General features: G+C 41.6%; 1 protein-coding gene across 1 annotated transcript; it reads left to right on the plus strand.

The window, feature by feature from the left end:
• The first annotated feature begins 24,703 nt into the window (after positions 1–24,703).
• On the plus strand, positions 24,704–53,871 carry ATP6V1B2 (ATPase H+ transporting V1 subunit B2). Its single transcript, XM_056118938.1, has 14 exons — positions 24,704–24,881; positions 30,912–30,967; positions 37,561–37,659; positions 38,992–39,085; positions 39,190–39,267; positions 40,166–40,305; positions 40,617–40,718; positions 41,222–41,319; positions 42,389–42,512; positions 44,957–45,107; positions 46,825–46,907; positions 48,655–48,759; positions 49,966–50,095; positions 52,466–53,871. The coding sequence occupies exons 1-14, from the start codon at positions 24,746–24,748 to the stop codon at positions 52,603–52,605; spliced, it is 1,536 nt and encodes a 511-aa protein (XP_055974913.1). The 5' UTR covers positions 24,704–24,745; the 3' UTR covers positions 52,606–53,871.
• Positions 53,872–63,803: the final 9,932 nt, after the last annotated feature.

Consider the following 63,803-nt stretch of genomic DNA (forward strand, 5'->3'; position numbering starts at 1 on the left):
CATGTCTGATTTGGGGGTGGGGGGGTAAACTCTAAATAATAGTGGTGGGGCTGGAGCAATAGCACAGCAGGTAGGGCGTTTGCCTTGCACGCAGCCAACATGACCGACACAGGTTCAATTCCCAGCACCCCATATGGTCCCCTGAGCACCGCCAGGGGCAATTCCTGAGTGCATGAGCCAGGAGTAACCCCTGAGCATCGCCGGGTGTGACCCAAAAAAATAATAGTGTTGAATCTTTTATTGAAACAATGAATCTAATCAAAGCAGATAGAGTGTTAACTAGAATTCATCTGCCCCACAGGGACTGGGAGGGGTGGGGGTGGGGTTTTATTGGGGTTCTTCATGGTAAAAAATAAGTTTTGGTAAAGGGAAGTGTGCTTGATATTTGCATGACTGAGACCTAAACCTGAAAGCTTTGTAACCTTTCCCATGGTGATTCAATAAATAAATAAATAAATTTAAAAAAAAATGGTTCTGAGAAAAACTGGATAGCCATACGCTAAAACTTTATAAAAATAAGTTAAAATGTATAAAAGCTTGGTTTTTTTTTAGACTTTTATTAGTGAAACACCATGAGGTACAGTTGTAGATTTACAAATTTTTGTGCTTGGGATTCAGTTATACAACGATCAAGTACCCATCCCTCCACCAGTGCCCATTTTCCACCACCATGGATTCCAGTATCCCTCCCACCCCCCATCCCCCGCATCCCACCCTGCCTCTGTGGCAGGACATTCCCCCTTTTTCTCTCTCTGCTTTTGGGTGCTGTGGTTTGCAAAAGAGGCACTGAGTGGCAATCATGTTTGGTCTAGAGTCTACTCTCAGCACGCATCTCCCATCCTGGGAGAATGCTCCCAACACCCTTTATTTGGTCCTCCCTTCTCTATCTGAGCTGCTTATTTTCCCAGTGTGTGCGGCTGGCCTCCAAGCCATGGAGTAAACCTCCTGGTACTTAAAACCTGGTACTCTGCTATTCTTGGGTGTTAGTCTCCTATTTTGTTACTTTATGTTCGCCAGATGAATGCAATCTTTCTATGTCTGTCCCTCTCTTTCTGACTCATTTCGCTTAACATGATACTTTCCATGTCGTACCACTTGTATATAAATGTCATGACTTCATCTTTTCTAACAGGTACATAGTACTCCATTGTGTAGATGTACCAAAGTTTCTTTAACCAGTCATCTGTTCTTGGGCATTCAGGTTTTTTCCAGATTCTAGCTATTGTAAACAGTGCTGCAATGAACAAACAAGTGCAGATGTCATTTCGACTATACATTTTTGCCTCTCTGGGATATATTCCCAGGAGTGGTATTGCTGGGTCAAATGGGAGCTCAGTTTCTAATTTTTTGAGAATTGTCCATATTGTTTTCCAAAAGGGCTGAACCAGTTGGCATTCCCACCAGCGATGGAGGAGGGTCCCTTTCTCGCTACATCCACGCCAGCACTGGTTGCTTTTGTTCTTTTGAATGTGGGCCAGTCTCTGTGGTGTGAGATGATATCTCATTGTTGTTTTGATCTGCATCTTCCTGATGATTAATGATGTAGAGCATTTTTTCATGTGCCTTTTAGCCATTTGGATTTCTTCTTTGATAAAATTTCTGTTCATTCAGTCACCCCCCACGAGCGGCTCTCCAGCACAGCCACGGCCCCAGAAGCACAAGGGCTTAATGCAGAACCCAGCAGCTTGGAGCAGAAAAGTGAACGGACTATGCGTTGATCCAGGCCATCAAGTCTGCCGGAGGGGAAAGGGTGTTGCCCCATTCGCCCTCTCCTCTCTGGAAAGAAAGATGGCGGCCACATGGGAGCCTTGTGGACAGCAGGTATGAGCCGGGAGTGTGGGGGCGACTAAAACCTCATGGGAAGGGGGGCATTCCGGTCCGTCCTTCACGCCCTACCGAGGTCACCAGTTGCCCCCCACGAGCGGCTCTCCAGCACGGCCACGGCCCCAGAAGCACAAGGGCTTAATGCAGAACCCAGCAGCTTGGAGCAGAAAAGTGAAAGGACTATGCGTTAATCCAGGCAATCATTTCTGCCCAGAGGGGAAAGGGTGTTGCTCCCTTCCGCCCTCCTCCCTCTGGAAAGAAAGATGGCGGCCACATGGGAGCCTTGTGGACAGCAGGTATGAGCCGGGGGTGTGGGGGCGACTGAAACCTCATGGGAAGGGGGGCATTCCGGTCCGTCCTTCATGCCCTACCGAGGTCACCAGCCGCCCCCCGCGAGCGGCTCTCCAGCACGGCCATGGCCCCAGAAGCACAAGGACTTAATGCAGAACCCAGCAGCTTGGAGCAGAAAAGTGAACGGAATATGCGTTGATCCAGCCCATCAAGTCTGCGGGAGGGGAAAGGGTGTTGCCCCATTCGCCCTCTCCTCTCTGGAAAGAAAGATGGCGGCCACATGGGAGCCTTGTGGACAGCAGGTATGAGCCGGGAGTGTGGGGGCGACTAAAACCTCATGGAAAGGGGGGCGTTTCGCTCCGCCCTTCACGCCCTACCGAGGCCACCAGTTGCCCCCCGCGAGCGGCTCTCCAGCACAGCCACGACTCCAGAGCACAGAAACCTATTTCTTAACTATCTGACTTTCAGTAGTAATACTTCCAGGGTCAATAGGTAAAATAGCAGAAAGCCAAAACCAACATTTAATTCTTGAACCCAGCTGTAGAAAGCAAATCACTTCACAATGCTTTTTCAGCATGTCTGATTTGGGGTGGGGGTAAACTCTAAATAATAGTGGTGAATCTTTTATTGAAACAATGAATCCAATCAAAGCAGATAGAGTGTTAACTAAAATTCATCTGCCTCACAGGGACGGGGAGGGGTGGGGGGTGGGGTTTTATTGGGGTTCTTCATGGTAAAAAATAAGTATTGGTAAAGGGAAATGTGTTTGATATTTGCATGACTGAGACATAAACCTGAAAGCTTTGTAACCTTTCCCACAGTGATTCAATAAATAAATAAAAAAGAAAAAAAAATTTCTGTTCATTTCGTCACCCCATGTTTTGATGGGGTTGGATGTTTTCTTCTTGTGGAGTTCAACCAGTACTTTGTATATCCTTGATATCAACCCCTTGTTGGATGTGTATTCGGCAAATATCCTTTCCCATTCTGTAGACTGTCTTTGTATTTTGGTCACTGTTTTTTTTTTTTTATAATTTTTCTTTTTTTATTAGTGAAACACCATGAGGTACAGTGGTAAATTTACAATTTTTTGTGCTTGGGTTTGATTATACAATGATCAGATACCCATCCCTCCACCAGTGCCCATTTTCCACCACCATGGATAATATCCCCCCCACTCCCATCCCCCCCTGCCTCTGTGGCAGGGCAATCCCCTGTGTTCTCTCTCTCCTTTTGGGTGTTGTGGTCTGCAAAAGAGGCATTGAGTGGCAAACATGTTCAGTCCATAGTCCACTTACGACATGCATCTCCCCTCCTGGGAGGATCCTCCAAACACCCTTTATTTCATGTTCCCTTCTCTATCTGAGCTGCCCTGTCCTCTAGAATGCCCAACTGGCCACTAAGCTATGGAGTAATTCTCCTGGTGCTGATCTCAGCTATTCTTGAGTATTAATCTCATATTTTGTTACTTTATATCCCCCAGATGAATGCAATCTTTCTATGTCTATCCCTCTCTTTCTGACTCATTTCACTTAACATGATACTTTCCATGTTGTACCACTTGTATGTAAATTTCATGACTTCATCTTTTCTAACAGCTACATAGTACTCCATTGTGTAGATGTACCAAAGTTTCTTTAACCAGTCATCTATTCTTGGGCATTCAGGTTTCTTCCCGTTTCTGGCTATTGTAAAGAGTGCTGCAATGAACAAACAAGTGCAGATGTCACTTCGACTATACATTTTTGCCTCTCTGGGATATATTCCCAGGAGTGGTATTGCTGGGTCAAATGGGAGCTCAATTTCTAATTTTTTGAGAATCGTCCATACTGTTTTCCAGAAGGGCTGAACCAGTCGACATTCCCACCAACAGTGAAGGAGTGTCCCTTTCTCGCCACATCCGCGCCAGCATCGGTTGCTTTTGTTCTTTTGAATGTGGGCCAGTCTCTGAGGTGTGAGATGGTATCTCATTGTGGTTTTGATCTGCATCTCCCTGATGATTAATGATGTAGAGCATTTTCTCATGTGCTTTTTTGCCATTCGGATTTCTTCTTTGAGAAAGTTTCTGTTCATTTCATTGCCCCATTTTTTTGATGGGGTTGGATGTTTTCTTCTTGTGGAATTTAACCAGTATTTTGTATATCCTGGATATCAACCCCTTGTCAGATGTGTATTCGGCGAATATCCTTTCCCATTCTGTAGACTGTCTTTGTATTTTGGTCACTGTTTCTTTGGAGGTGCAGAAGCTTCTTAGTTTAAGATAGTCCCATTTATCTATCTCTGTTTTCACTTGCTTGGCCAGTGGTATGACATCTTTGAAGATACCATTAGCTTCAGTGTGATGGAGGGTTTTGCCCACTTTATCTTCAATGTACTTTATGGATTCCAGTCTGATCTTGAGGTCTCTAATCCATTTTGATCTTACTTTTGTACATGGTGTTAGGCAGAGATCTGAGCCCAGTTTTCACAGATGAGATGATACTATACTTAGAGAACCCTAAAACCTCTACCAAGAAATTCCTAGAAACAATAGACTTGTACAGTAAAGTTGCAGGCTATAAAATTAATACCCAAAAGTCCATGGCTTTTCTATATGCAAATAGTGAAAGAGAAGAATGTGACATAGAAAAAACAATCCCGTTCACAATTGTGCCCCAGAAAATCAACTGCCTAGGAATTAGCTTAACTAAGGAAGTAAAGGACCTGTATAAAGAAAACTACAAAATGCTACTTCAGGAAGTAAAAGAGGAAATGAGAAAATGGAAAGATATCCCCTGCTCATGGATCGGGAGAATTAACATTGTCAAAATGGCAATACTTCCCAAAGCACTGTACAAATTCAATGCAATCCCTATAAGGATACCCATGACATTCTTCAAAGAAATGGAGCAAACACTCCTGAAATACATATGGAACAATAAGCACCCACGAACAGCTAAAGCAATTCTTGGGAAAAAGAAAGTGGGAGGAATCAACCTCCCTAACTTCAAACTCTACTACAAAGCAGTAATAATTAAAACAGCATGGTACTGGAAAAAGGCAGAGCTGCAGACCAATGGAACAGGGTTGAATATACTGATATCTCCCCCCAAGCATATGATCATCTAATCTTTGATAAGGCAGCAAGAAATGTGAAATGGAGCAAGGAAAGCCTCTTTAACAAATTGTTCTGGCAAAACTGGAAAGCTGCATGCAAAAGCTTGGTTATTTAAGACCCGAAAAACCATAGGGAAAAATAGGTGATGCAATCCAGGAGCTCAACATCAGAGATGTTTTTGGAGAGTCAACTGCAACAAAAAGAAAAATAAAAACAAAAACAAAAGAATGGGCACCCCGAAGATGACTCAGTGACTTCATGGTCCCTGAGTGCAGAGCCAGGACTAGCTCCTAAGCATTACTGGGTATACCACAATCCCAGAATAAACAAAAAGAAGAAAAAAACAATTTAAGGGTCAAGGAGACAGCTCAAAGTGCTGGCGTGCATGCTTATGATGCGGGGGATGCAGAAGCAAAAGCAGCCAGTCACTGTCTTCCTTAGCAATTCCCAGGTTCTTCAATATTTTCAAGAATGAGAATATTGAATAATAAAGATGCTCAGACTCAGAATTTGAAAGTAGAAGAGTTTTTTCTTTTAGAGGAAAGAAAAGGAGCTCCCCAAGTGGGAAGGAAATTAGTATAGGACTAAGTCAACTATGATTCTTTTTGTGGGGTTTTTATGGGGAAACCGGGTCTTTGTGTTACAGGGAATGCATGAAGTTAAAGATAAGGGTTTTCCTGTAAAATGAAAATTGGGCTCAAATGTTACAGGGAATTCAAGGATCTAACAGATCGTTTTCTGGTCTTTTGCCTCAGGTATTATTCATTATCTTAGTCTCCCTGTGAGCCTAACCTCTGGGGCAGAATTTTATGATGCACAAATGTTAACTCCCTGTTTATCAGAAAATCCCAGGAATTTGTAGGGAGTAAAAAATGTAGGATGAACCAGCCCAAAGCAGGACTGCTCACAATAGCTGGCATGGGTAAACTGAAGCTTCCTCTTTCACTTTTATGTGGGAGCCCTGGACTCAATCCCTGGCATCTCATCATCTCCCATGAACTCCCAGGAGCACTAAACGTGGAGTGTTATCTCCTGAGCACTGCCACTCATGACCCCAAAATATTTTAAATAGCTATAACCCTGTATAGGGTTATAGCAGCATTATCTCAATTACCAAACATGGCATCATCCTAAATACCCATCAACAGATAGGACTAGGTAAAGTTGTGGCATTATAAATACTCAGTAGAAGACTACTTTTTCCATTAAAATTTGAAATTCTGTCTTTGAGAACAAAATACAAGTTGTGTTCATACAATGAAATAACTAATGAAATGAAAAGTAATTATTGGACGATTTCTGTCATGTGGAATATAAATTACTAGAAGAAATGAACTTAAAAGAAACAATAAAACTAACCCCTGGGGGCTGGAACGATAGCACAGCGGGTAGGGCATTTGCCTTGTACACGGCCTACCCAGGTTCGATTCCCAGCATCCCTATGGTCCCCTGAGCACCACCAGGGGTAATTCCTGAGTGCAGAGCTAGGAGTAACCCCTGTGCATCGCTGAGTGTGACAAAAAAATTTTAAAAACTTACTCCAAACGCGTTAAAAATGTGCTTGTTACAAAGGGGAAAAAGAGGGGGATAGAAGGAATGAGAAGAGGCTTTTTGGTAATGGAGCAGCACTGAAACTTTAGTGGTGGTGGCAATAGTTACCCACAGAGAAAAGTACTGAAACTAAACCTTCAAATTCCATAATAATGTAACCCAATAATAAGCTTGTGAAAAATTTTAAAAAGGAAACAAAAAGTTGATTATAAATCTTCTCATACATTCATGGCATCACTATGCACAAAACCCAAAAGGTAGAAACAAACTTAATCTTCATTGATAGGTAAATAGATGAACCACAGGAAGATAATATACGCATAATGCAATAAAACAGACTTGAAAGGGAAATTTTTGGCTTTAAAAGGGAAATATTGACACATGCCACAGCATGGATGAATTTTGAAGACAATATTCTTTGAGATATAACTTAGTCACTTAAAAAATATACTATGCTATCTCAATTACATACAGCATCAAGAATAGTCATATTCACAACAGGAAATTTTAAAATTTTAAAATATTCTGTTATTAATTGAAAGAATTAGCATTTCAAAGGACTGGAGAGATAGCACAGAGGGTAGAGCGTTCACTTTGCACCAGGCCGACCCGAGAACCCGGGTTCTATTCCTCTGCCCCTCTCAGAGAGCCCAGCAAGCTACCGAGAGTATTGCACCCGTACAGCAGAGCCTCACAAGCTGCCCGTGACTTATTGGATATGTCAAAAAGAGTAATAACAACTCTCACAATGGAGACTTTACTGGTGCCCGCTCCATCAAATCAATGAACAACAGAAGGACAGTGACAGTGACAGCATTTCAACATGACCAACTCTCCTAAAGTTTTATACAGATTCAGTGCAATCTACATCAAAATTCCAATGCCAAAAAGAAAAAATTCCAATGATATTTTTAAAGGACTTAGAACAAATCGTCCTAAAATTTGAATGGAATCATAAAATTATCCAAACAACCAAAGCAATTCTGAGAAACAGAGAAGATGAGAGGTATGCATTTCCTGACTTTGTTATGCTATAAAGTTATATTAATTAAAACTGTGTGGTACTGGAATAAAGAATTAAGTTCCCAAAGATAAACTTTGAGATTTATGAACTCTGCAAAAAAGGAATTAGGTGCATGAAACAAAACAACCTCTGGATAGCCACATAGAAAGGAAGAAAGAAAGGAAGAAAGAAAGAAAGAAAGAAGGAAGGAAGGAAGGAAGGAAGGAAGGAAGGAAGAAGGAGAGGGAAAAAAAGAAAGAGAAAAAAACTGAATCCACGTCTCACCCATTTACAAAAATTTGTTCAAAGTGTTAAAAAACCTCAAGAAAAGCCCCAAATCTATAAAACACATTTAAGGAAACATAGGTATAATTCTCCAGAATAGAGGTTTCAAGGTGTCTTTATGATTTAGATCCCTCAGCAAATACAACAAAACCAAAACATTTTTAAGTGGGACTATATCAAATTTGAAAGTTTTTTCTATGACAATAGAAACTCAGGCTAAAATAAAAAGATACCCTACAGAATTTTAGAAAATAATTGCACACATCAGATAAAGATATATAAAACACTCAAAAAGCTCAACAATAACAACTAAACAATAATTTCATCCAAAAATGAGTGGGGAGAGGTGATGAATAAATCGACACTTTCCAGAAAAGGATAAACGATGGCCAGTATATATTAAAAAAAAAAAAACAGAAAGTAGAATGATGCTTTCCAGGGTCAAGTACAAGGAGGAAATGAGGAATTGCTGTTTAAAGGGATATGTTTCCAGTTTTATAAGCTAAATAACTTCTGTAGATTGATTTGCTTTCAAGACAATGTGAAATACTTAATGCTACTGAAATGTACACTTAAAATGAATAATAAATTTATTAGGATAATAAATGTTATGTTATTTTTAATTTACCATGATTAAACATTTTAAACATGCACTTTATAAACATCAACTGACAGAAACGCCACAAACATAGAACAAATGTACCTAATTATATTAGTGGTTAAGATGACAAAATTATGAAGATTTTATTATCCAAATTATAAAGGAAAGAATTATAAGTGAAGTTCACCATTAAAAAGTAATACCAGGGGGAGGGGTATGGTGCAGCCAGCAGTAAATCTGTACCTGTGACTCAGGTGCATCAGCAGCCTGATGGCGCCTTCAGACTTTCAGATACCCCAAAATTTCTGTTGTGCCATTGGCCAGTATACCAAGAAAGTAAATGGCCAACAACTTGGGGCTAAGTTTACCAAGAAAGTAAATGGCCAAATGTTAGGTATATGGGAGACACACACACAAACCACCTCTGGCTCAACTATATAATTGGAGACAAGGCCTCTCTGGTTCCTGATTGAACTGCTTAACGGCCATGATCCTAGAGACTCAGAGACAAATCTCAGAACCCAGCAGTTTTGGCAGAAATGCATCCGGTCCCCGCAATGGGTTACTGGCACCAGACCCTGCAGAGAGGAAAGGGTGCTGTCCTTATGTCTGCTCCCCCTTGGAGGCTCGGTGGCCACCATCCTCCAGAGGCTGTTGGACAGTCGGGTTTAGACCTGCAGTGAGGAGAAATGTGGGGCCTCACGGGATGGAGGTAGAGCCAGCCCTTTCATCCCCGCCTCAACAAGACCCCGAATCATTGCTCACAAACGGCCTCTCTGGCTCTTGATCAAGCTGCTTAACTGCCATGATTCAAGAGACTCAGGAACAAATCTCGGAACCCAGCAGGTTTTGACAGAAATCCCTCCAGAACTAATTGTTAAAATTTAGGAATTCAAAAATCATGCAGCCACTACTGCAGCCGTGCAACATCATATTTTATTCATAACCAGCAATAGAAAACAAATTGTCTGCTGTAGCCTTTTTGGCAGATCTGAGTGTTGGGGTAAAATCTCAAATAATAATGGTGGTCTGATGTCAAAATATTGAATGTAATCTAAGTAGAGAGAGAGTAATGTGGAAATCATCTGCCCCACAGTGTGGGATGGGGTGTATACTGGGGTTTTTGGTGGTGGAAAATGGCACTGGTGAAGGGACAGGTGTTTCATTGTATGACCGAGACCTAAACCCAAAAGCTTTGTAACTGCTCTCATGGAGATTCAATGAATAAAATTATAAAAAAGGGAAAAGTAAAATTTGTGAGTCTACAACTGTACCTCATGGTGTCTCACTAATAAAAATTTTTAAAAAAAAAGGGAAAAGTAAAGAAAAGTAAGATGGATTTCATGCCTAATTCAATCAGCCTAATCAATGACTGAATAAATAGCAATACTACATTTAAAAATAAAAAAAATTAAAAAAATAATACCGGAGGAGTCAGAAAGGCAGCACAGAAATTAAGATGCTTGCTTTGCATGGAACCAGCCCTGGTTAACCCCTGGCACTTCATAATATGGTCCACTGAATACCCCCAGGAGTGACCTTTGACTAGAGTCAGCAGTAACCTTCAGGCACTGCAAGATATGGAAAAAAAATCCTGAAAAATAAATAACAAGCAAGTCTTAGTCATGTCAAACAAATTCTATCCAAAAGCTAATTGAGAGTCATCTGCAATTGAAGCTCTTTCGCAATGATTTTGTAATCACTCTCTTGAGGTGGCTGGCACACAGCGTCATCAAGGCAGCTTTTTCTTCAAACCGAATAACATACATAATCCAATTATGCTTATCTGTGGCTAGGACTGACCTGATCTGCCCAAGTGAATGGGCCCGTAGTGTAAGGTGATATGGTGCTTTTGTTTCTCATTGCTTCCTGTTTTAACTGCTGTTCAAATATTTTATTATCAGTTTAGACTTCCTGTTATAGCGAACATATGTGGGTGTCCTCGCCTCAGGCTAGAGAGGTTTGGTTCCTGTCCAGGCTTCTGAAAAGACCAGGAAAATGTCATTTTATGGTTATAATTGATATGGCATTGAAGATCCTTGATTAGTGGATCTGTGTCCAAAAACAGTAGGGAATTGCTGAACCTGGTAACATGAGGGAAAAGTTTAGTTCAGACTCAGAGAGTAAAAGTTTTCAAATATAAACTCAGGGACTAAGAAGATAGTACAGAGGTTAGGTCCAGAGTGTCACATGCTTTGACCTGCCCCTAGCACCACGTGGAGATCAATTAAACCTTAATTCTAAATGAGTTGCTTCTTCATTGAGTTATTGTATTTTAGGAGCAATATTAGCAAAAAGATGTGGAGATTGGTAAACTCAACCAGCTGTCAACCACGTCCTTTGACTTGAAGTGCTCTTAAAAAGCTGAACTTCTGCCTAGAGAAATAGTGCTAGGAGCTACTTCTGGCTTTGTACTTCTATGCTGTACTTGAAGGGGCTGTGGGGGTCACAGGGAAGCCATAGATCAAACCGGGATGATCAAAGCTGCCTACAGGCAAGAGTAGTCTATCTGCTATATACTATCTCCAATGCTCAGAAAAATTTAAGGACAAAAAAGATATGGAGTCCATCTCTGAAATCAGTTTCCTTATCACTGGAGAGAGTGCTTCTTCAAATTCAGTCTGTACTTTATTCAGCAGTATGAACAACCTGCCACTCTCTTATTACAATACAGAACTTGGCAGAAGGTTGACATAGTAGGACCAACCCTTAGGGGACTCTCCTTGCTGTTTTACCTCTTACTCCAGTCATTTTCTTTGACCTGAGACCTAAGTCTCATGCCCACATTTCTGCCTATCTTGTACTTTCTGATTTCAACTTTCTTCATCTCTTATGTCCTTAGTGGTTTTCCTCCTTTCTTTCTAGTTATTTCTTGCCTCTCAATTGTTTTTTTAAAAAATTCTCTCTTTAATGGAGAGTACAAGGGGTTAAAATGTTCACTTTGCATGCAGTTGACTCTGATTCAATCCCTGGCACCACATACGATTTCCCAAGCATTGGCCAGGTATGATCCATCTCCCACCCCACAAATCTCTCATTTAGTATCAGGTTTCATGCTGGTCATCTTTCCCCCTAGCGTCACTCAAGCCTGTTTTGCAAAGGAAATGCAGACTCAGATACAAATACCTGTCAGTGCTCCCACCTTCTTTCCTTTAATGGCTACCTTAAAGCTAAGGAGGAGTTGGTTAATAACAAGACAGGCAAAAAGCCAGAAGCAGAGCTAAAATATGTTATAGCATTTTGAATTACAGTTGCCTGCTGCTACACAGTAATTTGGTTAAAGTCAGGGCTCCCATTTTTATCTTTATGATCCACAAAGCATCTAACATCTTGCCCAGTAGAGTATTTGCTGTTTTTGTCCATATTGGTGATGGTGGTGAAGTATATTCTTCACTCAGAACCACGTAAGATTGGGAGAAGTATTAGAAACTCAAAGGAGACTTGTACTTTCCAGAGTCTCATTACTTAAGAATGGGAATAAAGAAATTTCACCTTGTATCTAGAATCCAGTTTTCAATTCACTCATCCTTGATTGTGAGAATTCTCAGAGCTGAGAGTTTTGAAATTCACCACTGAGCCTTGGGCTTGTAGTTTCACCAATGACTTCTTAACCCTAGTTTAGAAACCAGAGATGGAAAAATCAATAAATCACGGAGATCTGAAAGATCCATGGTATATCAGAGATCAGTCGTAATGTCTCTTAAGGTGACATTTTATATACATACATTTCTATAAATGTGAGAAAACAGAGGAAACACTTGAATTAGTTTGAATCCTGTTCTGTCATTTATTGACTGTGAGACTTTGAACTTCTTCATGCCTGTTTACTCACATAGAATTTGTATGAAGATTCAATTAAGTCATGAATAATAAGTACCTATAAGACCTGGCACATAGTGGATACATAATATTGTATCCCATGCACTTAATTATGTGAAAAAGCAGTAAAACATTGACACAGTTCTTATGGAATGCTTCTTTTAAGGAAATTTCAAAATACTGAATCCTTAGAAAAGCAGTATCTATTTTGAACTGTTTCAGAGCTATTATTACTTCTTAGGTCTAGAATAGACCATCAATAATTACCCTGAATTAGAGGGAATTTCCCAATCCAAACAAGTTTGAATTAGAGCAAGAACTGGGTGACAATGTAGACTCGGGGAAGCAGGGGATATACTCTAAAGTCTAGGAAAGTTAGATTGCCTTACTACTTCTGTTAGTGCATTTGGCACGTGGGGAAGTCACTTTACTCTCTAAATCTTTACTTTTGTCATTTTGTAAATTAGAAGGTTAAGTCTAGCAGACTCCCAAGGTCTATTCCAGACCTAAAAAGAGTTTTTCACACTTAAAATATTCTCTCTCTCTCTCTCTCTCTCTCTCTCTCGTTTGAAAATTACTCTACCAAATAGATGCATCAACTTTAACCAATTTTCCTTTTCTTTTTATTTTTTTAATTATTTGGGATGAGAAAAAGCTGTCTTGATCTAGAAATAAAAGAAAGTCTAACAGAGGGCATCCAAAATTTCAAAGACACTCTCACACTTCACACTACCAGTCTAGTACCTCTGAAGGTACATTTTAACTACTAGCCTTTTTGGATTTATGTATTTAAACATTTGCATTGTCACCTGATAGCCATTGTTCTAATCATAGGGAGCCCTCTGCTGTTCCTCTTTCAACAGCACATCAGTGATGGTAATACTGAGAATAATATGAAACAGAAACAGATCTGTTTTCCAATAGGTCAAATTACATTTTCTAGATAAAAATTTCACCAATCATCTCATGGTCAGAATTAGAAAATAGAAAATATTGTATGTAGTATGAGAAAGAGATGGAAAGAGAAAGGTATGTACACACATGCGTGTGAGTGTGTATTAGCTACACCTCCCATATGATGATCACTTGATCACTTGACTTCCCATTAATCATCTATTTGCTCGAGCGGGTGCCAGTAACGTCTCCATTTGTCCCTGTCGCGTGCTAGTATAGCCCAATGGCATCTGTTCATTCTAGGAACTTCGACCGTGAGTGTGGAAAGGTCGGACTACAGCTGAATCTTACGAAGACAATGTTTATGAGAAACAGCCTTATTCCTGATGCTCCATTCGCTCTCAACGGAGCGACCATCTCCGAATGCAACAGTTATGTGTACCTAGGTCGAGAAGTCAACACGATGAATGACCTGGCACCTGAGTTGCACAGGAAGAAGAGAGCGGCTCGGAACGCCTTCAAGAGCGTTGAAGAAATAGCTAAGAGGACGAAGAACCTCTGGCTCTGGGCACATCTCTTTGATTCCACTGTTCTTTCTGCATTAACATACGCCTCAGAGACCTGGGCCCTACGCAAACAGGATGAGAAGGCTATTGGCTCTCCCAAAGAGCAATTGAAAGAGCTGTGCTTGGAGTATCACGTTTCACTCAAATGAGAGAAAGAATCCAGAGTTTCAACCTCTGTTGATGATCAAGAATCAGGGATCATGAAGATGTGGTATATATACACAATGGAATACTACACCGCTGTAAATAAAAGGAAAATCATGCAATTCGCTGCAACATGGATGGAACTGAAAGGTATTGCATTAAATGAAGTGAGTCAGAAGAAGGACAAGCACAGGGTGATCTCACTTTTCTGTGGTATTTAGAATAACTGAGTGAGGGAATGCAGTGTTTGAAAAGTGGGATGCTTAGATCACTGGTGGCCCAAAATATAAGGAGGAGAATGGCAGAAAAAGAAAGAAATTGAGACGGGAACAAGAGATAAATAGGAAGCAACAAGGAGCAGGAGTCAATGGAATCCAAGTATACGAATAGTGTGAAGGAGTGGTATAGCTAAATATCCAAACCACAGAGTCAATAAGACTGAACATAATAGATCTAAACTTCCGAAGCCAAATGCTTTACATGTGTACGTCTAATTGAGGGGTCAGTAAGATATTTAGGAACAGGTTATATACAAATTTTATTATAAACTTCCTTCACTCTTGTTTCATCACCATTTAATAACTGAAATTTTCAGTTGATCTAATTGTCTCAAATTGTCTTCTAATGTTCAAAAACTATTTTTCTTTTCCTCCTATTTGCTTTTTGTGCCAAACCGAACAATACTCAGAAGCAACTTCTACCTTGGAGCTCCAGGGTCTCCCTTGGTGGTACTTTGGGGAACTTATGGTGCCAAGGATGGAACCCATGCCTACAGCATTCAAATCATTGATCCAGTCCATTAAACTATCCCTTTCGGCAAGGTTTCATTTTTGTTGTTTGTTTGGTTTTATTTTTCAGGCCACACCTGGTGATGCTTAGGAGTAACTCTTGGCTCTGCACTTAGGAATTATTCCTGGAAGTGCTTGGGGTAACATAGGGGGTGCTGGGGATCATACCAGGGGTAGCTGCATGCAAGGCAAGCACCCTACTTACTATACTTTCTCTCCAGCCCCCAAGATGTTAGTTTTTAATTGATGTTTTAGTCACTTAACATGATGAATATGTGTTTTTCAGGCCAGGAACTGAAAATGGAAAGCCCATCCTATTCCATTTTCCCTTAAGTCTTTATATCTTCCTCAAATCTGTCTGCATTTCTTTACATTTCAGGTACATTAGGTTTTGTAGTCTTTATTTTTATTTATGTTATACAATTTCTACTTGTTCTGCAAGAGTGCTGATATAATGTGAGCTTATTTCATTATAGTGGTGGCACTTTGAATGAAAATCCAAATCCTTAATAATAATGTGCAGGGGAGGGATTTAGTGTGGAAGGTGCTTTTCTTGCGAGCAGCTGACTCAATCCCAGGAAATGATATGGTCTCCAAGCACTGTCAGAGGTGATTCCTGAACAGAGAGACAGGAATAAGCCCTGAAGCACTGCCAGGTATGACCCAAAACAAGTAATAATATTGGACTATCAGACTCAGACTCATTTATCTCGTATTTCACTCATATATATCTCGTATTTCACATCTTATTACACTCTATCAACCACACAGGTCTTGTACAAATTCCAAGTTAGTTCTTACAATTTTTTGCTTGTTTCTTCTTCCTTTATCTACCTGATATTTCTGCCCTAACATTTCACTTACATAGTTGTTAATTTTGCTTAAATTATCATTTTATATGTTCACGATCATGATCATCCTGTTGTTCGTCGATTGCCTCTAGCAGGCACCAGTAACGTCTCCTTCTTCCTAGCCCTGAGATTTTAAAAAGGCCATTTCAATGTTCTTTCAGGGTTAGGAGAATGAGACCCATCATTGTTACTGGTATTTGGCATATTGAGTATGACATGGGAAGTTTGCCAGACTCTGCCGTGCAGGCAGGATACTTTTGGTAGCCTGCCAGGTTCTCCAAAGGAAAAATGAAATAATAAGATGTTGCATGGCCACAAATGCGGCCACGCACTTCCAGGAGCTGGGTTTTATAGCCTCTGCGTCTTGGCCATTGATGGGACCAACCTGGCGCTGGCAGCAGCTGGTGGGTGTGACACCTACCTACTGAAAGATGGGGGGTCTGGGTGGAGAAGGCCCAGACCCAATCTGAGCAGGCTTGGAGATCTCAGCCCCAGGACCTGCATGCCTGGGTTCCTCTGCCAGTTCTTTCGTGCATGAGGCCCACCCGGACATTTTATATGTTAAAAAATAAAAATAAAGCACAAAATGTGAAATAAAATTGAATGTATTATTATATTTTCACTTTCTTCTTTCCTATTTCATGATCTTGTTAGGCTTTGATTATCTTTCTATTTCTATTGCTGATTCTCCAGCAACGTTTGTTTAAATGTTTTCAATAGCTTTTCAATTATAGATGTATAACTTTCACAACAGGTTTTGCTTTGATAAATGGGTTGTGTCAAAATACATATCTGAATTTATCTCATAAAACGTTTTATAATGTTTTGTTATTAATTTAATTGTATTTGGGGAATTGACAAGTGGTCCTTGAGAGCTAGAAAATAAAATCTTTTTTTTTTTCCCCTTTATTTTATTTTATTTTTTTTAAAGTTGTAGATTTACAATTTTTTGTGCTTTGGTTTCAATTATACAATGATCAGATACCCATCCCTCCACCAGTGCCCATTTTCCACCACCATGGATAATATCCCTCCCACCCCCATCCCCCCATCCCCCCGTCTCTGTGGCAGGGCAATCCCCTGTGTTCTCTCTCTCCTTTTGGGTGTTGTGGTCTGCAAAAGAGGCATTGAGTGGCAAACATGTTCAGTCCATAGTCTACTTTCGACATGCATCTCCCCTCCTGGGAGGATCCTCCAAACATCCTTTATTTGGTGCTCCCTTCTCTATCTGAATAGCCCTTTCCTCTAGGATACCCGGCTGGCCTCTAAGTTATGGAGTAATCCTCCTGGTGCTGATCTCAGCTATTCTTGGGAAGAAACCTGAATGCCCAAGAACAGATGACTGGTTAAAGAAACTTTGGTACATCTACACAATGGAGTACTATGTAGCTCTTAGAAAAGATGAAGTCACGAAATTTACATACAAGTGGTACAATATGGAAAGTATCATGCTAAGCGAAATGAGTCAGAAAGAGAGGGATAGACATAGAAAGATTGCATTCATCTGGGGGATATAAAGTAACAAAGTATGAGAAAATAAAATCTTTTATCATAGCAGTCTGTGGTATGTTATGTGTCTCTGGAACCACCTTGAAAATTGCTTTGGCCAAGCCTTTTATGCATATTAAACCCCTTCCTTCCTTCCTTCCTTCCTTCCTTCCTTCCTTCCTTCCTTCCTTCTTTCTTCCTGTCCCCTCCCCTCCTCCCTTCCCCTCCCCTCCCCTCCCCCTTCCTCCTTTTCTTCCTTGTAAGCTATCAAACCATATTCTTCTACATGCAAATCATGTACTTTACCACTGAACTACATCCCCAGTTCCTTTGTATTCAACCTTTCTTTGTTCTATCTGAGAGATGTACATAAAAATATTCTAGTCTCTTTTTCTTTGGTTGAGAGAGGGTATGTGGTCATACACAACTATGGTCAGGACTTACTCATGGCTCTATATGCTCAGGAACCACTCCTTGTGGTGCTTAGGAGACCAGGTGTAGCGCTGTGAAATAAGCAGGATTAGCTGCACGCAAGACAAGAGACAACACCTATACTAGCTCTGCAGTCTCTGAAGTACTCCATTCCAATGTTGACATTTATAAGTCTCTTATTTGGCCCAATTTTTGTCTACTCTTTTTGACAATTGTGTTATTAAATGGATACCATTTGAAAATTTCTGTGACTATGTAGTAAGTAAAAAACTTTAAATTATCATAATGGGACTAGAAAAGAGTTCAGGGGTTAATGCACATGCCTTGCATGAGGGTGACTCTAGTACAATCCTGGAGACATGTTTCTCCAAATGTCACCAGTTGCAGCCTTAGAGGCCCCTGAAAACTGCTGGGGTGACCTGGGTAATCTCCAGCACTTGGCTGGCTCAAATAGCACTGCATTCTCGGGCCCTTGCATTGAACTACCAAACTATCTGACTGTTGTCAGGAGTGTCCCTGGACCTCCTGCACATCCCTTGAGAGTCCCTTTCCCCTGCACACATATAGCAATAACTCATTTCTAATTATTATTTTTGGAGGCCACACCTGGAATTGCCCAGGATCATGTTCCAGCTTTGCTCCCAATGCTCCGGGGGTGCCAGGAGGTGCCAGGAATCATACTCAGGCTTCCTACATGCAAAACATGTGCTCTGCTGCCTGTTGATCTCTCCATCTTCAGCCTCCAGAACTCATCTTAGGTATAACAATCTATGTTCCATTAAAATATTGTTAGATCACTGTCACTGTCATCCTGTTGTTCATTGATTTCCTCGAGCAGGCAACAATAACGTCTCCTTCATCCTACCCCTGAGATTTTAGAAAGTGCCACATTCGAGGATCTTTCGGGGTCAGGAGAATGAGACCCATCATTGTTACTGGTTTTTGGCATATTGAATACGCCATGAGGAGTTTGCCAGACTCTGCCATGTGGGCAGGATACTTTTGGTAGCCTGGCAGGTTCTCCAGAGTAAGAACTAGATAAAAAGATGTCATACAGCCGCAAATGCAGCCACATGCTTCTGGGAGCTGGGTTTTATAGTCTCTGGGTCTTGGCTGTTGATGGGATTACACAGCGCTGGAGCAGCTGGTGGGTGTAACGCCTACATACTGGAAGATGGGGGATCTGAGTGGAGGAGGCCCAGTCCCAATTCGAGCAGGTTTGGAGATCTACACCCCGGGTCTTGCACACCTGGGTTCCTCTGCCAGTTCCTTCATGCGCGAGGTTCATCCGAACATGTGGAGAGTGGTCTTAAGCATGGCTGTGGCTGGAAGATCATTGTCAGTTATCTATGTAAAAAGGGACTGACAATAACTAATACGTTAAATCTTTTTTACTCAAGCAACCAATGTGTGCAAAATATTAGTTGAAACACATTCAGTCTTTCAGATTTTTTTATGCTTTATTTAAAATTTTCCTTTGTTGCTTTGGAGTCACAGCTGGAAGTACTCAGGGCATGCTCCTGGAATGTTGCTTGGGGTCTTCCTTGGTTATGCTCAGGGAAACATGAAGTGCTGGGGATCAAACCAGGCCTTCTGCATGAGAAGCATGAGCTCCAGCACACAAAGTTATTTCTCTGATGCGACAACAATCTCTTATTGCTTACAAAAAATTTACAAAGAAAAAAACTTTTACAAAGCTGTTTTGCAAATTAGATTTTGCGAGAATAGATCAATTTTTAATCTAAAGTCAATAAACAAATAAGGATTTAAAAGAAATCTGTGTGACTACAGAATCTCTTTACCATAATACTGTTGTCCACCTCTTCTTCCAAGTTTGTGAGCATGTGACTTTGAAAATTTGATGTTTATTTGAGAAGAAAAACACAAACATTCCCCCCTAACGCTGCAATATAAGTTATTTCTATCATTGCACAATGTCTTCTGATTTTTTAAATTTTGCTACAGTAAAATTACAAAGTTATTCATGATTGGGTTTCAGGAATACAATGTTTCAACACCGGTCCCTTCACCAGTGTTCAGTTTCCTCCAACAGTACCTAGTCCCCACTGCCCAGTCCCTATCCCTAGTCATCTTCTGACTTTTACCAACATATGAAAATGTTTTACTCTATTGCAATTAGCATACACCTGTGTTCAGTTATTTTCACTCAACAATGTTTTTCATTAAAATTCCAAATACGTAAATTCCACAAGCTATATATCATATGTGTGCCAATATCCATTCAATATAGAATTCTTGTCTGTGGGCCAGAGAGATAGTACAACAGGTGGGACATTTACCTTGCACGCAGCAGACCCTGGTTTGATTCCTGGCATATGATTCCCCAAGTACCACCAGGAGTGATTCCTGAGTACAGAGCCAGGAGTAACCCCTGAGCATTACTGGGTGTGGCCCAAAATCAAAATAAAATAAAACAAAACAAAATAATGTTTGTCCAGTTCCTTATTGTTAGACATTTAGGTTACTTATTCATTTTTACGATAATGAACAACAATCACGATCACAATCATCCTGTTGTTTGTCGATTGCCTCGAGGAGGCACCAGTAATGTCTCCTTCTTCCTAGCCCTGAGATTTTAAAAGAGCCATATTCAATGCTCTTTCAAGGCTAAAAGAATGAGACCCATCATTGTTATTGGTATTTGGCATATTGAGTACGACACGGGAAGTTTGCCAGACTCTGCCGTGCGGGAAGGATACTTTTGGTAGCCTGCCGGGTTCTCCAATGAATGAACAACAGTAATGGTTTAACAAACTATCAAGATAATCTATTAGCTCATAATCCCATTATTGAGATAATTTAAGCAAATCATTGAATCAAACACTATCAACAGTTTTATAATTTGCTAATTCTAACCAGGTTGCTTCCTGAAGCAGAATATAAGTATTGATAAACTTTTTATTTCCTTATCCTGCCAAAACTTAGAAAAAGATTGTAAGTAGAAATCATTTTTCTTCAGTTTGAAATTCTTATTAAAAATTATTTTCCCACAGTTTTATACTGCATTTAATAGTAAAAAATTAAGAATTTTTTTGTATATTGAGGAAATATTTGATCTGAGGTAAGGTATATTAGAACTCTAGCTACTGAGAGTGTTCTGCCTGCCTGGCAAGCTACCTGTGACATATTCTATATGCAAAAAACAGTAACAAGAAGTCTCACAATGGCGACATTACTGGTGCCTGCTCGAGAAAATCGATGAACAATGGGAGGACAGTGCTACAGTTGGCTAATATTTTTTACTTTCCTGTACTGCATACAGGCACCATCATAATACCTTAAGAAATTGTAAAATAAAAATATAGTGGCCTAAAAAGTTAGAAATAGTGTAAGTAAAACAATTGTATACTACTACCATATAGAAAGTCTACAAATGGAAATACCATTTTCCTAATAATTTGAAAAAGCTAAACTATTTTGCTTTCTTTAAGACTACGCAGTTCCCAAGCCAATGAGATAGCTCAGCTAGCTGAGCACATACTTTACATGCAGAAGGTCCTGGTTCCATTCTCTCACCACATTGTCCCTTGAACACTGCCAGGAGTGATCCCAGACTACTAGCTGGGAGTGGTCCCTGAGCACCACCAGGTGTGGCCCCAAAATTTGAACCCTCCAAATCTAACAAAAATTTCTCTCTATTAAAAATTCAGTTAAAATCCTTTGGGCATATCCCAGGAGAATGCATGTATACAGACATTTATTGGATAAGATTTCAGAGATAAGATCTGGCTAATGATCTCTGTTACACAATGACCTTGGCACTATCTTTATCATTATTTTTTAAAATGTTTTCCATCTTTATAATTCAACTGCCAATATTCTTGTTCTGAATCAGACCTTACAGAGAGAAACGTAGAGGAGAAAGATGTAAATAGATGCTTATCACTGCTCTCCATTCAGTGGTAATTTTTGTGATAAGGGAATCCTAATTCAAGTCTATTCCACTGATCCAGGCAACTGCAATAGCTTCCACATTGGTCTCACTATCTCTCTTGTCTTCTGAACAGGTTTGCTTTTTGCCCAGTAAATAAAAATATCCTTATTTTTAAAAAGTACAAGTTACTTGGGGAAAAAGGGAGCAGAAAGAGAGATACATGTTCAAGACAGAACATGGGCTTCTCTAGAGTAGAAAAACAAACAAACAAACAAACCAGAATGCTTTGGTGGGGAAGGTTATGTGGTTATGTGAGACTATTTTCCATAAATTCCATGGTCCTGAATTCTTTCTTAAACCTAATCATATTATTCTTCTTAAAACTCCCAGGGACGTACTAAGCATAATATTGCCTTTTCCCCACTTCCTTGCTTCCAAGACTCCATCTTGAAGAGAGCTGACTTAATCTCTCTCACTCGGTTTGTTGGATTTAATCCACTCTAGATTCTTTTTCCTTCAGCCTCATGTTTGCACTTACTTTCCCCTCTACCTGGATCACACAACTCCTGCTGCATTCCATGATTTTCTTTCTTCAGGTCTTGGGCAACATAAAGTGATTTTCTTTGACATACCATTTTAATTAGTTTATTCATGCATAACAACCAGGAAACATGTGCGCACTATAGTCAAACATATATGCAGGCCCAGGAGTGCTCATGAAACATTATCTGCCACCTTAAAACAATGAAGGGAAGGGAGAAAGAGGAACAAAATTAACAAAATTTTAAAATAAAGGACTGAATAGGTAGATTAAGTTGCATACCTTGCATGCCACCAGCCCCATTTTGACACCCCACCCCATATATAGTCCCCTGAGCATTACTGGGTGCAGCCTTGGGTGGCCAGATAACCCACAAAATGCTCCCAGCACACAAAGACAAACATCCCTCCTCCCAGAGTTGGACAAAATTGCTGGGAGGGACCCAGGGCTTCCTGAGCACCGCTTGTTAGTGGAGTCCCCTGAAGATCCTCCTCCAGCAAAAAAAATAATAAATTTTAATTTATTTGATTCTGTTGAGACGGAAGCGGTCATTGAAGCCCTAGCCAATCAGGGCATTCAAGCCCAATACATCAGGATCCTCCGTGAGCTATATTGCGGATTCACTACCAGGATCTCACCATTCTACAAAGAAGTGATCGTTGATGTCAAGAGAGGGGTGCGGCAGGGTGATACCATTTCACTGAAACTCTTCAGTGCCACCCTCGAGAACATCATGCGACGACTGGAATGGGAAGGAATGGGAGTGAAGATAGATGGTCGGCAACTACACCACTTCCGCTTTGCTGATGACATTGTTTTAATAACACCAAACATCAGCCAAGCGGCACAAATGCTGGCCAACTTTGACCGTGAGTGTGGAAAGGTAGGACTACAGCTGAATCTTATGAAGACAATGTTTATGAGAAACAGCCTTGTTCCTGACGCCCCATTCGCTCTCAATGGAACGACCATCTCCGAATGCAACAGCTATGTGTACCTAGGTCGAGAGGTCAACATGACAAATGACCTGGCACCCGAGCTGCGCAGGAGGAAGAGAGCGGCTTGGAACGCCTTCAAGAACGTCGAAGAAATAGCTAAGAGGACGAAGAACCTCCGGCTCCAGGCACATCTCTTTGATTCCACTGTTCTTCCTGCATTAACATATGCCTCAGAGACCTGGGCCCTACGCAAACAAGATGAGAACGCTATTCAGGTCTCCCAAAGAAGAATAGAAAGAGCTATGCTTGGAATATCATGTTTCACTCAAATGAGAGAAAGAATCCGGAGTTCTGACATCCGTCGATGATCAAGAATCAGGGATGCTGTCTCATTTGCCAAGGTGTCGAAAATCAGATGGGCTGGTCACGTAATGAGATTTAAAGACGACCGCTGGACTAGAGCTGTTACTGACTGGATTCCACGGGATGTCAAAAGACCGCGTGGCCGCCCACCTACCAGATGGTCAGACTTCTTCGTCAAGATCATGAATGATCGGTTTGAGGCCCTTCATGTTTCCAGAGCGAACAGATGCCATTGGGCTACACTAGCACGCGACAGGGACAAATGGAGACGTTACTGGCGCCAGCTCGAGCAACTCGACGACTAACGGGAAGTTAAGTGATTAAGTGATTAAGTGAATTTAAATAAAATAAAGTTCTTAAAGGTGTTTTGCCTCTTTAAGGGAAATAATAAAAGGGTGCTCCATCGTCTTCCCAGTCTATACACATTTCTTGGTTTGTCTCTTTTTCGCTTCACGTTACAGCATGGAGGTGTCAATAACGTGTGTCACAGTTCAGCTCTGATATCTTTTCCTGGAGTATTTACCTACATAATCCAATGGAAATCTCATTCTGCAATCCACACAGAAAACTTGACCGAGCATTATCCCCATGCAATAGCTTTTCTCTTTTCTTCCCCCACCTCCAGCAAATTCTCTTCGTCCGCTGTTTGTAATTGACAGCCCCAAAGTTAATTCAGTTGCTCACCTCGGGAGCCCGAGCTGTCCCCCTCCACAACGTTATTAGTTCTAGCTTAGGTAGTTAAAAAAAAAAAGTTCCAACCTTACTTTCACATAATTACTACCATCCTCAAACAGTCCAAGATGTGTTGGACTGTTTGGAGTGGACGGATGCATTGACTGAAGATGGGAAAGCGTAACAAACCAGTCGTTTGTAAGAAGGAACATCATCATCATCGTAAGTGCTGGTCTTTCCTCCGTCTCCTTGCCTTCTTTGGCAGCCCCTCACCTGGCCTTGCCCTAGTAGGGTCCCTATCTTGCTCTCTGCCTCCGCGCCCTCCCCGCCCCCCAGCACGCTGGCCAGCTCCTCGGCCCCTGACGCGCAGGCTCGGCCGGGTTGGTGCGGAGGCCGAGTCACGCGGCGCGGCGGGCGGGGCGGGGCGGGGGTGGAGCGAGACGGGGCGGGGCTCTGCGGCGCTCGTGGGCGGGGCCGGGCGGCGCGGGGCGGGGCTCTGCGGCGCTCCGGGGGCGGGACCGGGCGGCGCGCGGCCGCAGTGAGCGGGCTGGGGCGGGGTTCTGCGGCGCTCGGGGGCGGGGCCGGGCGGCGCGGGGCGGGGCTCTGCGGCGCTCGGGGGCGGGGCCGGGCGGCGCGCCGGCCGCGCTGCTTATATCCGCGCCTGCGCGGCGGCGCTGCGGGGCCAGTCGGGACGGAGACAAGATGGCGGTGCGAGCGATGCGAGGGATCGTGAACGGGGCCGCGCCCGAGCTGCCGGTGCCCACCGGCGGGCCGGCCGTGGGCGCTCGGGAGCAGGCGCTGGCCGTGAGCCGCAACTACCTCTCCCAGCCTCGTCTCAGTGAGTACCGATCGGGACACGGCGGCGAGGGCGCCCCGGCTGCCCGCCCCTGCTCACCTGCTGAGCCAGCGGGAAGACTGCAGGGCTGAGGGCGCCCGCCCGCTGCCCCGACCCGCGTCTCTCTCCCTCTTTCTCCTTCCCTTTCCTCTCTGAGAGGACGTGGTGCTGCAGACGTGGTGGGCCGAGGGCGGCAGCCCGGGCTCCTTGGCTGTCGCTCCACCCTCTCTCCGCCGTAACCCGGGCTCGGGCTTGCTTAACACTCGCTCCCCCTTCCTGCCGCCTCCCTTCCCTCCTGCCCTCGCTCCCCTGCTATCATCTCAGGGTCAGAGGGGACGCCCTGTCCCCTCCCCGCCCGCCCCGCGGGGCCCCCGGGGCTGCTCCGAGGTTGTGTCGCCCGCCCGGGTCGCCTGGTGCCGTCGGCTCGCTGACGTGGTCCGAGCGCGGCGCGGCGGGGCGGAGGGCAGGTCTGCAGCAGCCCCGGGGCCGGGCCGGAGGGAGGCTCGTCCGAGCCGCCTGGGTTGACAGCCAGCAGCCCGAGGGAGGTGCTGGAGGGGGTGGGGGCTGGGGGGGCTGCGAGTCCTGCCTGGCTGGCCCCAGGTCTCCGAAATGGGCAGCGCAGGAGCGAACATTTCTTGGCGATTTTTCATTCTCACCGGCCCCTTTTTCCTTTTTTTTTTTTCTTTCTCCCTTTTTTTTACCATTGCCTCTGCGTGTACCGATCAGTTTACCTTAGCTGGGTTGATTTGTCCGCTTTCCAAGCAGTGGGCGCTCCAATCGCATCTGTTGGAGAATCAATGCATTGTGAGCGGCCAGGTCGAAGTCTCGCCACCACTGCCTTGTTTCAGTGAACGAACTGGCCAGACCGGGAAGGAATGGTTTTTTTTTTTTTTTTTTTAAGAACAAGAAGGAACGATGCAATTTGTAAAGCATCTGACTTCTTCTTTACAGCCTCTTCCCCCCCCCCCCCGCCCCCCGGCATTGGTAAACCCTGAAAATACCCTTTTAAACCCGGGAAAGCACCCCCCATGTCTCTCTAGGAGGTGACCTAGCGCTTTCTCTGGTTAATTAATTGCCTGTTCGTCGGTGGCCCAGTGCTTAGGAAGTATTTCAAAAGCAAGGGTTGCGTCTGGGTGCTGCCTGCCTGACCATTCTCTTCTTGCTCTGCCACTGAGTCATGAGACAGCACTGCAGCCTGAGGACTAGGGAAAACACATGATTCTATGGGTTGGCGTGATGCGCTTTTTCACACACGGATGGTCTCGGGCGGGGTGGGGATGGGTACGCACACGGAAATCGTTCAGGAAATGGACAGATACCGACTTGGATGGTCACTCAAGCCTAGCAAGAGTACAAATTTCGCTTTATAAATTTGATTTGTTTGGCTTTGCTTTGGGTAGGAAAGCTAGATGCAGTGGAGCTCAGGAAAGATTGTCCTGGTCTGTTTCCCTGTCCTTAGGTATTCTCTGTCAATTTAAGGAATATCAGTTGAAATAATAGCATTGTTTTAGAACTTCTCCATGATGAAGGGAGATTAACATGATTTCTTTTTTGTTTTGGGGTCAGGCCCAGCTGGGTCCAGAATGGCATGCAAGGCGGCCTTTCCTGTTGTACTATCTCTCAGGCCTGAGGCTGATTTCTTACAGCTCAAAGAGCGCTTTAGCAGTGACTGAAGAACTGCAGATTCTTGCTGGTGAAACTTGCAACATAATACTTAAGACTGTGTTGTGTGTGCATGAAACACAATTTTGGATGTCATGAATCTTTTTTTTTGTATTATCCGTGTCTAGCACCATGTGTGGCTTTTTAATGGTACGACTTTGCGTATAACCACCTTGCTGGTAATGGTTTAGTTTAAGATTATTTTCTTGGGGTGGGCGCGGGAGAGTCTGCACTGGCAGTGCTCAGAGGTTCTGAGGTCACTTTATGAACTTCTCAAGGTGCATGCAGTGCCAGGGATTGAACTTGGGCCCCCTGCATGCAGAGCATGTGGGCTGGCTATTGAGTGATCTGTCTGACCCATCTGGACATGGATGGGCGCAAGAGTCGGGTTACTTGGTGATTGAGTTCCCTTTCTGAGACTGTGCTCTCAAAAGCCTAAGTACTTACTAGGCTAACAGGAACTCTGAATTTCTCTTTTTCTTGCCATATTCTTGAAGCCAGTAAATAATTATTGCTGAATAATATTAACTTAATTAAAGACTGATAATCATCTTTTAAGTGATCTATTATAGCTACTCTGCTCTTTTTGAACACAAGAATGAGGTGATACTGGTAGCGCCACTGCAAAATTGAATCCTGTTGTAAAACAACTTTCAGGGGTGGTAGAGCTGTTAACAAGAAATGGGAAATGCCATACACAGTTTTAAGTTATTTATTAGCACTAACTTTCCCATCAACTTTGATATTTTGAATTAGGTAACTCCCATTGTTCTTGTGAATAGGTCAGCTAGCCTTAAGTTTCTTACAGAATACAAGCAGATAGCAGGTGATACAAAGCAATCTTTGGTCTCCTGTTTTCTAGAACCTGAATGCCCATTGCTTGGGGAAGTGTGTGGGCCTGGACTATTGTTGAACCATTGAGTGATTGCTCTGGGTTTCTGTTTTTCCTGTGAGGTGGAGACTGAGGACTAGATCTCTTATTGTGCAATTGCTGTTGAGTTTTCTTTTTGAAGGTTTCACAATCATTAAGTGGTGTTAGCAGTATTGAACAATCTTATATCCTCCAGGAGTAAGGTGTCAGCTGGCAAAATGTTTCTTAAAACTTCTGTCGATTTTTTTCCCGTTCAAATTTTGATTTTTTAATGTCATTTCTTACTTATTGCCACTTGAATTCAGAATTGAAGAAGTGACTTTTTGCTTGTAAATGTCTTGGACTTTTGATTAAATGCAAAGATGCTGTTTTATCAGAAGTTCTGAAACATCCTGAAGACTCAAGTTCCTTTCTACTGAAATTTTTTGTTTATAAGGACATTTTCAGGGAAGAATGATCATATTTTAGGAATTGAAATAGAAATACAGATGTAACTTGTGAATGAGTTTTGACTTTCTTAAAGAAAATCTTAACATCTTCCACAAGTTTAAACTGTTTTCTCTGCTTTTGGTTAATGGTCAAAAGGAAGGTTTTGTAAGTAGTGTTGAAATAAAGTGAGGTTGAAGAGATTGTACAGCTTAGTATTTCCTGTATATGCTCTGTGAAAGTGAGGAACTAGGACTGGAGAGATGGCCCAGGGTTAAGGTGTTTGCTTCACTGTTCCCTCAACCTACCACCTCAGGAGTGATGCCAAAAAACAAAGTGAGGTACTTTTAAAATGTAGTTTACTGTATTTTTTTGTTTAGTTCCACTTATAACTTTTAGTTTGTATGTGTCCGATTAATTTAAACTAAACATGTGCCTTAACCTCTGGTTTGTATCTGAAGTGGTCTTGTGTTTTCATGCTTCTTACCTAGTCAGGGAAAACTAAAAGATTTTCTCTCCTCTCTGATGAAACTCTCGGCATCAGTTAAAAACTATGAAGACATTGTACAGTACATTAAGCAGCTAAGTTACAGACATGGAAAATTGTTTTGAATAATCAGGCACATAGAGTATATAAGTTCGATATCCTTGGTCAAATTCTTTTCTAAATTTGAAATACTGCTAATATTATCAATTTGTTACAGTGTTAAAATGTGGATCCCTGAGAAATAAAAAAATATAAAATGTGTAAAAATATAAAATGTGTACAGATGGTCATTATCAAATGTTTTTTTTCTGACTTTCAAAAGTCTATATCCAGTGTTGAGTATTTAGAGACTGCTTTTGAGGAAGTAGAATCTTGTCTTCTGTAGTCAACTTGGCTTGTTGTTTCCTGGAAAAGCAGTGACTAGTGTTTCTTTTTCTCATCAAGCTTATGCTCGTGACTGGCAGAAATTCATAATTTTGAAAAGAATTCACAAATTTTGAATAAACTTGGTTTTAACCATGAGATTTTAAGAGAGGTGACAGGGTCACAGAAATTGTGAGATTCACATTAACAAATCTTAGGTGAAACTAAAAGTTATTTTCAGGATCTAAAGTATATTGATGTTACATTTTATTTAAAACAGAGCTGCCTTGGACTAGAGAAATAAGACAGAGGTAAGGCACTTGCCTTGCATGTGCCTGCCTATATTCAGTCCCCCGCACCCCATATCATCATCCAAGCACTGCCAGATATGGCCTGAAAAATGAAAATTAAAAGTTGACTCTAAGTCTCAAAAGTTATACCCACTCTCCCCTCCTCCCCCCCCCCCCCCCCCCAACTACCCACCGCTTTTTACCATCCCATTGACTTAGGTAAGAATTTTGAAAACTTCTCTGTGTTTAAGACTGATTCTAAGATGTTTTTCTTTGCAGTTCCACATAGCAGTTTCAAAAAATCATCAGGTTGGCCAGAATGATAGTATGGTGGGTAGGCCCAGGTTCTTTCCCTGGTACCCTGTGATCTACCAACCCCTTCCAGGAATTGGATCACTTCTGGTGGGACTTAAACCCTTAGACAAGCATCCTAACCCACTATACTATCTCTCTAGCCCCAGGCAGGATTTCTTCTGATAGTAGATTATTTTTAAGCTCTGAGGGTATTTCCATAAAGAGCAGAAATTGTGAAAACTGGAGTCTTTTTGTTGTTGCTGTGGTATTGGGGAACACACTCTGAGATATTCAGGGTAATACCAGACCCCTATGGGAGACTGTGCCCAGCTGGGATCCTTAACTCTAAGGGAATGGATTGTTCTTTTCCATTACCATCCTTAAAAGCTGGGACTTAGCTGTCATCCATTTTGTGTTTCTGTTGAGATTTTTAAAAAAACAATTTTTTTGGTACCTCCTTGCTTTTTTGTACCCCCTTTCTGTTTGCCTGGCATATATTTGTTATCTATTCTATTTCCTGAATGCACATTTGCAAACCCTTTGCTTTCTAAGACCTAAACTATTTCACCTAGGGGCATATCCCATTGGTGGGGTTTTTTTGTTAGGGAGGAATTCCTGGTAGCACCACATGATTCCCCAGCTCTGAGCTAGTTGCCACTCAGACAAAAACAAAGCAGGTGTGGTCCAGACAAAACCCAAAAAAAGACAGTTAGTGTATTCTGACTTTGCAAGAATTCCTGGCCTCTGAGTGTTCTGTTTATGCCTAGTTGTCTCTGGGGGAGGGGGCACCCATCAGTGTTCCTGGGCTGTTTCTGACTTGGTGCTGGGGGATTATTTATATTGGGGATTGGGGATTAGACAGTTCCTCCCAGCATGCTGTTTACTTAGGAGGGTCAGCAGCATAAGGGATCAAACCCAAGTCTTCAGCATGCAATGCCTTTTGTTACCATTACATTTGATACTTTGTAGGAGTGATAGGACTGAAGGAAACTACCTACTTTCTAAAATGAGGGGTTTGCGTAATACTATCTTACATACTGAAAGTATTCCTGGGCCATAATTTATACTGGAAAACATGTGCCTAAATTGACTAACATTTGACTTTTTAAAAAAACTTTTACCTCAGCACACTGTGCTTTCTCCAGTTTTTGTGTATGTTTCTTACTTCTGTTTAGATTTGTTAGATCTGTGATTCTCTTCCTCATCTCTTTTGAAAAGCTCCACTTTTAAAAGGGAAAGCTCCCTTTTTTTTTTTTGAGTTAAGGACTTCTGCTAGGTATTTTCTGTGCTCATAATCTTCTGCATACCTATTAGAGTCCTTTATTAGAGACCTCCCTTTTCCTGTAAATTGAATTGAGAGTTAGTTCTCTCTCTCTTTATTTCTATTTTCTGGGTTCTTAAAACAGTGTGGCTTACTCATAAAAGGAACCAACGTGTTTCATCCGATGAGGGTGGATTGTGTATAATATTTTAATTTGCAGACATAAATTCAATAAAACGATGTAAGTCAGTATAATTGATGTGATAGAGATTTTTGATGTGATATAATTGATGTGATAGAGATTTTTCTGTTCATGTCAAAAAGGTAAAGTAGGTTGTTTTCCTATGTGACTAAAGCAAATTTTTCTGTTTCCTTCCAGCGTACAAGACAGTTTCTGGAGTCAATGGTCCGCTAGTGATCTTAGATCATGTTAAGGTAATAATCACTTCTATGGTTTGACCAAATATATGAAATTAGAGATGTGACATTGTTAACCCAGTTAGGTGTACTTAAAATTCTTTGCTTTGATTTTTTTCTTTTTTAATAGTGACCTTTGGAGAGTTCTCTGGTGTTTGGTCCCAGGTGCCACTCCTGGTGTGGGTGAGAGCCCACCTGATGGTCCAGACCTGAGAGACTCAGGGCAGATGTGCTAACATTATGTCCAGCCGGCTAGGGTTCTATATGGTATCAGATAGAACACATTGCTTCTTGCACGCAGGTATCACTCCATGTCTTCAGGCAATCTCTTCCAGCCCTGTATTTGATTTTTTAAAATTTAGTTTTGGGGTCACACCCAACAGTGCTTAGGATCTGCTTCCAGCACATTTGCTCTGAGGCTGCTACTACTGATAGTACTTGGGGGGGGGGGGGGGGGGACCATGTGGTACCGGGTATGGAATCTGGTGTTCTGATACACAGCACATGCATTCAAGCCCTTCTCCCTGGTCTTCTGTTTTGATTTTTTAAAAACCATTTCCATTGTATATTCCTAAATACATATAATTATTTGGTTTTGGTTTTTGGGCCACACCAGCCAGTGCTCAAGGGTTACTCCTGGCTTTGCACTAGTCAGAAATCATTCCCGGTATGCTCAGTGAACCATATGGGATGATGTATCTTCCCCACTAACGTTCAAGATTTTTCAGTGATAGCCCCTAAAAAGATAACAGATTATCCGAACAACTTACTGTGCTGTAAGGATTTTTAGGGTTTCTAAGTCACGTGTATATAAAAATTAGCAACATTATTAGTGTTATCTTAATAATAAGATAAAAATAAAGTCTGTAACTGAGTACCCTTTGCTAAACCTTTTGCCCACTGTATGATCAGAATCTCCTGAGAAAATAATACATAATAAGCTCTCTAGAACAGTAATTTTACTTTGTTGTTGAGGTGGATTAGAAGGAAGGACACACAATTGCTAGTTTGTGGCTAGAAAGAAGTACTGACGCAGATATGCTTAGCATGTGACCCCTCAGAAAGCAGAAGATAATTGGAGAACTTTTTTTTTTTTTTTAAAGGCAGTGTGAGGCCATGGAGACAATTCAGGGGTTGAAAGTACACTTTACATACAAGAGTCCAGGTTCTATCCTTAGCACTGCATGCTCCCTTAAGCATAGAACCAAAAGTAGCTCCCATGAACTCCCTAACATTGCTCCCAAAACAAACAGGGGATGAAGGGCCAAAGTGCCTTGCCTCTTTAGCTTAAGCACTAAGATAGTTTTGTGAACCAAAGTAATTATTTAAATTAATCTCAGGATAAAGCAAAGCAAGCTTACCTCCTGACCACTATTTCACATTAGTCTCCTATCCAACTCAATTCCTTACCTCTTTTTTTTCCCACCACAGTGCTGCTCTTTCTTTTTCTTTCTTTCTTTTTTTTTTTTTTTTTTTTTTGCTTTTTGGGTTATACCCGGTGATGCTCAGGGGTTACTCCTGGCTTTGCACTCAGGAATCACTCCTAGCTGTGCTCAGGGAACCATATGGGATGCTGGGAATCGAACCCGGTGGACTGTGTGCAAGGCAAACGCCCTACCCACCGTGCTATTGCTCCAGCCCCAATGCTGCTCTTTCTTGATGGTGGTTTGGGAACCACATGGTTTCGAGAGCAAGCCCAGGTTCCTGCTTTCTAGCCCAAAGCTGTCTCTCTGGCCCCTCCTTCTCCTTTATTTCTTCTTTTTTCTGTACTAGGTAATATTTTTTGTCTGTTTTTAAAATATGAAACTTTTATATTATCTTTACTGTTTTGTCTGTTTTTAAAATATAGAAACTTTATATATTACCTTTACCTTTATATTAGCAAATATGTTACTGAAAACAATTCAACAATACTCATTTCTATCATGTGAAGTGATGAGCTCAGTCCAGGAAATAACGGTAGTGAACAGTGGCCTGAACTCTCCCATGGACCATCTGCTGTAGCATCCTGTAGTGGAAAATTAAACATGTAATTAGTAAGTGCTGTGAAGGATCAGTACAGGGTACTGTGATGGTAGCACTGTAGCACTGTCCTCCCATTGTTCATCAATTTGCTCGAGCAGGCATCATAGTATCTCCATTATGAGACTTGTTGTTACTGTTTTTGGCATATTGAATACGCCACGGGGAGCTTGCCAGGCTCTACTGTGCGGGCGGGATACCATCAGTAGCTTGCTGGGCTCTCCGAGAGGGGCGGAGGAATCAAACCCGGGTCGGCCGCGTACAAGGCAAACATCCTACCTGTTGTGCTTAAATTAATCATTTTAAGAGCTAAAAAGTTATTTATAAAATATAGCTTTAGCTGAGGAAAATGCTGGTGAATACATTTTGTGTATTTTGTCTAAAAATGCCACCAGATTTGTTATTTTAGTTTATTTTCCTTTTGTTTTTAACATAGAGAATAGGATCAAAGACCACATATTCTTATAGAAATGTATCAGAACAGATGTTAAAGACTGACCCAACTCATTTTTTTGAAATGAGCACATGTTGGATTCTTGAACCAAAGGATACCACCAGCAAAGGAAAGTACAGCTCTTTCCCATGGCACATATTTCAAGTTTGTGAGACTTACAGTTTTATTTAAAATAGACTAGTGATTAGATATTAAGAAAAAATATTTTAAAAAGCTTATTCCAGTAATACAAAAGATGATAGAAAATAGATCAATATAATTGATGGATTGCCCTTTTATGGATTAAACTAGTAACCAGGGCAGTAGACCAGTAGTTTCAGTCTTTCTGCATGTGTGGACAAACAGCTGAAGACCACTGGAATAAACTAGAAAAGGCTTATAATATCAATAAATACGGAAGCATCAGAAACAATTACTCATTTTTTAAATTGCTTAGGGGCTGCTCTGACTCTGCTCAGAGGTTCTTCTAGGATGTACTCAGGCATCCGTATGCTTTGCAGGGACAGTGGGTCATCTACAAGGCCTTAACCCCCATACTGTTTCTCCAGCCCCAAGTGTATTCATTTTCTTAAAAAAAAAAAAAAAAAAAAAAGAGAAAGAAAGAAAAGTGCCTCTTGAATGGGGCCAGAGCCTCTTGATAGGGAGCTTACCTTGCGTGAGTTCGACCTCTGGGATTTTTGAGTGGAGAGCTAGGAATAACTCCAGACCATCACCAAGTGTGACCCAAAAACAAAAAAGAGAAAAACAAAAGAAGACAAAAGCCTCTGGAAACAAAGAATGGACAAGCTTTTTAGATTTTTTTTAAACTGTACAACCTGCAGAGAAAAACATCCTGGAGGGAAGAGACTTTTCATACTAGAATATAACCCATGAAAGGAAGAAGGAAAGAGCACTGCTATTACCCTTTTCTGGGATATGATTAAGCAGAAAATCCAAGTCACTCAATAGACAAACTATCGGAAACAATGGTGTCAAACTAAGTTGTAGAGTGTTCTGTATGCTAGAATAATTAGTAACTTCTTACAGAATATTATGCATCTTTGTTGAAAGATGTAAATGAAGATTGAAAATGAGTGGTTGATGAATGAAAAGATTGTTTTGAGATATTAGAATGCAAAATCAGTTGCAATGATTGAATATAAAGATCTTGTCTGGAGAGGCTCAATGGACTGAGCCCATGCTTTGCATGCATGAGACTCAGTTTCAGTCCCTTGCACTAAGTCCAGTACTCCACCCCCCGCCCCCCCCCCCCCCCCACACACACACAGCCTTGCCAGGAGTGACAGCCAGTCAGTGAGCCAGAAGTAGTTTCTTGACCCCAGCACTACCAGGTATGGTTCTAAAGGAAAAACTAACCAGCTAAAGATTTGGTGCACACATAAGCAAAATATTGGTGGAACAAAATATTGGTGGAACAAAACCCTGAGACACTTTCAGTTGAGGGAAAGTTTCTGCTACTTAACACATTTTATCAGGACTTTTAGTTTTTCTGTTAAAAAAATTAAAATGAGAAAAGTAGTTGCCAAAACATTTTAATGGATTAGAGAGCTGAATGTGAGGATCTACAAATAAAAAAATATAGAAAATTTTTTTATGACTTAACATTGAATGGGACCATTGAAAGGTTTCCCTAAATGGGACACAAAAGGCACAGATCATAAAGGTAAAGATGTTATTTTATCACATAAAAAATTTCAAAATTCCTACAAGATAAGCTACCTTTAAAGAAAGAATGAACAGATATTTGTAAGAAGAGATAAATTTCAAATGTGAAATTCCTACAAAGGGTTTTATAACAAGTCGACTTGAAAAATTAGGAAAGTTTATTAGCCAGTCAGTCAATTAAGAATGAATTGCCAGTTGTCATGAAACCTAGCTCAGTATTAGAATCAGGAAAAAGCAAAATGAAAAGATGGGGTTTGTTTTTTTCTTTTTAAGAAAATGTAGTTTAATATCATGATAGCGAAGATGAGCTGGAGAAGCACAGAGTCTAAGGCTCTTGCCTTGCATGCGGTGGACCCTAGTTCAACCCCTGGCACCTCAAATGGTTCCCAAGCATGGCCAGGAGCGATCCTTGAGAATAGAGCCCAGAGTAAGCCCTGAGTTACACCAGGTGTAGTCCAAATGTCTCTACTGGTTGTCCGAGGCAAAGGTATAATGAAGATACTTTTGTAGCAAGATTTTAATCGCACTTTGTCTGAGATGCTTTTTCTATGAGATTGTATAAAGAGAGTTACTTTGTAATTTGAAAGCAGATAGGCCCAGCTATCCCACCACTGGATATTGAATGCCTTAGGAAACTCGGGCACAGTTTCATGAGGACCCTATTTGCAAATGTTTATTGTAGTAGTACAAATTTGGTACAGCCTGGAACAGAATTGTCTACAAAAATCAGCAAAATAGAGCAAAAGTCTGTAGTATGCGTGCTTAATGTGATGGCCCTGAATTCAGTCCCTAGTATCACGTTGCCCACTGTGTACCTCTGGAAGTAGATGTCTACCCAGCACCACCAACTATGACTAGGGAAATAAAAGAATATTATTGGGTTTTATTTTAACCACAACAATTGCTCTTTTTTCTGTATGTGAGGAAGAAGTTTGTTTTGGGGTTGGGGAGTATTTTTTTTATTTTGTTTTTATTTTTGGGTTTTGGGGGCCACACCTGTAGGTGCTTAGGGATCAGGTGCCAGGGGTTGAAACTGGGTCTCCTGCGAGCATGCACTTAGCTTGTTAAACTATCTCTCCATCCTAACTGTCCTTTAAACTTTTTTTTTTTTGCTTGAGGTTTAGGTCTAATTGTACTCATGTTTCATTCCTTGCAAGGCTCAGGGACCTTATGGGGTCCTAGGGAATGGAACCTTGGTTAGCCACTTACAAGGCAAACACCCTACCACTGTGCCAATGTTAGTTCTGAAGTGCCCATTTAGTCACATGTCTTAAAGTCTTTGATGCATCATATTTATCTGGCAGATTTTTTTTATTTTTTGCGTTTTGGGTTATACCCGGTGATGCACAGGAGTTACTCCTGGCTCTGCACTCAGGAGTTACTCCTGGCCATGCTCAGGGGACCATATGGGATGCTGGGAATTGAACCCGGGTCGGCTGCGTGCAAGGCAAACGCCCTACCCGCTGTGCTATTGCTCCAGCCCCGGCAGATTTTTTTTTTGTATCACAAAAAATTGTTGGTACATCTTTCTGTTGAATTATGTTGATAAGTAAGGTAAATAATTACATGGCAGATTCAAAACAATTATGGTCAAGATTTTTTTTTAAAGTATCATAAGTTCTTTTAAAGCATATGATAAAAATATATTTCGTGTTGCCAAATATTAAAGTACATTGTCACTGTCACTGTCCTCCCGTTGTTCATCGATTTTCTTGAGTGGGCCCAGTAACATCTCCATCGTGAGACTTTGCCGTTACCATGTTTGGCATATCGAATACGCCACGGGGAGCTTGCCAGGCTTTGCCAGGTGGACGAAATACACTCAGAAGCTTTCCGGGCTCTCTGAGGGGGGCGGAAGAATCAAACTCGGGTTGGCCATGTTGACTGTGAGCAAGGCAAACGCCCTACCCACTGTGCTATTGCTCCAGCCCAAATACATAATATATTTTTCAAACATCAGAATGGGGGCTGGGGAAATGTCTCAAAGAACTGGAGCACACACTATATACGGGAGCTCCAGGCCTGATCCCTGCCTTTACATGGTCCCCAAGTACACCAGGTATGAACTCCCCCCCCCCCCCAACAAACAAAATAACACTAATAATCCAAAACATTACTATGGATCAAAAGAACATATATCTGGCTAAGAATATGTATCTGGTTAAGATTGAAGGAGAAACCTTTTATTACTATAATATCCCTTCCTGCCAAAGCACACAGATTTTGTGTACACAAGCAACTTTCACTTCTGATTATTGGAAACATAGTTATTTGTAAGTTTTGTTGGTAATCTTAAAACTTTCAAACATATACACAAGGCAGAAAAAATGTGTTAAAAGTATAAAAATTCCCGTGTTTTAGTGAGGCCAGGGTATTGCACAAGCATAGGTCCTGTAATAAAACTAGAGCATATAAAGTATTGGGGGAACTTTTAAAATGTTGGCTATTGATAGTTTTTTTTTCTACTTAGTTTCCCAGGTATGCTGAGATTGTACACTTGACATTACCAGATGGCACGAAGAGAAGTGGGCAAGTTCTCGAAGTGAGTGGTTCCAAAGCAGTTGTTCAGGTAAGCATTACTTTCAAAACCTAGCCAGTCAAACTTTCTCTTAAGCTCAGAATCATAAAGAATATTGTTTGCTTGGTTTTTTTTTTTATGGTGATCACTGAATAAATATATCTTGAGACTTCACTTATTGACTGAGATTATTTTGCCTTTGCTCTTAGCAGTGTCAGCGTAGTCCAGACATTTTGCGGTATTGGGTTTGTACTTTGAGTGGGTGAGTGAGGGTGTCAAGAGGCATGTGCTCAGTTTGCTGGTGGCCTGGTGATTTCCTGCTCTGAGCACAGCGTGTCTCACAGCTCTGGGAACCAGGGGCCTAAAGCAATGGGTCTGAAACTCGGTGTCATGAAATTGCTCTTTGGTCTTAGAAGCTGTTGTCTCCCTGGACCCTGGTATAAGGCTTAAAAAAAAAAAAAGACAAAAATGAAGCAACAAGTCACACAGTAAGGAAATAGTCGACAAGTAGAATTAATGGATAGCAGGATGAAACCAAAACTAGATCTGAATCTGTTCCTGAAATTGTCTTTGTTTCCCAACCCCCTACACCTTACCTGGAGCCCCTGGGGATCCCCTTGGTGCATGGGATTAAGCTCATGACTTCACACTTGTCCTGGGCACTTTCTTTGTTGTTTGGTTGGTTTTGGTTTTGGAACCATCCCTAGTGGTCCTCTGGGATCACTCCTTTGTTGCTGGGGAACCATATGCTGTTCTGTGTATCAAACCAGGGTTGGTGGATGCAAGGCAAGAACCTCTGTACTATTTTCTCCTGCCCTTCTGGGTACTCCCCTCCACCCCCCACCCCCGCTCCCGACCACACCTGGCAGTGTTCAGGGATAATTCATGGCAGGACTTCAGGGACCATATGGGGTTCTCTCAATGCAACCTGGGTCAGGCACGTGCAATGTATGTGCCTACCCATTTTACTGTCTCTCTGGCCCCGTCTCCTGGGCTCTTTTAATACCACTGGTATCATTTTACCAGCCCTTTCTCCCTTGGGATCCTAGAAAAATTATCTCTGTGCAAGTGAGCAGGCTGGCACTCAACATTTAGGGTTTCCATGCTTGCAAGTCAGCATCTATCCCAGAATCTCTTCCAAATCCCATATGCTATTGATTATGTCAATCTTGTTTTTATTTTGTTTTGTTTCTTTTGGGAGTACACTTACCCATGTTACTCCTGGTGGCACTGAGTAATCCTATGGAACCAGGGATCCAGCCCAGTCTTCTGTATGCAAGGCGTGTGCTCTGTACAGAGTTTCTCCACCCACATTATATAGAAGACCTGTAATAGAAATAAAGAAAATGCTTATGAACTGAATTTCTTTCACTTTTTTGATAGGTATTTGAAGGGACTTCAGGTATAGATGCGAAGAAAACATCCTGTGAATTTACTGGGGATATTCTTCGAACACCAGTGTCTGAAGATATGCTTGGTAAATGGCTGTTGTACTTATTCCAAGCAACAATCTGTTTTGTTTCTAACATATTTTCATAAAGTCATTATCCGCTTTTTCCTGTCTTGTCTACTGTTCCGTAGGTCGGGTATTCAATGGATCAGGAAAACCCATTGACAGGGGTCCTGTTGTACTGGCCGAAGACTTTCTTGACATCATGGGTAAGGGCAATGAGTAGAATTCTTTGCTTTGGAGAAAATGACCTTGTTTCATGGCTATTTTTGCAGCACATCAGGGGATGCTCAGGGGCTCCTGCCAGCTTGGTGCTCATGGGGTTGCTCAGGGCAGTACTGCTACCTGCAGAGCATGAACTCCTGCCCTTGGAAATTCCCAGCTTCTCTCTATCTTTTTTGATGGTTTAAGTTGGAAACAGACACAGTCTGTGTTATTATTTTAATCAGGTGCCGGAGAGATCATACAGGGGTTAAGCGCTGGCCTTGCATGCAACTTCCCCTGGCTTGATCCAGCGCTGCCCGGAGTGAAGCCTGAGCCAGAGTCGAAATAATCTCTGAGCAGGGCCAAGTGTGACCCAAAAACTAAAAAAAAAAGTTCTAAATTTTTTTTATTACTGTTTAATTTACTATTTTCACATAACATTAAAATTGTGTCTAGATTATCTTAAGATACTATAAGACAGAGGTTCTCAGAATTATTTATCTTACAATCCCCTTTTCAGAAAAAAATTACTTAGATTCTCCCTGGAAGTCTGTTCTCTAAGTGAACAAAATGCCCCAGAGCTGCACTACTACATTCTCCCACCTTTCAGTTTGGCGTCCCTCCCTGCCCTCGGGAGTGGTGTCACCCCCTCTAGGATATTGCTATGAAGCATCAGTTGGGTGTATCTTAAATATAATTAGTAAAATCATAGCTTTGAAATTAGGATTTCTCACTGACCTTCATGTTACTCTACGAACATGTACTTTTCTACCATCTATGTTTGTGAGTCTACAAAAGGAATGGAAAAACTTCCTGAAGCTGTTAAAGAATAGAAAGGATGCTTTATATAAGTCTAGTACTTAGGTGCAAATGTTAAAATTTCCTTCTTTGGAAATGCGTTAGGCCAGCCAATCAATCCTCAGTGTCGAATCTACCCCGAGGAGATGATTCAGACAGGCATCTCGGCCATTGATGGCATGAACAGCATTGCTCGGGGACAGAAGATTCCCATCTTCTCTGCTGCTGGCTTGCCACACAATGAGGTAAGAACATAGTATTTGTGTGAAATTTAACCAGAAGTAGTTTCTAAGTGCTTCATTGGTAATTGGGAGACCCTATTAAAGGATTTATAAAATTAATACCTAGTATTCTCTGCAGTAACATCGACTTCATATTCATGCATAATATCTATAGTCTTGCTTATTCTTGAGACTCATAGAAAAGGTACAAAATAGTTTTGTTGAGCATAGTCCTTCAAAACATCCCAATCTCATTGATAGTTACAATTTCAAAAAATTACTTTGTTGAAATGTTATTTTAGATTTTAACTTGGGCCTTTTATATTTCTCTTCAGATTGCAGCTCAGATCTGTCGCCAGGCTGGTTTGGTAAAGAAATCCAAAGATGTAGTGGACTACAGTGAGGAGAATTTTGCGATTGTGTTTGCTGCTATGGGTGTAAGTATCGTTTTTTGGTTTCTGAGTGACATGAAAATTGTTTGATGTTATTAAAATAGTCTTGAAAAGTAAACATGAACTGTTGTATTTCTTCCTCTGAAGTAGAGAAGTTGCACTTTGACACTTAAGGCAATTACACTGTACAATTACAGTGTAGCGTGAACTGAGAATAAAGAGTAAGGGCTGGAGCAGTTTACAGCAGGGAGGGCACTTGCCTCATATGCGGCCAACCCAGGTTTGATCTCCAGCAGACCGAGCCCACCAGGAGTAAGCCCTGAGCACAGCTGTGTGTGGCCCAAAAACAAAAAAAGAAAGAATAATTCTTCATGCCCAGAGCAGGCTATTTATTCTGTTGGCTTTTGTTTAAAATAAAGAGATAAATAAAAATAAGAGTCATATAGAACTTTAGAGAGGAACAATATAGAAGTATAGCTTGGCCTTCATCAGAAATAAATACTGAGAATTTTTCTTCTCCCAGCACTGATGAAGTCATTGCTATTTAGGTAAACATGGAAACTGCCCGGTTCTTCAAATCTGACTTTGAAGAAAATGGTTCAATGGACAATGTTTGCCTCTTTTTGAACCTGGCCAATGATCCAACGTAAGTAAATGTTACTACACCTTTCTTTTCACTGGGGCTTTTGGTCCACAGTGTTACCTAAGACTCTGGGTGTGAACTGTGTTAGTGAAAGCAGCCATAGGTCTAGGAGCAAGATAGCGCAAATGAGTTAGCTGCTCGAGTTTCAGCTCTGGGTGCGGTCACGTTCATCCTGGAGTTGACTGCAGCCCAGCTGCGGGTGCATACATGTCTCACCCTTTATTTATGGGCCTGTCTGTTCCTCGTTCTCTGTCTCTCTCTTGTTCTTTCCCTCCTCAACCTCCTTCCCTCTCTCTTTCTTGCTTTGCCCCTTCTCTCCCCTCGTCTTTTTCTTCCTCTGTGTTCCCTCCTTTGCTCTCTCTTCCTTTTCATAATTCTTTTTATTCCTTTTCATAATTCCAAATAAAACCTTTTACTTAAAAAAGAAATTTGTTGCAGTTCTGCTTCTCATTAATCATTAGGCTTTGGATAAATCAGTCTCTGAAGCTCAGTTTTCTCTCTAATAGAATGAGATAAATGGTGCTTGTCACACAGAGTGTGGTTGGTGTGTGGATTAAATGAGATAATACAGACAGACTAGTATGCAGTCCATGTTCCATAAATGATCTTTTCCTCTTAACTGAGAAATCTATCTCCTATTTCGTGTGTCTTTCTCCTCTCTCCCTCTTTACAATTATGTAATTCTGAGACATTATAGGACATTTATATATCAATTTGTCTTGGTAGCACTGTCCTCCCATTGTTCATTGATTTGCTCAAGCGGGCACCAGTAACGTCTCCATTGTGAGACTTGTTTCTGTTTTTGGCATATCGAATACACCACGGGGAGCTTGCCAGTTGCTACCGTAACACTAGTAATTCTTATTGTGTAAATAAATCACTGCTTAAGAACTTCTGTAATAATGACTTAACCTTTTATTAGTGTTTTAAGTTAATCCTAATAATGACATAATGGTAATCATAATAATGACAATCAGTTCATTGAAAACCTGAATAGGATAACTTTTATTCCTGGTAATACATTGGTTTTAGCCCTTTTGTGAATGACATAGGCCTTAATATTCTATTTCAGTATCGAGCGAATTATCACTCCCCGATTGGCTCTAACCACAGCCGAATTTCTGGCTTATCAATGTGAGAAACATGTACTGGTCATCCTAACGGACATGAGTTCTTATGCAGAAGCACTTCGAGAGGTAATTTTTAACAGTTAAAATGGGATTTGTTTTTCAATACTTGTCTTTTCTGTAAGATTTTTTTTTAAACATTTGTATAAACTTACTGCTGATTAGATCTTAATCAGAGGGAAAAACACAACTTTTCTGACAACTTGGTTGAAATTATTAAAGGATGAGTTTTAAATAATTAGCCAAGTTATCATATGGCCATGGTCTCCAAGGGCTAACTTGAGTCCTAGGTGGTTGAGAGATAGCTCGGTGGGCTGAGCACATACTTTGCATGTGGGAGGCCTTCATTTGATCTGTAGAACTGCTTGGTACTCCAGCATTCATGGTGCTGCCCCAAAAATGTACAAAAAGAGGAATTGATTTCCTAAGGCGTGTAGATGATTGAACTAGTCTCGATTCAGTCAAATTGCTCTTTGAGTTTTGTAAATGTCTATTTTGCTTTCTTTTCCTTTTTGCATATTAGTCAAAGCTAGTCTAGTCTGCAAACTGTACTTTGAATAGCAGTATTGCAACACTCTTGGAAGTACGAAAGAAGCACTTAATGGGCTTAATGTATGGTTTTAGTAGTTGTAGATTAATATATAATATTTCAGAATTCATGTTTCATAAAGGCCTTTTATTCTTTTGTACAATTAATGACTCTTGATTCCTTGATCTCGAGAAAAGTCTTTATCTGACCCTTGATTCCAATAATAAATTGTAAATATTGTGTATATGATGAGAAATAAAACCTTTCTCACGTGGTTATTTTGAGGATTAAAATGATACAAGTTGAGAGAGAAAGCCTAAACAGCTGGGTCACATACTCTGCAGGCTGTTACCCCAGTCACCACATGCAAAACAAACCAAAATTAAGTAATGTAAGTAAAATGTCTCATGATTTTACATATAAAGAGAATATATTCATATAAAATTCAAAAAGAACATCCCCTTTTTAATTTTTCACATTAGTTTATATAAACATTGCAAGATCTGTTATATAGAATAAATCTATGAACCAAGAATATCCTCTACATTTAAAATTAACTTCCTGGGACTGGAGAGATAGTATGATTGTATGTATGAGGTTTGATTCTCACGGGTGTGACCAAAAATAAAGTAAATATTAACTTTGAATTACACAGTCACAAGGAGATTTTCCTTAGGAAAGCTGTGTAAACATTTGGGATATTTTTTGGTGGGGAAGGTCGTACCTCTTGGTCTTCAGAGGCTACTCTGGGATCTGTGCTTAGGAGATCATATGAAGTGCCAGGAATCAAACTGGAGTCAGCCACATATAGTGCAACCTCTTAGCCCCCATGCTATCTCTCCAGGCCCAGAAGTTTGTATGTTGGCAATATAGTTTTATCCCCCCCCAAAAAAAATTTTTGATGCCAGGTCCAAGAGATCGTTCAGATAGTGCTTGGAGCCAACTCGGGTTCAATCCCTGGTATCCGATGTGGTCCTCCAAACACTGCCAGGAGTAACTCCTAAGCATTGCTGGGTGTGGCCCCAGAACCAAAACTTTAAAAATATATTTTTTTTGATATCCCACTTGTCACTCTTTTTGTAAGAGAATAATTTTTTTTTATTTGAATCACTGTGAGAGCAGTTACAAAGTTTTCCATTTAAGTCTCGTTCATACACTGATGAAACACCTGTCCCTTCACCAGTGCCCATTTTCCACCACCAAAACCCCCAGAATACTCCCCATCCCACATCCTCCCCCTACCTGTGTGGCAGATGATTTCCACATTACTCTCTCTAATTTGATTACATTCAATATTTTGACACCAGACCCACCGTTATTACTTGGGATTTTACCCCAACACTCAGATCTGCCTAAAGGCAACCTTAGACTATTTGTTTTCTACTGCCGGTTATGAGTTGCATATGATGTCGCGTAGTCAAAAACCGCTGGGTTCTGAGATTTGTTTGAGTCTCTGGGATCATGACCTATAAGCAGCTCTATCAGCAGCCAGAGGGCTCATGAGGGGGCCGGCTCCACCCCCATCCTGTGAGGCCCTGCGTTTCTCGTCACCCTGTGGGCCCCCACCTAACTGTCCATAGGCCTCTGGAAGATGGCGGCGACCGAGCCGCCCGGGGGAAAAAGCCAAGGCACAAAACCTATTCCCACCTGGGGTGCCCTGGCACCTGAAACCTAGGTCTGGACGCATTTCTGCCAAAATCCACTGGGTTCTGAGATTTGTTTCTGAGTCTCTGGGATCATGGCCGATAGCAGCTTGATCAGCAGCCAGAGGGCTCCTGTAAGAGAATAATTTTAACTTGTATTATAAGAAGATGTTTCTGAGTCATCTCTTAAAGACAACATTTTAAATGAATAGGGTATTTCCAATTTTGGAGCTTGAAATACTCAAACTAGTATGCTCTAACCGCACTTTATTTTTCATATTCTAAAAAAAAATATATTTTTCATATTCTGATATGTGATCTTCTCTGTACATTCTTACTAGGTTTCAGCAGCCCGGGAAGAGGTTCCTGGCCGACGAGGCTTCCCGGGGTACATGTATACAGATTTAGCCACGATCTATGAGCGTGCTGGTCGAGTGGAAGGCAGGAATGGTTCTATTACCCAAATCCCCATTCTCACCATGCCCAATGATGGTAAGTTTTTGGTCTTTGATTATAAGGGCTTGAGAGAGTACAGCAGATAAATTTAACTTGGGTGCTTTGAGTTAAATTTGGCCTCTGGAGCTTTACCTAAACTAGTGATTTATACCTAGATAAAATTTTTTCATTTGAAAATTACTCATGATTATAATCTGTTGTGGAAGAATAAAAATTATAGTTTGAATTTTTGTTTTTGTTTGGGGTCCATACCCAGCATGGCCTTACTCCTGGACTTAATCCTGGCTCTGTGCTCAGAGGTCACTCGTGGCAGGGTTCTGGGGAGTATACAAGGGTGCTGAAAAATCAGGCCTCAGTGGACCACGTGCAGGCAGGCACCCTCCCCGCTATGCTCTCTCTTCAGTCCCTCAATTTGGATTTTTAATTTTCCTGTATTTGATATCATTGAGTTTTGCTTTGTGGAGCACAGTGATCTATATTTGAGAAAATGTTGTTTTCAAATGTGTAGTTGCACTAAATCTAATATATTTAGTCTAGTTGAACATTTTGTGTGTATGTGCACTGATAAATTTTTGTTTGGCTGTTTTTGTTTTGGGGACCTTGCCTGGCAATGCTCAGGGCTTTCTCTTGGATTTCTGCTCCTGGTGGTGCTGGGGGTTGGGAGAGCGGCACGGCGATCTTGTGGTTGGGGATTAGTAAGTGGCTGCCTGCTGGACTTGGCTTCTGTACTCTTCTTCATCGATCATTTAAGTAGCTTATGTTAGGTTGAGATAGAAAGCACAAATAGGAAATGCTGAATACTTGAGGGATAGAATGATGACCAAAAATTGGTTAAAAATTATTTTCTTGGGGTCAGAGAGAGAGTACAGGGGTTAATGTTTACCTTGTATGCAGCCAGCCCTGAGGTGATCCTGGATACCACATACGGTCTCACCCAGGAATAACCCCTGAGCACTGCAGGTGAGGTCCAACACCCCCACCCCCCAGAATTTCTCTGTGTGCTTGGGGTGACTCCTGGGTGAGATTCTTCATGTATACCTATTGTGACTTACATGTCTTCACCTCACTTACTAAGGATTACTTTATAAGATATTTCATAAATAGAAAGAATTGTTCTTGGAGCCTTACGTAAATTAACTCAGCAACTTTGCAGTGAATGCTCAATTCTGAATCACAGAGACATCATTAGGAAGTGATAGCTTTGGAACCCAGTAAGAATTCATAATTCACGTAAATTGGTACTACACTGTACTTCTCTGATACAAGATTAATTTATTCCAAGGAAGTAATTGCAATGTTACTTATATCTGATTGAACAGATTCAGAAATGTTGCCTTGTGTAGCCTTTTGTTGGTGCTGCTTTTGCTTTGTACCTTTCTCATATTTTCCATTGAAATGTTATATTTTGATACGTTGAAGTTCCCTTTGGCTAGTTGCTGCCATGTGTGATAGCACAGATACAGAACTTTTTGTTAGTTTGTTTTTTGGTATGGAGCCATACCCACATACCCAACAGTGTTCAGGGCTCAGTCATGAATATTTGATGCCAGGGATTGAACCAGTGTCAGGACTTGTCAGGCAAGCACGCTGCCTGCTGTACTGTTCCTTCAGCCCCAAGTACAGAACTTAATCCATCATCATAGAAAACTATTTTACATAGCACTGTTCTAGGTAATGCTGTAAGATGTACTTCTCTGGGTTTGGTCATATGGGATGGCCACTTTAAATAATGTCAGTTATCTTGCTTTGATAGATATCACACACCCCATCCCAGACTTGACTGGATATATCACAGAGGGGCAGATCTATGTGGACCGCCAGCTGCACAACAGACAGGTATTTCACCAGGAAGATGTCCTGGAGCTCACAGCTTAGTTTCACGGACTTCTTAGTGACTTTTGACTTTTTGTTCTTAGGACTTTGTTTAGAATTTATGAATTTGAATTGTTTTTATTTTTGGTTTTGGGGTCACGCCTGGCTTTGTGCTCAAGGATAATTCCTGGCAGGCTCAGGAGACCATTTGGGGTGCTGGGTATTGAACTAGGTTAGCTGTGTGCAAGTCAAATGCCCTATCCATTGTACTATCTCTTTGGCCCCAAATTGAATGGTTTTTAATATGTCTGTAAAAATAATCCCTTCTTTGTATTGAAACCATGGTATGGATACAAGCAAAGAATTAAATTTTTACTTTCATTTCTTTTTAGGCTGGGGAGATAGCTCAAAGAGCTGGAGCACGTGCTTGGTGTATGGGACCCCCAGATTTGACACCTGGTACCTCATGGTCCACCCCAAGTACTCCTAGGAGTGACCCCCAATTACTGGGTGTGGCCCTGCACCTCCCCCTCCCTCCAAAATAAGATTTTATTTAATCTTTTTTTAATTGCATCACCGTGAGCTACAGTTATAAAACTTTCATGTTTGAGTCGCAAAATGATTGAACACCCATTCCTCTACCACATACATTTTCCATCACCAATGTCCCCAGTATCCCTCCCCTGCCCTCCTACCCCTCCCCCGCCTCTATGACAATTTCCCTTGTATCCTCTCTACTTACGGGTATTATGGTTTGCAATATTGATGATGAAAAGCCATCATGTTTGGTCCTTTATCTACTTTAAGCATACAAAGCAAGATTTTTTTTTGTTTCTCTTGTACTTTAAAATGAGTCTGTTGTCTCAAAGAAAGTCTTTGTTTTTTTATATTCCATAATATTATTAACTGTCTTGTTATTAATAAAAAATGAGTATTTGACACTTTTTAAAAATACAGATGGCAGTCTCTAATGCCAGCTTTTAGGTGAAAATGTTTTTTTTTTTTCTTTCTTTTTGGGTCACACCTGGCGATGCACAGGGGTTACTCCCGATTCCTGCATTCAGGAATTACTCCTGGCGGTGCTCAGGGGACCATATGGGATGCTGGGACTCGAACCCGGGTCGGCCGCATGCAAGGCAAACGCCCTACCTGCTGTGCTATCGCTCCAGCCCGAAAGTGTTCATTTTTAATGTATTTGATTTTATGGGTTAGAGTACAGTAGATTTGCTACTCTTAACAGCGTAGACTGAAGATTCATGGTGTTTCCAGTATCATCTTGTATGTATTTTTGTTGTTGTTGTTTTGAGGAGACACAGCTGGCTCTATGTGCAGGGATCACTCCTGGCAGGGTCTGGGGACCATATTGGGTTAAGGTACAAGGCAGGCACCCTACCCATGGTATTATTGTTCCAGCCCTCATACTTTTATTTTGAGGGAGGGCCTGGGGACATAGGTCAACCAGGCGGGGCAGATCAGTACTAGACCTGAAGATGCCACAGTGCTTGGGAGACAATGTGGTGTCAGGAATTGAACCAGAGTCCCGGCACCCCGCTCCCCCAGAACTTGTACTATTTTTAAATGTAACTTTTTGGAGATTTGACTCTCAAGAAATAGTCCATCGTAAAGAGTGTTTCTCTCTACCCAGGAAAACAGCTTATCTAGGAAACAGGTGCAACATTTCTTTTTGTAAAGAGATAATACTGAGTTTCAGAATGCTGCTTTACTATGGTAATGACTGAATTCTTTACTAAAATATTTTCTTCTCCCTAAGATATACCCACCTATTAATGTGCTCCCCTCGTTATCACGGTTAATGAAGTCTGCTATCGGAGAAGGCATGACCAGAAAGGATCATGCTGATGTATCTAACCAGCTGGTATGTGGATTCTCATAAAAATGGTGTTTAAAATAATGAATGCCTTGGGATTTATTTTTCCCTTTGACTTTTTTCATCTAAGTAGAATTATAGTTTAGGACAGATATTGATGTCCTCCAAGATTTGAAATCATGCTCAGAATTCTGAGTAGTTCCAAAATAAATAAGCCATAAATAAACCATAAGATTGCTTTTACATTTTTGTTAGTAACTGTAATAATAATTTTAAAGTTCTTAGATGTGTACTCAGATACTTCTTAACATACTAAGTAATCACATAACACTAAAATTAATGAAATTTTTGTAATTATGACGTTGTATACTAACACAAAGGAAATTACTTTGAATCATAACGTAGAAAAGCTATACCTACAGATACCACAAATTTATAAATTATATTTATATATATATATTTTTTTTATGACATCTTATTGTCTTATTCCTACTTTGGACAAACTTGCAGGCTATCGAATGTAGCCTGCCCACAGGGCAGAGTCTGGCAAACTCCCCGTGGCCTACCAAATATGCCAAATACCAGTAACAATGATGGGTCTCATTCTCCTAAATAGCCTTGAATATAATCTCAGGGCTAGGATGAAAGAGACGTTACTGGGGCCTGCTCGAGGCAATCGACGAATAACAGGATGATGAAATGAAAATGAAAATAGAACCTGGCAATGGGTTTTTCTTTAAGTTCTCATTTCCTTGTGTCTTTCAAATGTAAGCGCATCAAGGCATTGAAGAGATGTGAATTTTTTGTAGTTTAGTAACATTTACTACATGACTGAGATTCCCTTTCTAAGAAGCTATTTAATAAAATTCCAGTCCTTTCCGTATGAGCTCTGGGAATATTGCTTGCAGGTAATGAGAAATTGCTGGAGAAGACAGCCTCATAGCCCCGACCACATTACTGTTTATAAAACTCTTGGTGTGTGTGACATAAAGTACTTTTTATTTACAGAAATAGGGGTGGGGGGGAGGAAGTGGTGGAGAAAGAAAGGACATGGGCAGATCGCTCAGATAAAGAACAACTCTCATTTATAAAATTTTGTGTTTGGTTTGGCTTTTCTTTTTTGGGTCACATCTGCCCACACTCAGGTGATCGTATGGGATACCAGGGATCAAGCTTAAACTTATATTGCCCTGGCCTCATTTTTAAAAGTTCCAGTCTCTGATTCTCTCTGACCATATAAACCTTCTGTTTTAGTATGCCTGCTATGCGATTGGTAAAGATGTACAGGCCATGAAAGCTGTAGTTGGAGAAGAAGCTCTTACCTCAGATGATCTTCTTTACTTGGAATTTCTGCAGAAGTTTGAGAGGAACTTCATTGCTCAGGGTAAGATGAGCATGTTCTTGCAAACATAGACTCTTAAATAATTTTTTGTTCTGTATGTGTGGGGGGTGGGGGGGTGGGGTTTGGGCTGGTGGGGTGTTGGGCTCTAAGAGAACTTACATTGGTCTCCCTACAGTGCCTTTCTGGTTACCAGGAATGTTCTTGCAAGTGCCTGTCACATGTGTGCAGAGGCCTTTCCCCTCTGCTTTACAATTTTTTTTCTCCCTTACGTTCTCACATCCAGCCCCATTGCTCTGCAGCCTTGGTTATAAATCATCCTCCTTCTCTGCAATTATCTCCTTTGACTGGGTGGGGGTGATGGTTAGGATTTTCTGATTTTTCTCTTTCTACGCCCATTTCTAATTTACCTTTCTGTTGCTTAAAAGAGCTTGTTTGGGGGTTCTAGCAGGGAGCACAGTTAGTCATGTACCCTCAACCAAAGAACAGTCCATCTTTATTCTGGGAAGACCCACCGCTTCAACCTCGTGCACAGCGTTGGGAGGGCTGCGGTCAGGGAGGAAGGGGACAGCCCTCCTCACCAGCCAGCTCAGCCAAACCAACCTTGCCTGTGTCACTGCGAGATTATTCTCACTTCCCCTCTCGGCTGTGTGTGTTCCCAAAGCTTAAGTTAACTGTTCTTACTTTCCTTGTGCTGTTGACTGAGTCATGTGTGATGCTGTCTCTTTAAAGCTCTTTTCCACATCTCCAACTTGAGTACTCCCTCATGATCAGCATGGTCAGAAATAACAGGATTTTCCAGACTTAACTGCTTGCGTGACAATTTCCTTTCCAGTTTCTGTTACCGACATGATCTTTGTCAGTTATTGGGTATTAGTCTTAGTCTTCTTCATTTATTTTCCAGTGGTCATATATTTTTTTCATTAGTCTCGTGTTTTAAAATACACTGTTTTGAACCAAAGATGTAGCTCAAAGAGTCAGAGCTCCTGCCTCTCGTGTAGGAGGCCTGAGATTGATCCCTGCACCACCTGGCACCTAAGCACCACCACAAGTCGTCCCCCAGCACCACAATGTGTGACCCAGGGACCAAGAAAGAATTAAACATCCCGTTTTGTTTTTAATCTCCATTAAGAGAGATTAAAAACTTAATCTCCACTACCTTAAGCCAGTGTTTCTTGAGTTTTAATGTGCTTCTGAATCAACTAGTGTTTATTAGTAATACAGATTCTGATTTGGATGAACCAGAGACTTTGTTGTTTTCACTTTTGCTTTTTGGGCCCCACTCAGCTCTGCTCAGGGCTTGCTCCTGGCAGTGCTTGGGGACCAACCGTATGCAGTGCTGGGATTCAAGCCCAGGTCAACTGCATGCAAGACAAGCATCTTTCTGCTAAACTGTCTCTCTGGCCCTAAGATTTCTGTGTTTTATAACCCGTTCCTAGGTGATGTTAAAACTGACCACAATCTCAGTTTTATCATACTTGGAACCTTAATGCTAGTCCAGATCTCTATGCCGTTCTTTAGTATGCCATTAGTGCTTTTATTATTTACCAGTTTTTCTAATTTACTGTAGACCTCTGCCAGGTAAGGTTATTGCTAATTTTATGCTAACCCTACTAAAAAAGAAATCTATATTGATTTCCATGACATGTCATAGGGTTTTCAAGCAGGTTTTCTTGATCCCTGCCAAGACTGGCACTGCCACTGATGTTCTATTTTGAAATAATAGATCACGCTGCAGAGTTAAGATTCGTATGCTTTTCTCTTTAAGTTTTTTAATAGCATTGAATTCCTGAGAGTACATGCAATTTTAGGATTTTATTCAATTCTGGACATAAGTAATTAAAAGTTAAGGTTTTGTGTTGTTGAGAAAATAGCCCAGAACTCTTAAATGCTCTGGTTCTGTACTTAATAATATTTATTTGTAGGATAAGGATAATTCTGATACTAAAAATAGTAAGGCTCTTAAAAACTAACGAAAACCCAGTTGGCATGTAAGACTCCCTAAGTCTGTACTTCCTCACATTTACCCACTGTTCTGGGGAAACTGCCTTCCCCTTCTCCCTTTCCGCTCCCTGCCCCCCCCGCCCGCCCCCGAATTTATCTCTGGGCAAACTGGATCTTGCCTGCATTGCATGGTCCCACTCAGTGAGTCAAAAACACACATGCATACATATACACACTAAATGGTTATCTCCCCCCTTTTTTGATTCATGGTGCTTTTTTGTCTATACCCTTATTTTCAGTTGTGTTTTGTTTCTGGAGACCTTACTGCTTTGTTACTTTTCTTTTTTATACTTTGTGTATACAACTGTGGTCACTTAACAGAATAGGTCATAACGCTTTTTAAAAAGCCTTTACTCATTCCTTTACTCATTCCTTTTGCCTTTACTCATTCCTTTTCAAATGTGTTGTCAGGTCCATATGAAAATCGCACCGTCTATGAGACTTTGGACATTGGCTGGCAGCTGCTCCGAATCTTCCCCAAAGAAATGCTGAAGAGAATCCCTCAGAGCACCCTGAGCGAATTTTACCCTCGAGACTCCGCGAAACATTAGCTGCTACTTCATGGCTGATTCTTGTGAAATACTGGTTCTGTTTTCTTTATTCCTTTTGCACTCCCATCCCCATCTTTGTGTTGGAGTTTACTGTGTTACCCTGTAATTAAAAACAGAATAGGTAACATTGTGCCAGTGTTGCAATGTTTTAAATAGCTAACAGACTTTAAAATATTCCCTGTTCAGAAAACCTGGATGTTAGGAGCTTTGTTCAGAGTAGCTGCAGGGATGGAGGTGAAGTTTTCTTTGTGTGTGAGAGTGTGAGAGTGTGTGTGTGTGTGTGTGGTGGTGGTGGTATAGTCACTCACCTAATAATGTCCTCGTTACTTGGGTCTCCTAAACCTTAACATCCAGCTCCCTCAAGAGTATTTCTACCTGAACTTTATAATGCTTTGACATCCAAAATAGACGTGAGACCAGGTTTGAAAGAAGCCTCCTCTGACGGCTCCGAGCAATGATGTTTGAATTGAGGGGTGCCTCTCTGTGTGCTCCGAGCTGATGGTTTTTATTCTCCACCGGTTCTTTCCTATTTAATGAGTAGATGAGAAAAGGAGCTTCCTTTTCCTCTTTTCTAGTAGGTCTGAGTCGGGACTCCTGTGACTTACGTTCTCCCTCCCTGTTGGTTAACAGAATCATGCAGCTTTTGCACAGCTGAAACTGCTTGGATGGTAAATGCCTTTTCTTGATCCTTGCTGGGTTTCCATTCAGAGGAATTGCATAATTTAATAATAGTATTGTTGCTTGGAAAGAATTGGGCTGTAATTTAAAAAAATGAGAACCTTTGTCCTGCGTTCTGACATGTTAACAGAGGATATAAGCTCATCCTTGTTTCTGTGAGATACGGAAGGCTTAGTGGGAAGGAGAAAGCACTTCTGCTTTTGGATATTTTAAACTCTGTTAGGGAGCAGCCTTTGGAAAACCCCCTCTTTGGCTCTGCTTTCTGACCTCGCTGCCTCTTCAAGGTATTTTTGTGACGCAAGTGGTAGCATTGAGAAGCTTTAGCATTTTAATTCATGCTCCCTCGTGCTATGAACCTTAAGCCGTCTTCTCTGCTCGCCTGCCAGATCGCCTGACCCGTCTCCTTGTGTTGTTACTTGAGTGCAATAGCAACTTCTCTACTCTGTGCATTCCATCTTTCAAGTTGTGTAAAGTTCTTCACGTTTTCTCTTAAGGGGTGGGGATGGTGTCAGCATGATTATATTTTAATGTAGAAAATGTGACATCTGGATATAAAATGAAAATAAACTATAAATTAAATGGAAGTTACCTAAAATGAGTCTGTGTCTTTTCACTAGAAAAGCAAGAGCAGTCAGCACATATGCAATACAGAATAAATTTTGGTTCCGTTTTGATCATAACTGTTAATAACAACAAAAACCCTTGTTATAGGGACACAACCCAGGTTTTCTATCCTCTGTTTTTCAGACCGTCCTTCCATGCTTTTTTTCAGTAATATCTTTTCCAGTTTAATGCCTAGTTTGATCAAGGCTAAAACGCACTACAGGCATTCTTTGTTTCAAACATTGTCAGGTGTTTAGGCTAGAGAGGTAGTAATAGTGAGTAAGGTGCTTGCCTCATAGGAGTCTGACCTGCGTGTGGTCCCCCGAGCTTACCAAAAGTGATCCCTGATTGCAGAGCCAGAAATAAGCCCTGAGCACAGCTGGAGTGGTCCAAAACCAAAGCGAAGTAAAATTGCATTTTCAGGATATTTGAATCTGTCTCCAGAACCTATCTGTCATGAATGAAAAAGGATGCATTACATACTGGGAAAAAAATCCATACCAGAACTAACCAAAACTTCAAATCTGAAGTGGATATTCAATATATAAAGTAAACATGCTGTTTATACAGCACCAGAGTATGGAATTATAGTGGCCTACTATCTCTCCTTCCCCCTTCATTTTTAGATAATTTTTAGGAGCACTAGAGGAAACAGCCCAGTTGTGGCAAGAACTAGGTAGACCTGGATTCTGATTCTACTAACTGGACTCAGTCATTTAATAAGCTTGAATTTGTAAGCTTATATTTCTCTTTGGTTTATTGTAAGTATTCCGAGATGTTGCATGTAAGATGCTTTGTACATTTGGTTATTACTCATACATAATCCTCAGGTAGAACTCTAGGTGGTATTAAAGAGCACTCTTACTATTTTTCACTGAGAAACTTTCCCTGGAATACTTTCAGTACACCAGTGACATCTAATTAAAGGACTGGTTCAAATGATTCTTTAATATGGACTCTAATTTTGGTCAATTTTGTTGTTGTTGTTAAGAAACTTAACATTACAGGAGTGATCCCAAGCACAGAGGTGGGAGTAAGTACCCCCAGCACTACCAGGCATGGTCCATACTCCTCCACTCCCCAAAAAAGGGAAAGAATTTTTTCATTTCAGTTGACTTAAACATCTTTGAGTGGTGCTACCAGAGCACTAGTACAGGAACCAGGGTGCAGGACTTGCATGTGACTGCCCTTGGTTCAACCATTGGCACCGCAGAGCCCTAGCAGCACCACATCCTTAGGTCTTTGTATTGAACTGCTTTCCCATTTGGCCAAGAATTGCCAGTCGGTAGCCCTGGGCCTCCTGAGCACCATTTGGGAGAACCCCCTCCCCCATCCCACCAGGCCAAATGAAAGTATTGGATGGTGAACAGGTATGTCCCCAGTATCTCCAAGCTAACTGATTTGTTAAATATTTATTGACTACAGTTGACTGTGACTTGAGTTGGAAAGTTTGTGTAACGGAAAAAATGTTTTCAGACTAAGATAATAAATAACTCACTAAGATGTTTAATTTTCAGCAAGTAGAGAGTGTAAGATTTGTCAGATCAACACAGTGTCTGCTTTTAAAATTGAACTTTTCTACCAGTAGGGAAAGATTTTGTAATATAGTACTGGGGAAAAACAAAAAATAGTTCCCCAGACTAAACCGAAAAGAAGCCATTATCAGGATGACTTTTGTTTGTGTTGGGGTTTTGGCCATACCCTTCAGTTCTCAGGGACTACTGATTGCTCTGTGCTTTAGAGTTAACTCCTGGTGGTACTCAGGACCATATGGTACCAGGGATCAAACCTGGGCCTCCTGCATGAAGAGTATGCTCTCAGCCCATTGAGCTATCTCTGCAGCCCACAAGTTGATTACTGGAGGAAAATTATCTTTTGTAGAAAACCAAAAAGTAGGAAGAAATGAGGTTTTGTTCATTTTTTAAAAAATAAAAGTCATATTCTTTGTGCTAAAGTACATGTTTTTCATGCAGGAGGATTCGATTTGATCTTTGATATCACATAGTCTCCCAAGAACATTGAGCCCAGAGTTGTCCCTGAGCGCCACTGGATGTGACCCTCCCCCCCAAAAGAAAAAATCATGTTCCTTTCTCAGCTATTGACTATATTTATTCCAAACCATTTTTCCAGTTTGGGGTTGAACCACCTGCCTATTACTCAAGCAAGCCACATGCTTCCTCAGCTGCCCCCTTTTCCAAATAAAGTGGTAACAGTGAGTAGGTGGTTAGATGCAGTAAGAAATCCCTTCCAGTGACTAATCAACCAGTCAGCAAGAGTGGCAAACCTGCCTGGAAAAATTTAAAAACTTGTCATTTGGGTAACCAAGGAATTGTTGATTCTTCTTGATCAGTCTAAGGGAAAGCTGCCTATAGTTCTCGCTGAGCCTGAGGGCGTAGACTAAACCAGAATTTTCTAAGTCCCTGAATATCCCTAAAGTAGAACCCGTGGTTGTATTATGCATGACAGGCCACTTTTCCAAATACATTCTATAAATTTAATAAAACTGGGCCAGTGAGATAATACAGCAGGTAGGTGCTTGCCTTGGATGTGATCAACCACCTGGGTTTGATTCCTGGCACCCATCATGGTCCCCTGAGCACAGAGCAGAGCCAAGAGTAAGCCTAGAGCACTGCTGGGTATGGCCCGAAAACAAATCAGCAACAAGAAATTGTGATTTGTTCAGGGCCACTTAAGGAAAGACAGAACCTGAGTTAGAATCTGGGCCTTTAAAACTGTTTCAGGGGTTACGAAAACTGGTCTGTGGTTGGAACTAACCACAAATGTGTGTGCAGCTGAGGGTAGGTAAGATAGAGAAGAGACCATTATGACAATAATAGCTAGGAATGATCACACTGGACAAGAGCTGAAGGTTAAGAGTAGGTAAGATATATTTTGGAAAACCTTTCAGTATCAATATTGCAAACCACAGTACCCAGAAGGAGAGAGAGAAGAAAAGCGCCTGCCATGGAGGCAGGTGGGGGAGGGGGGGTGATGGAGGGAACCTGGGGACACTGGTGCAGGGATGGGTATTGGAACACTGACTGAAATCCAATCATGAACAGCTTTGTGGAAAAAAAAATTTTTTTTTAAATAGTGCTCTTCTCATAGCATCATATTAACATCCATGTCACACCATTAACTGAAGTAACGGGGGCTGGAGTGATGATACAGTGGGTAGGGCATTTGCCTTGCAGGCAAGTTGACACTTTTTCGATCTCCAGCATCCCATATGATCCCGCCAGGAGTAATTCCTGAGTGCAGAGCCAGGAGTAATCCCTGTGCATTGCTGGGTGTGAGCCAAAAAGCCAAAGGAAAAAAACTGAAATAACATCCACGAATTCCAAATGCTCTGGAAATCAAGGTACTATATTGTGACTACAACGTTTTAGTGTTGTGTAAAACAGTGCTATCATGAATGTAAATAAGTGGTCCAAATGGGCAAGCATCAAAGTTGCAGTGTGGAGAATAGGATTATACATGCAGAAAATAGCCTTAATGCTTTTTATTTATTAATTTTTTTTGGCAGTACAGTCAGTTTATTGAAAGAAAGTCCACTGGTCAGACACAGCACAAGCCTCCAAAGAGAGGCCCATCTAACATTCTTTTTTTAAAAAAAAATCTTTTAAGTTGAATCACAATGAAATAGTTACAAAGTTGTTCATGATTGAACTTAAGTCATATCATGTTCCAACACCCAGCCCTTTACCACCATAATGTTCCCAGTCTCCCTCCCTCCCACTCTACCCCCTGCCTCTATAGCAGTCACTTTTATTCTCTCCCTCCCCCCCCACCCCCGCCACACACACACATACACTGTCTTTTGGACATTATGGTTTTTAATACAGTGCTGAAAGGTTATCATGTATATCCCTTTACCTGCTTTCAGCACTCCTTGTTCAGAGTGATCATTTCCAGCAATTACTGTCATACTGGTCCCTTCTCTATCTTAACTACCCCCCACCCCACACACACTTGTGGTAGCTTCCAATCATTGACCAGTCCTGGCCAGTCTTGCCTGACCTCTATGAGGCAGCACAGCGGGTAGAGTGTTTGCCTTGCACGCGGCTGCTCCAGGTTTGAGTCCTCTTGTCCTCTTGGAGAGCCCGGCAAGCTACCGAGAGTATCCCACCCGCATGGCAGAGCCTGGCAAGTTCCTTGTGGTGTATTTGATATGCCAAAAAGAGTAACAAGTCTCACAATGGAGACGTTACTGGTGTCTGCTCGAGCAAATCGATGAACTACAGGAGGACCAGGGAGGACTGTGCGATGCATTTTCAGTCCTTGTATTCTTCATTTCCACCAGAGGGCAGCAGCTCTTAGCTAAATTCCAGAAATAGAGTCTTCAGCTATAGCATCAAGAGTTCACTGAATCAGAAAGTATTTTGTTGGGTTTGGTTTTCATTTGCTTTTGCAGAGGAGAGAGGGGCACCCTTAAACCTGTTAATGTACAGATAAATATGGATAAGTTTTAAAGGGGACATGCTGGGCCTGAGTGATAGTACAGCCAGTAGAGCACTTACCTTGGACAAGACTGACCCGGGTTCCGTCCTTGACACCACATGTAATCCCAGGAACCCACCAGGAGTGATCACTAAAGCGCAGAGCCAAGGAAAAGCCCTGAGCACTGCCGGATGTGTCCCAGAAACAAAAACAAAAATAAAGAATGAGAAAAGGGAACGTGCTTTAGTTATAATAAACTCAAACCAAAATTGAGCGCAGGGAGCCCTAACATTGAAACTTAAACTGAAGGTCTGGGTTAGGGCCCTAAGATTTATCTGATATAACTCTCCTGTGATGATGAAAGGCCCTTTTCATCATCTAAAATACAATTTATAGTAAATATGTGTTAGTTCACCTAAGGGATAAACTTCTCTGATGGTGGAAATGTGCTTCCTAAATCAAGATAAAAACTTAATTTTAGCCTTTACCATTTCACATGATAGTGTGCTTGTCTGGACCCCCCTCCCCCCCTCCCCATGTACTTCCACATAATTAACCATCTACCGCTTTGAAGATAAATTCATTTTCTAAATCTTCACTATAAATATTTCTATTTCCTTTGACAATCACTTAATAAGTGATGGAGTTACTCAATTTCTTTAATAACTGAACAGGATTAGTTCCTAAGACAGGGGTCTTTGTTTTTCTATGCTTAGCTCTGAGTTCTCCAAAATGTAGAGTTTCAATCCATGAGGATCAAATTCTATTCTGATCAGGTAGCTGGGACTGGAGTCAAAACACATGGAACATGACCTTTGGGACCATTTCTCATTGGTGCCAAAACTCTGCTTCAAGTCTAGATTACCAGAAACCTCACTATGTCTGAGTTAAAGATATTCTACCTATTCTATTTTTATCTTACCTCACTTTATGCTACTCAACCCTCAGAGGTAATTCTTGTACTAGGACGTTTAATTAACAAATAGTATTCAGGGGTCAGAGTGATAGTACAGCAGGTAGGGTGTTTATCTTGCACTAGGCCAACCTGGGTTTCTGTCAGCTGTTTTTATCAGAGCCCTGGAGGATTGAGGTAATTGCAAACCATGTTTCTATGCTGCTTTCCCTATCCTGTTTTGAGGTCTCAGGACCTGGACCACATGAGGCTGAGCCTTACAGAAGGACACAGAAGGAGGCTCGCGAAAGTATGAGCCAGGACAGAGGCTCCCTCAGCCCACTAAGGGCAAAGGCTGGAAGTTTACTCATTTCTGTGCCATCCAGAGTGACTTGGCTCAGAAAATAAGTGCTTTGTGAAAATACCTAGCAGCACCTGTACATTTGGCCAAGAATTCTGTTAAGATACTAAAACAGGATGTTTTAATCCATTAGGGATAGCATGAAGATTTTGTTTGTTTGTTTGGGGTCCTCACCCAGCAATGGGTTGTTCCTGGCTCTGCAATCACATCACTCCTGGTTTTTCTCTGGGGATTGAACCTAGTAGGCTGCGTGCAATGCAGATGCCCTTCTGACTGTGCTATCACTCTGGCCCTAAGGCATGGAGAAATTTAATCACAGGTTTGTCTGTATGTCATGATTTAGAGAAGAATATGCTTGAGGGGTTATGACCTGAAGCAGTGGGTGTGTCTTGCTGGAGAAGGATTACTACCATAACATGTGGGGCTTCTGTATTTTTGTTTTGAGCCAATAGCCTGCAGGGCTCAGGGGATTATGTAGTGCCAAGGATTGAACCCAGACCTCCTACTTCAGCGTTCACCTCACACCCCCTTTGTGGATTTTTTCAAATAGTTTTAGTTATTATCCAGTTCACCCACTTAAAGTGTGCTATTCACTGATTTCTAAAAGTCATAAGAGTTTGTGAAGCCTTTACCAATTTTAGACTGTTTTTTTATATTCCCTGAAAGAATTGTGCATGTTAGAAATTCCTGTCCATTTCCTCCCTACCAATCCTGGGAAACCACTACACATTTCCCAGGACTTATGATGGGGTTAAGTCCTGATAAATCTGTTACACATTGAAAATAGCATAAGTCAAAGCCAGTGGAAACACCCTTGAGTATCAGTTTTTCACACTTGTCAGGAGAGTGACTGGGAGCTTTGGCTCACTGTTGCCACCCATCATGGCTAGACAGTGCCATCCTAGCACAAGCCTGGGGAAAAGATTAAAACCCCAGGGGCTGGGGAGAGCTGAGTGGCCTGAGAGCATGCTTTGCATGCAGGAGACCTGGGTTTCATCTGTACCTCATGGGTCCCCAGCGCTGCCAGGAAGGACCCCCTATACAGACACAGGAGTAACTTCTGAGCACTTCTGGTTGTGGCTCAAAAACAAAACCATATAAATATATTTCAAAGTTGGACTCACTTCTGAGTGTATATTGCTTCTCACAATTCAAAATTAATCATACATTAAAACTTTGTAAATCTGAGGTCCTCTTTAATCTGTCCCATGGATTTATCATTCTGGATACTACACATGAATGCTATCATACAATATGTTATCATGTATCTTTCTCTGTGTGGACAGACTACATTTTGTTTATTCATTGACATTGGTTTGAGTTGTTTCTATCATGGGGCCCTTTTCTATAATACTGCTATGAATGTCCATATATATATACATTTATATACATATATATATGGGCATATGTTTTATTTGTGTTAACTATAACACTAGGAGTGAAATTGTTGGGTCATGTGGGAACCCTGTGAATATCGTCTTATTTTCCAAAGCAGTTGTCTTTGAGGGGGAAGAGGGGTACAGAGATACGTGGTGCTCTGGGGCTACTTCTGGCTCTGCTCAGGGGTTGTTCCCTGCAATGCTCCAGGAACCAGGCAAAGCCAAAGACCAATGAACCCAAGGCTTCCCCATGGAAGGCCTGTGCTCAGCCCTTTGAAATATCTCTCTGCCCCGGCAGCTGTGTCATTTTATATCCCACCAGCAGTAAGTGCAGCTGGACTTTATTAATGTCACAGTTTTTTTTTTTTTTTTAGCTTGCTTACAACAGCTAACTTCTAGAACTCTGGTGTTTGTGCTTTTAAAGATATAGTTTATGCCTTTAACAAGACTTTTATTAGCTCTAAGACTCTACGTGCCTTAATACAGTTAAAACTAAAGACATAGATTTTGCATCTTGCCTTTTAACTTAATTGTCTGAATGCTTAGTACAGTTTACTGACTACTGCTTATTAGCAATAGACCATATTTCTTCTATTGTTTAATATTAGGATGTTTCCAACTATTTGTGCCGTGATGAATTAGTTGCTATATAAAGACTTGTTTGTATTCTAAGATACCAAGAGGTTCCTAAAACTCTCATGAACCATTAATGAAACTCTTCTCTTACTTGTGCACTGCTTTCACATGCTAATGCCAATGCTGCAGTTTATGTTAATTAAACCACATTCAGGTGTGAGCCACTAGAGGTATGCAGTGACATCAAAGTGTTAGGACATATTTATGACCATTTACAGTCTCACAGTAAGTGTATGAGTGTTCATTTCATTATACATTCACTAGCACCAAATGGACTTGTTAAAAAAACAAGAGGATGCAGAGATAGTACATGCATGCAGCCAACCCCTGTTTGATTCCGGGAACTGTATATGGTCCCCTTAGCACAGTCAGAATCACTTCTGAGCACAGAGCCTGGGTCCTCAGTACCTCTAGTTTAACCCAGCACCTACCCCCTCAAAAAAAAAAAAAAATCAGGACAGCCAGAGAGCTAGTACAGGGGTTATGGCACTTACTTTGCATGCAGATGATCTGGTTCAGTCCTTAGTTGCATACTATCCTGTTTGACCAGAGAGCCAGGAGTAATCCCTGATCACTTCCAGGAATGGCCAAGAACCTATATAAACAAAAATACAAAGGAAAACAGGCCGGAGACAGCTCGAGGAATTGAGCACATGCTTTGCTTTCAAGAGGCCCACATTCAGTCCTTGGCACTGCAGGGTCCCCAAGCACCCGGCTGGGAGTAGCCCTGGGCACCACTGTGTGTGTCCTCTGCCCCCAAAACAATGTGGGTTGGGATATAGCTCATTGTGTGTGTGGGACCCTGGGCTCCATCCGGGGCAATACACACAAAAAATGTATGTTATGGTAAGCCAAGTCATTATGAGCTTTTAATCCTGTAATTCCAGGCCTTATACATTCCAAAGATAGCTTTCTTTCAAAGGCCTCCAATTGGGTAGGGAAGTACAGGGAACTCATATGAAAAAAGAAGTGGGAGCTCATGTTTTCTGAATGTGAGGCTCTCAGATCTGTCCAGTGTGCGTGCTTGTGTACTTGTGCCAGAGCTCTCCTTGGGCATCCAGAAGCACTCCTTTTTTAAATTTTTATTTCTTTTCAGTCTTGGTTAGGTAATAACGATAAGCTTTTCCCTCTCCCTCATATTGCATAAAGCCAAAGTCCAAAGCATATGGTCCAATGAGCCAGCAGTGACCCCTGTGCACAGACCCAGGAGTAAGCCCTGAGCACCACTGGGAATGGCTCTCCGAAAAAAAAAAAAAAGAAAGAAAAAGAAAAAGGCCAACTTGCCTGTTTCTTTGTTAGTAACCTCTGAACACGACCTTACTATCAACTCAGTGGGCACCATTATTCTTATGACATGAGAAAAGGGAATTTTGCTTGAGAGTCACATGTGCTGGCAGCTCTCTCTGATCACTGAGCCTTGCTATTGGAAGCACCCCTCATCCTGGGTGGTGGCTTTGACCCCAGGCCCAGGGAACCCCCTCCTGCCACTGGGTCCCTCAATCCCCCTCACCAAGCTCAGTAATTAATTCTTATCAAAGCCACAAATGTCACCAGGCCTGACTTCCTAGGGCTGTGTGGAAATTAGCTAACTGCCTATGAACAAAGGGCCTCGGGTGCCCTCCCTCCCCGCCTCCAGGCCCCCCGGGCCCAAAGGAGAGGAGTCTGGAAGCAAAGGGGAGGCAGGGCCGCAGCTGCTGCCCGGCACATTCAACACTGGCTCTCTGAATTCCCTGTCCACTAAGCATGATCGCCAGGACAGCCTGGGGCCTGATCCTTGCAGCCACCTGACCAGCCAGTGGGGCACCCCAGGAGTGGGAGCAGGTGGTGGGGCACAGATGCCAGGCATCAATTATTCCTGGAGAGCTACCAGAGGCAGCATTTGCACTTCAAAGGGGGCAGCCCAGTTCCCCTCCCTGGGGACCTGAGTCTATTCTGAATAAATAGAGTTGCCTTGAATGAGATATCCACCAGGCACACCCCCTTAACATGAGCGTTTTTTTTTTCCTTCAGCCCAGAGCAGCTACAGCCCACTCACACAGGCCCTCAGGGCCCAAGGTCTGTCCCTCCTGAATTTGGTGCAGTGTGTGGTGGGACTGATGAGGAACTTGGGCACTGTGCCACTTGGGCTCCATCAATCTCCTTTAATCTCAGTCCTCCAATATGCAGCAGTTATGGATGGACCCAACTGTTCCCCCCAAAGAAATATTTT

The sequence above is a fragment of the Sorex fumeus genome, unplaced genomic scaffold (assembly GCF_029834395.1).
Source record: "Sorex fumeus unplaced genomic scaffold, SorFum_2.1 ptg000039l, whole genome shotgun sequence".
Taxonomy (NCBI): Eukaryota; Metazoa; Chordata; class Mammalia; order Eulipotyphla; family Soricidae; genus Sorex; species Sorex fumeus.

Coding starts and splice junctions, on each gene's coding strand:
- ATP6V1B2 (XM_056118938.1), top strand. CDS start 24,746: ATGGCGGTGCGAGCGATGCGAGGGATCGTGAACGGGGCCGCGCCCGAG. Junction 39,268..40,165: donor AGACTTTCTTGACATCATGG/GTAAGGGCAATG, acceptor GAAATGCGTTAG/GCCAGCCAATCAATCCTCAG. Junction 41,320..42,388: donor AACCTGGCCAATGATCCAAC/GTAAGTAAATGT, acceptor ATTCTATTTCAG/TATCGAGCGAATTATCACTC.